Below are 69,886 nucleotides of genomic sequence, written 5' to 3' on the forward strand. Positions count from 1 at the left end.
GTTCCTTTCCAACTCCCAGTGTGGCCCATCCACGCAAACAGTCCAGCGTGCTCTTCATGAAATCGAGTTTATCGAGCGGCCTGCGAATTTAAAGCCTTTCAGCTCGGAGGCAAATTCTCGGCGGCGTTGGTTTGCGCTGGGATCACCACTGGGCCTTCTCAATATGTTGGCAAAGCAGTGTACTTTCTTCAATTTATCATGAAAACAAGTTCTGTAAATTTCCGTAAAATATTGGGATATTTTGTGTTCTAGTACTCCTTTCATGTACTAGTAACGGGTAGAGCAGAGGGCCACGTTCATTGCGCATTCAAATTCATCTCAGGTTCTCAGTTATTACGTACGCATTACGTCACAATGTGTAGGCCCGCAACACTTCAAAAATGTATATGAATGTATTTATATGTTGGGTGGCATGCGAAATGCTCTATGAAGAGGGCGATCCAGTATGTCTTTTATTTTTAATTACATCATCAGTTATGACGTAAGCATTACGCACAATGCGTTGCCTTTGGTAACAATATTTGGAAAACTATATATACGCAGGCTCGTCTAGTACCGGACGTCGTGATTTAATTTTCTTGCAGCATCTAATTTTAACTAACACCTGGTGAATATGGAAAAGTACTTGAAGTATTAAACAGCTAATTAATTAATGATTATTTTCCGCTAGCGAATAATCACGTACTGGGATATCAAATTTCCCCGAGGAGGAGTGAAGTTCATCTTTCGGCAGTGAAAGACCAATTTTTCAATCCACCTCCTCGTAAAGCAGCTGTCTGCACTCAGGAAAGGTTCACTCCGTCGAGTGGAGTTGCCGGTGTTTGATCTTGTTCGGCAAAGAATTCCTAGGAAACCCTGGAAAAATTTGCTTGAAAGATTCAAAGCATGAGGTGCACAGCGCGTGAAATGCTTCGAGCTACTTAGAGGACAATCGAGAGCTGCGGTCAGTGGAAGTTGATAAGATAGTTTATCGAAAGCGGGTCAGATGGTATAGTTACGTGCATCATTTTGGCCCGTTGGGTCAGCCAGTTTTTTTACTGGTGAGTTATCAATGGAATATGTGTGTAGAGTATTCGTAGATACTGAGAGGAGAAGAATGACGAGGCGAAGGAGAGGGGGGCATATGATACTGGCTGCATCTCGAAAAGATAGTCGAATGTAACTGCGTCGGGATGTGAGGGAACGGCACACGATAGCGTGTTCGATTCCCCCAGTTGTGATCAGTGAAGTTTTACAAAATTTCGAATTCGAATATCGGCCATTTTAGCTAAGTAAACATCATGCGTTGTTTGTTTGTGCTTGTCACAGTACGACGTTTTGTTCCACTCGAGGAAGTGCATCCTTAGCCATGTTTGGAGAATGCGAAAGCTTTGAGGGAAATTTATTAAGGAGGGGATGGGAACACCATTAATTTATCACCACAATTTACACTACCAACAAGAATCATTTGTGTGGATAATCAACGGTAATTACCATCGCGAACACTATTTTCAGACATTGAAAATATTGTGTTAGGGTAAGGGACCACGATATGGCGGCCCTTGTTGAGCCACCTCTTCACTGCGTGCCGATTAATTAGTGATAGCCTTGGGCCACCTATCTCTGATTGGTAACAATCAAGATTCAACTGCCCACTCACTCTCCAGAAGTTAGATAGAACTAAACGTCCTCGCCTACTGCCTATTCGGGAATAAAAGCTGATTTTTTTTTAGATTTTCCTTCTCGGTATTGCTCTGACCCCTAATCTCTCTCTCTCTCTCTTAGCATATGCATATTACGAATACACTTCCTACACATCTCAAATATAGACTTTTCACTTTTGCTCACTAATGAATGAGGTGTTACTTGGATTTATCGATGGAATTATTATTAAAAAAACATAGGATAAGATCATTGGTTTCTGCTCCTGTCTTAATCTTTTCAATGAAAACTCTCTTCTGCCTTAATGTGGTGCAAGCTCCTCATCCCGTATGACAATGATATCATCTCTCTTCCTTTTCTCAGAAGATGGCATTCCCTCAATTTTGTCTTCATACCCAGAGAAGCTGCTTTGGTGAAGAGGACCGAAAAACCAAGGATATAAGGTCCCAACAGTTTTGCATATGTGGACAGTGGATGGAGGAAGTTTGTTCCATCTGCAGTTATGCATATTATCATCATATTCGGATGTCAAAATATTTCTCTACGCATCCAGTAAATCTGTATTCTTTTAACGATTTTCTAGAAATAACCGCTGCTAACAATTCAATGAGCTTTCATTAAGGTAGCAAGCGTGACCCAATTGGAAGAACGACTGTACGTTGCGCCCTTTGATTGCAAAAGGCCTGAGTTCGATTCCTTCGTGACAGGAGGAATCTTTATATGGACATTTTCGATCGATGGCGAGTAAGCCGATCTCATACGAATGTAGCAGGTTTTTTTCTCCCGGAAACTCGGGTTTTTCATCTCGCATACAGACAAATCGGCCCTTCAAAACACACGCAATTGACAGACACGAAATATAAGTTGTGGTGGTGGTCAGTAGACGGCGTTGATGTAGCTGATTGGTAGTAGAGGTTCAATGTAGTGATGGAAACGGAGAGTTGTGTGTAGGGTGTCCTCCGACGATGCGCCTTCGGACTCCTTGGAGGTGTCACGAATATAAAATTATGAGAAGTAGATTTTCTTTCTTGGAGAGTAGTTTAATGGTTACAATGGCTTTCTCAGTGAACAAGTTCTTAGACGCAGTTCCACTTTTGTTTATATGCAGTTTGCGCCAGGAGTAGCGTGTTCGTAATGCTTACTCCGTCCCTTTAAATATTTGGACATCATAATTAAAGGAATGGATTTTATTTTGAAGTAATTTTAATTATACCAAACTGTATAATTTTATCTATAATAAACAATATATTTTCGTTTTTAATTTTTTTTTTAATATTTACCATAATTTTAATATTTTATCCAAACACGTGTGTATCTATATTTCTAAAGTTGCAGCACCCTACGATTTCAAGCCACGAACCGTCACTGAAACCCACTAAACCTTTTTATTCCAAATAAGTAAACAGACGACACGAACTGTTCCCTTAATGAAAATATAATATCTATTTATTTAACTCCATTTAATTTCAAATTCTCTATTGTTATTTCATCGATTATTATGTTGAACAAAATGCCCTCACATATCAATCTATGTGACAAATGGCATTCCGCTTGACTTTGGAAAAGGGTTTTGTTTTCAATTGAAATCGAGTTAGCCGAATCCCATATGCGGCTAGCAGGGAGTTTTTTCCTCCCGGAAACTCGGGTTTTTCATCCTGCGTACAGACAAATCAGCCTTCAAAACAACGCGATTTACAGACAGAAATACTGTTGTTGGTGATGATGGACGGTTGATGGTAGTAGTGTCTTAGGTAACAGAGAATTAAGCAGTACAGTGCCTCCCGCGATGAATCCTTGGACTCACTATAGGTGTCATGTAATAATAATAATTATTATTATTACTATGATTTGTAATTACTTTAAATGCATTACTTGAAAATAGATTAAAAAAACCTAAAAGACTGTTTAATCGGTTTTGTGGGAGAACTATTTGAAAAACAAACCAAACAGATTACCGAAAAATTCAACCAATATGAGGAATTTATTAAATTTAATAATAACTCGGTAGAAGGTGAATTACAGACCGTCAGAGAAATTAAAAACTGCGTTAATGGATAGACATCATGATCTAATTAAAGAGACAACAACGGAACTACGACAAGAGCTAAACTCTTTAAAGCAACTGTACGAACTCTCAGAGATGAAATTATGTTACTTGACTTAATTACTCTTGCAAATGAAAATGCTGAAACAAACACTAACGAACTTCTTAAATGCCTTTGCTCCTACGGTTTCACTGAGTATTACCTGAAGAGAAACCTGATTTGCTTGGTATGTGACAGGGCAAGTGTACTAGTTAGTAGATCCTCTGGTGTTGGGAAATTGCTTCAGAATAAACTGCAACAACCCAATAGTATTGAAACTAAGGGGATAAACATCTTTTGTTGTTTTATAGCCAGTAAGCGAAACTAAAGATCGATAACTACGATCTATAAGTTTCATTCCGAAAAACCTTAATATAGAAAATTACTTCGAATTCGAAGTAATTTTCTATATTAAGGTGCCAGAAAACTAGCCATTTGGCTTGTTATCTTAACTAAAATAACCCGATAGTATTATTTGGCACTGTCTTAATGATCGTTTGGAGTTGGCTGTTCTTGACTGTATTGCTGATATGAATGCCATTAATCGTTTCGGAAGTTTCATTGACACTGTTTATTCCTGATTTAGTCAATCATCAAAAATTATGACCGAGTTGCAAACAGTGGCCTGAAGCTTGAGTGCCCAGTTAACTAAAATTGGAAGAGTCCTAGATTGTCATTGGATTTAATTAATATTATTTGCATTGATAAATTCAGCATTCAATTTGCCTTTTAGGGGAAGGTGATGGCTTTTCCGAAAAGAGTACTTAACATCTTCTCGCTTCTTATAATCCACCACAAAACAAGAAAGATTCAATACGTCGAGTTCCAATTCCATACATCTCCGGGATTTCAGAACCTAATCGCAAGAATTCTGAAGAAATATGAGTTAACAGCTACATATTCACCTATTAACAAATTATCTTCCCATTTTTCTTCTCCCAAAGACAAATGGTCAACTATGTCTCTTCCTGGAGTTTATCAAATTCCCTGCAACTGTGATCTCTCCTATTTTGGACAAACTGGATGCTCTCTTGAAAAAAGAATCCAAGAACATCAATCCTCTGTTCATCACGACAAACCTGAAAAATCTGGATTGGCTCTGCACGGGATTGAAACTAACCACAACATCCTATGGTCAAAAACTCGCCTCTTACATAGATCCCGTTATAAATTTGAACGTTTATTCAAAGAAAGCGTAGAGGCCTTACTCCATCATCCTAACCTGAATCAGAATGACTGTATATCTATATCAAAAATCTGGGAAAGTCTAATCAGGATAACTCATTAATTCATATTAATTTTATGTTATTTAATATTATTAATTAATATCTTTATTTCAATCATGTCTCTGCTAAAAAATATTCCCTTTAATACTTAGTGATATAACATCGCGCGGCTTGTTCTATTTTTAAATGTTCTATTGTTAATATTCCACCTTGTATATATATTTTTAAAACTGTTCTTGTAGTGCCACTAAAGATGGTCTGCTATTTCCAGACCAAAATATTTGGTTAATTAAATATCTTTCTTGTGTTTATGTGCTTATATTATTCAGTCTTTGTCACAAGTATCCTTAAAACATCAAATATATACTATATACAGGAAACAAGCTGCACTACAATCTACATGGTTTTTGTTAAAGTTACTGACCAGCCATTACAACAATTATTGGCCTGACCTCTGGTGAAGAAAAAAAAAAAAAGAGATTACTACATCAACACTAGAGTCCTATTATTAATATTATCTATTGGTTGTAAAATTAAATTGGGCTCAAGAACAACAAGTCTATATATATTAATAACATGATTAACATGATTATACATATACATTCCAGCCAGTTGGTACGGAATATGGTTTTCAATACTAGCTGAAGTTGCTAGATACTAAATATTAAGTAGGCTGAATGTGTGCCATCCAGATTCTTGGAATTTATGAAATATTAATGGCATGATATTTTCAAGATTCTGGATGACACACATTCAGCCTATTTAATATTTAACATCTAGCATACTTCACGTCTTTGTCTTTTTATTGCTGATTTTCATATGAAATTTATTACCACAGTTATTCAATTTATTATTATTATTATTACATGACACCTCCAGGGAGTCCAAAGACTCATCAAGGGAGGGCACCTACTCTACAACAATGCCATCTACTGCCAACCACCACTAGTATTTTCAAAGACAATCCCAAACATCCATGCCCATGATGGGATTTGAACCTGCAGCCTTTTGGCTGGAGAGCGGATACACTAACCACTCAGCTAACCAGGCCAGCATTTAGTCAGGGAATCTTGTAAACTTGTGCTGGATTTATTCAGAAGTATAACATTATCTGCATAAAGCAAAGAGCTAAGATTAACATTGCTTATTTTGATATTATTATTACTGCACCCTCCATGGAGTCACCAGACCCATCGTGGGAGGCTCATTCAACTGACATCATATTTATAATGCTGAATCTTAAAATTCTTAACACTCCTTTCATTAAGAACACATTCTGGTAATGCATTCCATTCACTGACAATTCTCCATGTAAAAAACCTACTCCTCGTATCCCCTCTTCACCACATTCGTATAACTTCCAGGGATGGCCTTTGGTTTTTTCCTCCTCTTGCCTTCTACTCTTTTTATCATCCCATCTGGATTAATCCGATAAATACTCTCACTAACTTAAATGTCTCTATCATATCACCTCTTTTTCTCCTATTTATCAAACTCTGCAATCCACTCTTCAAACTCTCTTCATAGCCAGCATTCCAAAGTCATGGTATTGTCTTAGTCACTCCTCTGTGTACCCTGTCCAGTGTTTCTACATCATGCTGAAAACCAGTTGATCAAATATGAGTAAAAGTGTGGTCTTGTTTACTTTATACAGTGGCACAACTATTTCCTTATCCCTACATGTTAGAGTACTTATCATATTAGCACTACGATGTGCAGTCTTTGCAACACTTGCAATATGCCCTTCAAACTTCAGTCTATTGTTGACTGTCACTCCCACATCAGGTGTAATACTGCTCTTTCCTTCATAATGTGATTCATATAGATGATAAATAAGTTAAAATAACAGTGAAGATAACGTACATCCTTCAATTCTAACTTACAGCTTTAATAGAGGCTGTGTATTGCTTGATATAATGCCCCATTGACACCATATATCTGTAGCGTTTTGAAGAGCTTTCCTCTTGGCATCTTGTCATATTCCTTTTCCAGATTAACAAAACTTAAATACAAATCCTTGTTCTGTTCCCAAGATTTCTCAGCTATATGTCTTAAAGTGAAAAACTGATCCTGACAGCTTTTATTTGGCTTGAATCTAGCTTGTTCTTCACTAAGCTTCCCTTTCACAATCCTTCTTAGCCATTTTTCAAGTAGAATTGCATAAATCTTACCAAGAATACTCAATAGGAAAAGCTCTGTAATTCTCACATTCATTCTTCTTTTTTCTTTCTTATAGATGGGTACTATAAGAGCTCTACTCTAATTGTACAGAATTTTATCATCTAATCAAGCCTTCTGAATTATGCAGTGCAGCCTCTAAAACTTTTATACCTCTGTAATTGAGCATTTCTGGTTCAATATCATCTGCTCCAGCTGCCTTTCTACATATCAGGTGTTTGATGGCTTTTTCTACTTCAAGTATGGATATGTATTCTTGATTGCATGCCCGTTGAATATTTTCTACCACCACTTCTTTCATTTAGTGATCTTTTAAAGTAATTACTCCACACATCAAGGATATCTTCAGTTTTCTTGTCACCATCAACATTTCTAATTCCTTTTACATCACCTTTCCTCTGTTTTGAAGCTTTTTCAATAGCTTTCAGAAGGTTTTGCCACCTTCCTGATATTTATTTTCTTTGTTCTTACACATGGGTTTTCATGACTTTTATTTAGCTAGTTTTACACAGTACTTTGCTTCTTACATTTTTCTTTGCATTCTCTAACAGAACAAGCTGACTTACTTGCCAGGAACTTTTAATATGTTTTCTTCTTTTCTTTGACTGCCTCTTTAATTTCCTAAATCCACCATGGAATTCTGACTTTTCAATCCTTGCAGACAACCTCACCACATGCCTCTCTGGTTGAATCAATGAAGGTTTTCTTCAGGATTTGCCACTGAATCGCCAAAGTTTGTTCTTGCTTTCAAACTCTTGCATATTTTCTTGAATAATATTTGTGTATTTTAGTCTGTAGTTCACTTTGAAACATATTCATCTTTTCAATATGAAATTCAATTTTATCCTGTTCAAGACTTAGTGATGATCACTTCCAATTTCAAATCCTCTGTATACTCGTGTCCTGAACCAGTGGGGAAAACATGTTGACATAGTCTCATTGACTAAGTCAACAATAACATAGTCAATGAGACTTTTCTTATTCCTTGCCTCTTCTCTCCATGTGAATTTGTGCACATTTTTATGTTGGAACATGGTGTTAGTAATAACTAGTCCATGTCCTGAGCAGAAATCCAACAGGTACTTAACATTATTATTAGTTTTGCTCTTTTCTCCAAATTTTCCCAATTTGGAGAAAAAAGCAAAACATTTCTGTATATTTGCTAATAATTTCCTATTCTAGTGTTTAGATCTCCAATGAGGACCAACTTTTTCATTGTGTTAGTTTCTTTCTCTAATGCCTCCAAAAGTTTTTCTGTTTCTTCTTTAGTAGATTCTTCTGTGAAAATCTATTGTATAAGTCTCATTGTCCAGTTCTCCATTCTCATATTTATTTGTCCCCATCACTCTACTTAATATTGTCTGCCATTCAAGATTATTATCCTTGTATTCAGTGTTAATATTACAACCACTCCTTTTCACTGATTTGTTATTGCTTGAATATAACATTTTGTATTTGTTGATTAAAAAGATCTTGCCTGTTTTTGTCTTTGTCTTCTTCTGCAAGTTCCATTTCCTTCCCATTGAAGCTTCTTAATTGATAGTACCAATCTTGACCTCTTTGTTGAGTTGGGATGTGTTCTAGGATTCGCACCAGCAGTTGACTCTTAGCTGTTTGCCCTGGTTCCTTGCCAAAAAACATCAGAGACCTTGTTTAACAGGGCAACATCCTAGTTGACATGAAATTCTGTCATATTATATCATCACATACTTTCAATAAAGTACAAGTAAATATTGGTTGATTTTTTCCTCACTTCTTGTTTTAAACATCCCTATCTTGTAACATGGTTTAATGAAAAACATTTGTTATTCATTAAATTGAGCTCAGAAAGAGAAGCTAATAATTTTTAAGTTTCTCTCACGATGCCTGCATAACTAGACAGTTCTGAATATTAGTTGTCTTCCTTTACTTACTGCAACAGATTTTGCCATTAATATAATTGGAAGATCTGTATGCTGAAATTCTCCAAAATATGGAATGCATCTGATATTGTAAGAATATTGCTTAAGAAAGTGTTTTAGTTACAAGTTTTGTATTTTTCATATCTTCAAAAGAAAAAGTAAGGGAAAAAAAAGTGCAAACTTTACATAGTCTAAAATCTAATCTAAAGCAACATCTCTTTCTGAGTTCAGTATGAAGAATGGAGCTAAATATGGAAATGAAAGCAGATGACAATAATAATAAAGATTTAGCAACAGAATTATAATTACATAAGAAATATTATTTTTCCTTATGTAAGTGTCATTCTGTTGCTAATTTTTATTATCAGTATTAGGAATATTAGTAAAATAAACTCATTTTGAAAATAAGATTGATTTAGGTTTTTTTATGTAACTCCTGCTCACAGAAGGTTCTAGTACTATCACCATAGAAGGTTATAGTAGTTATAACAGTACCATGAGTTGGCTTTTTTACTTCTTTTTTTTTATTTGTATATTTTTATATTTATTGTTTTACGTAATTCGAATTCCTGCTCTAAAGACCAAACAGAGTTTTTGCAGTCCATTCAGATCTCCAGTAAACAATATAATGGTTTCACATTGGGTAATGAAATTCATCTCCCAATTATTGGATGTACTTGAATGTTCACTTTTTACACACACACACATACACACACACATATATATATATATATATATATATAGATATTAATTCCACATGAGAGACTGGAAACTATGAGGGTTGGTGGCTGAAGAGTTCTGATAAACACCTAGAACAAAAATGATATTAAAGCAACTGATATAATCACAAGAAAGAACATATCTTTAAAAAAAAAAAAAAATCAGCTAACTCATTTTATTCCCTTATAGGGAGTAGGTGAGGCCTTTATATCCTATCTAGCTTTTTTTTTTGAGACTGAGTGGGCAGTTCAGTCTCCACCAGTAGCCAATCAGAGATAGCTTGCCCATGTCTATCACTAATTATAGCAGCAACCAATGAAGAGGCTGGTAAACAAGTGCTGCCATCTCTTTGTACCTAACCCTAACAAGATATGTTACTATCTGAAATAATGTGGATACTACGGTCGATTTTCTGGAGTTTACAGGATAAAAAACCTGCTTGCCTGTGCCAGAGATCGACTAACTCTGGAATCGGTCGAAGAAAGGCTTAGAAAAAGTTCCTCCAGTAGTCGACTAGACTTGAACGTGTCTTAAAACTCTTGAACCCTCATCAAATTGTAATAATGTGTTCTTTTTCTTTTAGGATATATAAGAAGAGTTGCTTTAATGTCATTTTGTTCCAGGTGTTTATCAGAACTTTTCAGCCCCCCCCCTTGTATTTCCCACTGGTGTATATGAGTAAGAGGTTAAAAAAAAGAGGAAGGAAACACTTATGATTTTTTTTTTTTTAAAATAGCATGGAATTGAAATTTGACTGAGTGGATACTGTCTAGCAGCTGCTTGCATTTTGATGATCCTGGAACACTGTTTTCCAAACTTTTAGTACTGCATTCCCTTTTTAAAATTTTAGTAACGCTGGAATACACCTCCCCCCAGGCAAAAGTTTGAATGAAATATTACTAGAACTTTCCCAAAACACGAATAATTATAAAAGTATTTGATTTTTAATGTTTGCATTATAATAAATTACAAACATGTGAAACATATTGTTTAAAAAAATAAGCACATATTTAATTATACAAATCTACTATACATACATACATTAGAAAGAAACAAAAATTATGGAGATTAAAGTTTCAATCATTTAAAAAAAAAAAAAAACTTTAATGAGGGAATGACATTTACCAGAGAGTTCTGACCATGTGGTTGGAACTATTGGAATTTAAATTTTAATGCAAACAATTCGAACCACGCAGATGGAACATAATGCAATCGCCCCCATCCACAAGGGACAGCCTTAAGAGGTAAGTTGACACATTGTTTAAATTCGAGATTTTTGTTTTTTAAAAAATTAAGCAATGGCAGACAGGCATAATAATACCAGTCTTTAAGAAGGGAGACCAGAAGGATTGCAGTAACTATCGTGGCATCTCTCCGCTCAGCCTGCCTGGGAAAGTGTATGCTAAATGCTTGGAAAGACGGTGCAGGAGCATAGTTGAGCCAAAGTTCCAGGAAGAATAATGTGGCTTTCGTCCTGGTAGAAGCACAACTGACCAAATCTTCACTTTAAGGCAAGTCTTTGAGAAATCTTGGGAATATGCCAAGAATGTCTACACATGTTTTGTGGACTTGGAGAAGGCATATGACCGGGTTCCTCGGGATAAGCTTTGGCAAGTACAGGAGTGTGGAGTGGATGGTCAACTATTAGCTGCCATCAAGTCCCTGTATGAATGCCCAGAGTTTTGTGTCAGGGTAAACAGCACAAAGTCTGAACCTTTCACAGTCTCCGTTGGCCTCCGCCAAGGGTGTGTTTTGTCACCCCTCCTTTTCATAATATTTATGGACTGGATTGATAGGCACAGCCGAGGCAGTGAGTGTGTCAGAATTGGAAAATGTAGCATTGGACATCTGCTTTTTGCAGATGACCTAGTTCTGCTTAGCTCTTCCACAGATGACCTCCAGCAGACCCTGGATAGGTTTGTAGCTGTTTGTGCAGATGCCAGAATGAAGATCAGTGTGGCCAAAACTGAAACATTTGTGATCTCAAGACAACCATCCCAGTGCATGCTAAATGTGAGTGGAGTCCCAATGAGACAGGTGGAGAAGTTTAAATACCTTGGGTCCATATTCACGAATGATGGAAAATGGGACATAGAGCTAGATACTCGAATTGGCTTAGCAAGCTCAATATTGCGGGAGCTTGGCCGCTCGGTAGTATTGAAGCAGGAGTTAAGCCAGAAGGCAAAGCTGGCTGTCTTCAATACAGTCTATGTCCCCATCCTCACCTATGGTCATGAGAGTTGGGTAATGACTGAAAGAATGCGGACACGAATCCAAGCGGCTAAAATGAGGTTCCTTCGAGGGGTTGCGGGGCTGACAAAACTCGACAGAGTCAGAAGCTCTGCAATTCGGGAAACCCTCAATACTCAACCGCTGCTTCTCCGTGTCGAGAGATCACAGTTACGCTGGTATGGGCACCTGGTCAGAATGCCACAAGAGAAGCTCCCTCAGCAGGCCCTCTTTTGCCAAGCCAGAGGGTGGGAGGCCACGTGGAAGGCCAAGGACTCGCTGGATAGATTATATCCAAAACCTTGGGTGGACACCTTTGGGAATCCCACCAGAACACCTGAGCTTGGTGGCAGAGGATCGTGACCATTGGAAGTTCCTCTTGCAGCTTTTGCCCCCACAACCCAATGAGGAAGAGTGGGCCTTGAAGATGTATGTATGTATGTAAAAAATTAAGTATAGATTAGCCCTGCACATATCCACAACAATATGGCAAAAAATAATAGCTATAGAGACGACATAAGGCAGAAATAGAATGTGTGTGTGTGTGTGTGTGTGTGTGTGTGTGTGTGTGTGTGTGTGTGTGTGTGTGTGTGTGAGAGAGAAAGTGATCAGAGTAGGTTCTTGAAAAGAGAGAGAGATCATTAATTAGTTGGACTACTTCTTCAGCAGTATCAAGAATTTTTATCGTTAAAGAAAAGGAATTCTATGAAGTCAGGAGATTCCTTGTGAGACATCCACTTCCTTTATAAGCTAGCCTCATCCATCGATCTGAGTATTATCACAAGAAAGGAGAGGTAGAAGAGAAATTTTTAATGAGAAAGACTTTAATGAATATTAGTTGTGCATAATTAAAATGGATTGCTATTTCAGAAAGCATATCATCTTCCTCAAGAAGCCTTTTTTTTATATTTCTGTCCAAAAAAGTTTGGAAACCTACAGCATATTAGTACTGTGGGTAAACTAAGGTTTAGATAATTTGGGAATTTTTTGACCATGTAGTGGTATTAGTGCTATTTTCAAGCCACTTAGCTTCCATTGAGCAGAGCAGTATCTCTCATACCAGGTAATAAGAATCCCTCGTCGCTAAAGGACGTAGAAGTAGATGGAACCAGATTTATTAATTTATTATTTTTTTTGGTCAAGTCACGTGGGGTTACTCATTAATGAGTTGCACTTTAGTAACAATACATGCATCTTGCATGAAATGTTTACAGAAAAATCGCCTTTCACACATGTGAATGCGATCTGGAGATTTCTTTATCAGCGACTGATTATGCAGTTCATGTTTCTATCCGGTTATTTTAGGTCGTTTAGAATTTATTCGGTTACCAGCTTTAGTCACATGACGAATGAATTATACCAATTCCCTGTGAATATGTAACTGATGAACTAGTGGCGTCGCCTGTGTATTATAGTAAGTCGAGACGGTTTTTTTTTTTTTTTTTAATTCTGTGTTGTCAGTTAAAAGAATACTGTGTTTTTATTTCTCATCAGGATTTAGACAGTTTCATGTATCGAAGATGAGAACACAATTTGTTTTATATCTGTAATGCGACATATAAATTAAAATTCTGAAATCATTAGGGACCTAGTTATAGACAATGAATTATAAGTTTTATATACTGTATGAGGTAATTTCGGAGTGTAATAGTGACATTGGAACTTTTCAATTAAACAGGCCAGAAAAATCGCATGTTTTTTTGTTTCTTTTTCAGTTAATGTATTAAATGAAGAAAAAAATCGTTTATTTTTGGTATTGGAATATGCAGTGGCGTAGCTGGGGCAGCACTTTTCTCGTGAGACACAATTTTATTTTTCGCCGATTCTTTTATTTATATTAACTTAGCAATTTTTATTACTTAATTAATAATTAGCTTTTAACAACTATACTTACAATTAAAATAAACATAAGCATAGTGTTTTAATTTATTTCCCTATACGTTGTTTTCACTTTTTGTAGTATTTCTGGTGTGTATTGAGAAGGGTGGCAAACTCAAGAATCGCCCCAGGAGGCAAAAATTCTAGCTATGCCACTGGAAATATGTGTTCCACATACTAGAACAGTGTTTCTTATACTTCAGATATCCTCGTACCCCTTCTTAAATTTTCATTATTTCCAAGTGCCCCCTTCCCAAAATAATAATAAATAAAGTATATTTAATTGTGGAGTGCAATCCAACTCTACTTCCCCGTGGTGAACCCTGGGGTGTTCGGAATCCTAACCACTATCGGACCTGGACCCAATATCACTAATAGATCGCTGGCAAACACTTCAGAACCCTGGTCAGGAGAAGTGTATATGCTGCCACAGCAAAGATGCCACTACAACAACAGAAACGGCCCCGAGTCCTGCGCGGCCCACACTCACCTTTCTACAGCGGCGGTAAGGCACCGAGTGTGGCCAGGGGCGCTAAGAATCTCACAGATGAAAACAGGCCGCCTCTTAAATCTATGAAAATGGCAATCCGTACCCACAATACTCGAACTTTGGCAAGAGACTGTAGAATAGATTTATTAATCAAAGAACTAACTAATATCAACTTGGATATCCTGCTAGTGAATGAAACAAAAAGATCGAAAGAACTGACAGCAAGATGGTACAATGGTTCACAGATACTCCTTGGAGCATCCTCATACAAGGCGGGGTAGGTTTCTTTGTTAAATCTAAGCTCACCAAGTCGATCCTTTCCTGAAACATCATATCTGAAAGAATAGGTGTACTCGTAATTGGAATAGAGAACAATATAACAATAAAATTAATATCCTGCTATTCTTCAACATCTGTAGCTGATAATCAAGAAATAGAAAATTTTTACATGAATCTTGAACAGGCAATAAATTACAAGTCAACATACACATTCGTTGGTGATGACAATGTGTTCTTTTTGCCTAATTTCAAGGTTCCTTGAAGTCTGGTTGATGTAATTACCAAAATAGGATGTGGAAAAGAAGACGAAAAGTTTATAGAACCACATGGCCTGGGAGAAAGAAATAGAAGAGGAGAGAGATTAGCTGAATTTGCTGCAGCTGAACAACTCTATCATGAATACTTTTTTCAAGAAACGCCTAGGAAGAAGATGGACTTGGCAATCACCGAATGGAGACATTCGGTGATTGGAGACAATCACCGAAGGTCTCAATTTGTAGTCAATATCAAATTTCAAAGACAAAATGTAGTCAATTTCAAAAAATGAAATTGACTACATTTTAACAGACTGTAAAAGACTGGTACAAAATGTTGGTACAATAGGCGAAAAATACTTCAACATAGATTCTGACCACAGACTCCTCAGAGCCATTATAAGAATAGACCACAAAAAAAAGAACAACATATCAGGGCAACATCAAACCACAAAGGACAACCCAAGCAAATAGACTATCACAAGTTCAGGAAGTACATAGAAGAGATCGAATGGACTATTAAAAACTTACATAAATGATGACTACATGGACTTTATTAATAAATTCAACGAGTGCAAGAAAAAGTCAGAAATTCCTGTGAAACAAAAAAAAAAAAAAGAGAACGACTCTCACCTCAAACTCTAGAACTACTGAAAAAGAGAAAAGAACTGAAGAAAATTTTCTAGAATACAAAATTATCTGTAAATTACTAAGGAAAAGAATTCCAGAAGGCTACAAAGCTTTCAGCATACAAAAATTAAGAAAAGCAGTGCAGGCAAAAACCAGCCTCAAAAAAATAGAGAAAGACTTAAATTTTAAACAGTCAATTCCATCTGCTTCATAGGATCAAAATGGAGAAAAACATACTAACAGAAAAAGGATAGAAGAAATTGTGCATAATTTTTATAATGATCTCTATGCAACTAAGTGCCAAGTTTCAGAACCTATCATTCCAAAACCAAGCAATATACCAGATGTACTTCCAGAAGAAATAGAACATGCCCTTAAGAAAATGAGTCAAGGAAAAGCCTCAGGACTTGATCATGTTAAGGCTGAAGAAATCCAACAAGGTGGACCAATTATTTTCAACGCCTTGGCTGCCAGATTCACGTGGTACTTCAAAGAAAGAAAGATTCCAGAGGAATGGAAAACCTCAAAAAACGTACTTCTATTCAAGAGAATTGAATAGAAGAGATCGTTGGAGGCATCTTTGTGACCTGCACTCATGGAGAAATCCTGAGTGAAACACGGATCCATCAAGGTAATTTCATTGTACTGTAAATGTCTATTTTATTTGAATTTTATATGTTCACGTAAACAAAAAATATGATTTAATTTTAATAGAATTAAATTTGGAATCGGTTCTTATTCATTTCTCGTCCATGAAAATGCACATTTTAAGTAATTCATATCATACTTACGAAGATTTTTCGTCTTCTTCCTAGTTGGTTCTCTATGAACAAGAAAATGTCGATATTGAAATTGATAAGGGTGTGTCGTCGGATATCTCTAATATCAGACGACACACCCTTATCAATTTCATTTGATCCACATACAATATCAACATTTTCTTATTGCTTACAGCTAAATGTTTGCATTAGCTTCATTTTTAATAGAATTAAATTTGGAATCGGTTCCTCTTCATTTCTCGTCCATGAAAATCCACATTTTAAGTAATTTATATCATACTTACGAATATTTTTCATCTTCTTCCTAGTTAGTTCTCTAGAAATGTCAGACGACACATCCTTATCAATTTCATTTGATCCAGATGCAAAATCAACATTTTCTTGTTGCTTACAGCTACTGGTATTTGCTATATTGCTCTATTTTTTGCGTTTTATAAATCCAGTAGGGGAATTCAGACATAAGATATAATTTATTGAGAAATATATACGTTTAAATTAATTCTTTTTTTCTTAATAATGATTCCATGTGTTAATGATGCATAGCCGAAAATCGCCACGTACCCCTGGGGGTATGCGGACCGCACTTTGAGAAACACTGAACTAGAAAATGAAACACACACACACACACACACACACACACACACACACACACACACACACACACACACACACACACACACACACACACACACACACACACACACACACACACACACACACACACACACACACACACACACACACACACACACACAATACAGATGGGAAAAACATCCTTTCTGGTTTGAGTGCATTCTAAGATTATATACAATGTACCTAATTACAATATATACTGTGATATATATATATATATATATATAGTGCTGTAACAGTATAAGAATTCCACTATGTAAGAAATTCAAGCAAACATTACATTAAACGTTTTTTGCCCACGATAGCATGGTGCTTTTCAACCTATAGTCTCTAGGTTTGAATCCCCGTATGACATGGATTTTTATGAGTCTTTAGGTGGTACGTTATTTTCATCACCTGGTGTGATATCACTTCGTCTTATTCTTAAAAGCCTGAAGTGACTTGATAAAATTCCACTTATGTTCCTGAGATCTGGTTCTGGCTATAAGAAATGCGATTGCCCATTGGGGTCATTTGGTCGATCCCTAATTTAAGATAATCAGGTATTGGGAATGCCTAATCTTTCTTGCTTTTTTTGTTCACAACTTTCAAAAATTTTATCAAACATTAAATTTATTCGTTTTTCACACTCAATTTGGTCCAATCGGCTTAACACCACTCGCCGCCCTCTTTTTGTATTGGGAACTTTCCACTGTTTTTATATAATTTAATTACAGAAGTTGCATTACTGTAAATATATTTTAGTGTTTCAATATATGGTTTCTCAGTTCCCTGGGTTTCAAGTGCTTTTAGTGTTGCAAATGTTTTAACTGTATCAAATGCTTTATCATAGTCTATATAGGCCAGACATAAGGGTTTATTGTATTCAATTGATTTTTCAATGAGCGTTTGATTCTGTATAAATCCTGGTACCTCTCACCCTGATACGCAGATGGCAAGGCATTATTATTAAACACTGAGGAAGGATTATAACATCTGCTGAATAGGTTACTGGAAACCTGTATCAACTAGTGAATGAAAAATAACATAAGTAAAACAAAAAGTAATGAAAATAACAAGGAAACAGACAATTATGGATTTAAGAATAAATGAGGAAAAATTGAATCAAATAAAGATATTTACGTAGGCTGTTCAATAAGTAATACGACTATATTTATACAGAAAACAGATTACCTTTAATCGTCATCATTTACATGGTCTTTTTCGAAGTAACTACCGTGAGACGCGATGCATTTGTCCCAACGTTTCGTCCACTTCTTAAACACATGTGAGAGTCCGTTTTTTGAGAGTTCTTTCAAAACCGCCTCCGCAGCTTGTACACATGCTTTGTTGCTTTCCAAATGGCGGCCTCTTAGTGGTTTTTTGAGCTGAGTAAACAGCCAGAAATCGCACGGTGTGAGATCAGGACTGTATGGAGGGTGTGGTAGGATATCTGTGTTGTTCTTCTGCAAAACGTCCACTACACAACCAGCAATATGTAGCCTTGCATCATCGTGGTGCAATAAGAAGCCATTCTTCAGCAATGGACGCTTCCTTTTGACGTGCTGTTGATAATCGCTGCTGTGTTGATCATTGTCTCTGTGATGGACATTGAAGGTCTTCCCTCACGTTCAAGATCTTCCACAGTTTGTCTTCCTTCCTTAAAAGTTTTATGCCAGCGAAAAACACTTGCCCTCGACGTTGCTTCATCGTGGAAAGCTTCGCGTATCATGCTAAAAGTGTCCGATGCCGATTTTTGCAAACGCACACAACATTTAATCGCATAACGCTGTTCCAAGGACGCTTCCATTTCGAAGACTGGTCGCACCTCGTTGGCGCGCTGATGAGCAGTTGCGTTTAGTCAAGTGAAACTCTGGCACATCAGCCCGTATACGTGCGCCATCTACCAACCTATTTTGTTAATACAGACAGCAACATTTCTTTATTCCACAGAAATTAATATTGTGATGAGTGGTTTCGCCACAGTAAAATTAGTCTTATTACTTATTGAACAGCCCACGTATATTGAAAGAGAAATGAGACTGAAACAGTAGTGTTATTTTACGTTTCAAGATAAATTCCTTTATAACAACAGTGATATCGAAAAAAATGCTTAACAATATATGAGTAAGATTTATATTTAAATATATGGTTGAGAAATACTTTATTTATTAAGGAAACGTGAATAGCTCATAGTTATAACTTCATATCTATATTATGAACAAATACTATTCATTTTTGTTTGCACATTAAGCACTAATTCGCACTGAGAAAGATAAGTGGCAAACACATTCATAAGTGATTTTAATCTAAAGGTAATTTACTGATTTTTGTACGGAGAGAATTTCCGGTCTGGAAACTCAGGACTAGCCACAGGGAGGGGAAAAAAAACTTACGCAAGCAGTTGATACTCCAAATACCTGCTTTATTTCCTTTGACGTATTCCTAGAAAAAATCGAATGAAATTTCTGACAAATGCTCACAAAAGAAATCTTGCGGAAGACTTAGTGTTGTAAAAGGAACTTGGCAACGGTAAATGCATTGGGTAATATTACTTAAATTAAATAATAGATGACGGCATTACTTATCTGATAATATTCTACATAATGCGGTGTCGGTAGTTAATTTCTGTGTATCCCTTGGGGCTCCCGCGTGTTGTTATTATTATTATTATTCGTGACACCTCCAAGGAGTCCAAAGACTCATCGCAGAGGAGGACACCCACTGTACAACTCTCCGTCTCCACCACTACCGAACCTCTACTACCAATCAACTGCATCAGCACCATCCACTGCCCACCACCACATCTAGTATTTTTTGCCTGTAAATTGCGTGAGTGTCGCTTTACGATGTTGTGTACAAGGAATTTCGAGTGATGCAGTGTTTTACCAAATGCACGAACAGGCTGATATTGCATCCTGTGATAATATCGCTTCTTTCGAAGTTCATAAGTTGTTTTCCACGTGTCATTAACAATATACAGTACAAATGTACAATCTACTGGAATAGTCTGTTTGACTGTACTGTTGGATATCAGTATTTATTCTGAAGCTAGACTGGTTGGCCGAGTAGTTAACGGCTGCAGAATCCGCTGTGAGCACGAATTCTCGTTTTGCCTAAAGTGAGACCATTACTTCCTTGCTTATTAGAAGCCCCCCCCCCCCGGGTGCTAACGCACTATACATTTACACCCCCTTTGTAGGCGAGTCGTAAATAAATAAAACGTAACCAGCCAAGTTGGTTGAAGACAGTATCTCTGCTTATCAACCCTCTTGCATGCCATAAGTTCGAATTCTACTGTTATGGGCCTTTGTTAGTGTTGAAAACTTTCATTGATGATTTTTACCCTCCGATGTGCTACTACTACTCTTGCCTTCTTATTCAGTACTGAGCATCTCTTGAAAAAATGCGTGGTCTGTCTCTAGAACAGGAAACCGTCTTGTCTTCAATGCATGTCAGAAGACATGTCAGGGACCTTTTGGAAAGGGACCATATACAGTTGAGATCTGACCTCTCACACTACAGATGGGAGAAAACGACAAGGGAACTTGCAACTAGCAAGAATCCCTATTAATAGCTGAACTCATAAATTAAAGCTTCCGAAATGGGACGATGTCAAACTTCATAGAATATAAAACGAAGTCTGAACCTAAACTGCTTTGATTTGCCTTCCAAAGAGACTTGAAATTCACAGAAGTGGGTTATGGTGGGAATTACGAGCCGGGATACGTAAGACTGAAGATGCATGTGATATTCTAGCAAGATATATCAACTTTCACTTTTTAAAAGTGATTCTGCTAAAGTTGATTACGTTTCGAGATTCATTCTGCTTTTATATGTATTCAATTTGTTTAAAGACTAGAGATATTTCATATTCCTGAAGTCTGCCAAACTGCGCAGGAAAATTGCTGTAGGTGCCGTCGCTACTGCCGTAGCGACGGCATGACGAAACGGCTATAGTATCCATTCACAATAACGCAAATATGCAACACGGCATCAAACATGCAAACCACTAACTAGTTAACCGAAAATGGCATATATATATATATATATATATATATATATATATATATATATATATATATATATATATATATATATATATATATATATATATATATATATATATATAAACCTTGGAAAACAAAGCTAATGATATTCAAAAACTCCCAAACCCTACCCATAGAAAAAACTAAATATCTCACTATCCGACATTCATCCTCCGATACACAAAGCGCAGAACCTAAAACCACAACCATCGCACAGGTGAAAACAACACGCTATCTCGGACTTCACTTCGATGCTGGTCAAAGTTGGAACAGCCATACAAACTACCTACATACCAAGCTTAGGATAATAGCAAGCAAACTATACAGATTAAAAGACATTGCCCCAACCCACATAAAAATACTAATCTATAAAGTATTATGTGAAAACATTTTAAGATATGCAATCACATCATACACATTCTGCGCAGACTACAGACTTAACAGGCTACAATGGTTGCAAGATAAAAGGGTAAAACTGATATTCTGGGAACAACCCACTCTTATGCGGGCAGCATGGACAGAACAGAAAATATATAAGGTGAAACACTTATGGCACTACCAAGGGTGTAGTCGGGCCAGGGCGTGCCACAACACAACTTTTTTAAAACTATCACATTTTTTAAATTCATTATAATAAATTATAAGAATTATAATAATGAGACATAATGCATTTCCAGCTTTCGGTCAAAAAATAGCAGCTTGCCGCTCTTGTCATTTTTTTTCATAAAACAAGGCAATCTCTGCCATATGGACGTTGCAATAATAATAATAATAATAATAATAATAATAATAATAATAATAATAATAATGTCGCACTTCGTGCTCTGGATTTTTGTTTCCAAGGTAGAGCCCTGACACTATTTCTTTTAGGACTGCACCCCTGGCCACTACACATTCATGTTGAAACTCTATTTCAGTCAAACCTACAGAGTAACCAGAATCAAATTGATTATGTAGTCAATAAACTACTTAAGTACAATAATCACTACGGAAAAGCCATCCGAAACTTCTACGTAGCTGATATGATAAACAAACTGGCGTTCAATGACAAAAACTTAGGGACTTACAAGGAGCTGAAACAGGCGCTATATAAATATTATAGCGAGAATGAAAGTAAGAGTAATTCCTCTCTTTCTCACAGTCACATACACACACACATAATACCTCAAAAAGTCAATCGCAGCTCTCTGAAACTCATTTTCCGACCGTTCATCAAAACACACCGACACTCTTGGCATTATAACTTAGCTTCTAATGAAACAAATGTCATAAACAGTTGAAACAACACTAATGAAGATTGCCCCTTTCGACAACAAAAAGATACAACAGGTGACGCCACTAGTTTCTTCTGTTTTCGAAATGTTCGGTTTCTTTTTGGACAGAGGGTGTATGTAAGCCGAGAGTTGCTGTACTTTCATTTTTACATCAGCTGATGGAGACCACTGATTAGGCTGCCCATTTCAGTCATTAGCAACTGATCACAGCATACATCCAAAAACTAAGTGATGGGTTCCATAAACAGAAAACCGAATAATTAATCAGTATAAACCTGTGTAAACCTGTATAAACCTATTAATCAGTATAAATTACTAATACTGAAAATGAACATTGAATTAACAATGTGTCATTACAAAACTGGGCTATAATTAGCGACATTAACACAAGTGTAGCCCAATAAAATCAGATGTGATGTAGAAAATACTCTCAAGTTATTTTCTAAATTGAATGCACACAAGGATATCCATTTTGAAAATGACTCAAAGCAAAGTTGTGAATAATTGGTCATAAATTAACTTGAGTTTTACTAAGATTGCTATAAAATACTTGTTACACAGTGGAGTAAATGTGTTGAAAAGGAGGAAGACTGTTGATAAATAACATGATATACACTTAATGGAGAAAACATTAGAAATAGGGTTGATGGGAAGGTGATACTGCATCCTCCGTGCTGACTGAAATGCACTCAAACCGAATGCAGTTGGTAACTGGCCAACATCAGGTTTCTCAACAGTGTGTTGCAATCAACGAACATGGGTAAATGTGACGATCTTAGCGACTTTGATCTTGGTTGTATTATCGGGGCATGACAGATGCTCATTCTGTCGCCCATATGGTACGAATTTTAGGGTTCTTGAGGGCAACCGTTTCAAGGGTCTACTGCGAGTATGCGATCAACGAATGTACTAGTGCCCAGCGAGAAAGTGGTGACCAACCACATGCCATTGATAACTGGCGTTGACGAGACTGTCCAGGCTCATACAGACCAACTTCAGATCAACAGCAGCTCAAATCACATTCAGTTTCAGTGTCGTCCAAGTAGCGTCCGCGAGCGAATGGTAGAGTATACCCTCTATGCTACGGGAGCTTAATCGTTTACCACCGTTGACAGCTTGTCATCGAGCAAAGCCTCACCTGGCATTGGGTCCATCAAAACGACAGCAGTAGAGTGGACCAGAGTCGTGTGGTCTGATGAATCCCGTTATCAGTTGTAACCAAGATGTTTGCAATGATCCAACCCCCCCCCAAGATCCCCGAATTTAAATCCGACTGAATCTCTGTGATGCTGTAGAGTGACATCAGATCCATTTATCCGGGACTGACGTCGATGCCACACTTGTGGACAATGGCTGGAATTCCCTCCAGCGTCTCGTGCAGTCAATGCCTCGGAGAGTACAAGCTGTTATTCGAGCTAGAGGACCGACATGCTATTAGGTAGGTATGTCTAATGTTTTGTCCATTGAGTGTACATTAACTGCAAAACAAAATAAATCATTACTGACCCTAGAACCCACTTTTATAGTGTTAATATTAGGGACCACGAGGTGGCGGCACTTGTGAGGCACCCCTTTTCACCAGATGCTGTGTATAATTAGTGATAGTGTTTATGGCCAGCGATTTCCCCATCAGAGATGGCTGGTTACTGATGAGATTGAACTGGTCACTCAGTCTCCAAAACTTGGGACTAAAACTGCCTTGTGTACTCCCTACAGATGGGGGAATAAAAGGTGTTAGCAGATATTTAGTTTTATGCAATTCATTACCTAAAAACTGATTCTGTTGATTTTTTTAAACTTTTTGCGCAAACTTATTTTCAATAGGCTATTTTTTTTTTATCTCAAGAAAAAAAAACAGGATGAAGGACATTCAGAATTATCAGACATAAAATTCTACCTTCATGGTCCTAATGCCTTTGGACATAAAGACTAAGGTTTATATTGGAAATGTATTATATTCTGGACCAATGTAATGATGTTGTTAAATCATATAATATTATATAGCTTATGTTGTTCTGTGTATTCTCCTTACATGAATTAATGCACATCAAAGAGTTGTCTGTAAAACCCTCTTCTTCCGTATAAGACCGGCTAACTCACCTTTAGTCAAAAGAGACCAGTCGAAGTTGGTAAGACCTGATTTCGATTCCCATCGAAATCAGGTCTTACCAACCGAAGGGCTTCGTCTATACTGAGTATATTCAGTAAGAGCTACGAAAGCTCTTACTGAATTGCCACAGTGATGGTAGTATATTTTTTCATTCTCTTCAAGCAGGTATTATGACAGAGCTGGAGATGTTGATATTACCACCACTTTCAAACCAGCTGTTATTTGTTGTAACAAACACGTGCTATGTTACAGAAACAAATGTTACAATTAGCAAAATATGTACTGGTTTTGCAGGATCACAAACCCGAGTTTCAGGGAGTAGATGATTCTCCTGAGCTAATTCACCTTCAATGAAAATTCAGGTTAAGGTTCTTTGTGTTCTAAATGTGAAATGAGGCTTTTGCATCCAAAGGATATTGTCGACTAACCGTTTGAGATTCCTTTTAACCAGTGGTGAAGAATGTACTTGTTTTTGGGCCACTTGGTAATATTACTTTAGGTAATATTTTTTACAGTTTAGTAGTTTCCAAAGCCCCATTGGTAAGTGCATTAGACGTTTGACAAGTGCCTTGTGTTTCAATGATGCTGTTTGAATTAACGAAATGTGTAAGAAATATTAAAAAATTATAGTTTATTTAAACATAGCATTGTGAGTTGGTCTCATCAAAATACTTTGAAATTGCTGAAATAAAATAAATAATCTAACACCTTCATTGCTAAAAGGATGTCAAGGGTGGCATCTTTTCCAAAAAAGCGCCACTTAAAATTTTTTTGCTACCTCTAGGCAGACGACCTTCCACAATCAATAAGTGTATCCCACAGACAACAGGAAATGTTCCGAATCCGCAGTGGTGTAATTAGGTGTAGAATAACATAATTGTAGAAAAACGCACCAAGCATCGTAATCCAGAGGCTTTAAAGGAGTTTTTCATACACACTGAAATAAATAAATAAAAATAATTGCGATTCTTTTTCTTTCGTTGGCTCCGAAAGTGGTGGATTATAAGAATCTAGAAGATGTTCAGTACTCTTTTCGGAAAAGCCATTGAGTTTCATGTGTTGTTGGATAGTAGAAAGTTCTTTCTGTAGAAAATTAGAAGTTGAACAATTCGCTTCTTCTCTACTTAAGGCCAAACCTCCTCCTTCCAACATATTTCCTTCTGAAACGAAATCTTTACAGTCCTTGAGAAAAAACAATCACCTCATTATCACCAAAGAAAGCAACAGTAGTGATGAACTCTGCAAATTACACAAGAAAACTTTCTCTTTTACTTCGAGATCGCTCCACATATCAAGAACTTGATTATGATCCAACCAACAGACAACTAAAGAAATTAAATTCTCTCCTAGATGAAGACATCAGTTTAGATAGAGACACAATTGAAAGACTTAAAACTCATTTTGCAAGACCACCTAGATTTTATGGTCTTCCTAAAATACATGAGATTGACTTTCCTCTTCGTCCAATAGTAGATTGTATTGATTCTCCTACTTACCGTATAGCCAAATATCTAGCTAAATTATTGAAATCTCACAGAGACAACTGTAGTTCCTTTCTTAAAAACTACTCAGATTTCTTAGAAAAATTGAAAAATATCTCATTGCACCCGACAGATCTTATGGTAAGCTTTGATATAGAATCTTTATATACAAATGTACCTCTCAAGGAGATTTTAGAATTACTGGCTGACATCTTTCCAGAAGACATTATAAAACTATTCGATTTCGTAATACAATCTGGATATTTCTTGTCAAAACAAATTTCACAGCCAAGTAGAAGGAACGGCCATGGGAAGTCCTCTCTCTCCTGCTTTAGCGAACTTATTTAGAACATCTAGAAAAAGTCCTCTTCTCATCTATTTTCCCTCAACCATCCTTTTGGGTAAGATATATAGATGACATCTTTACTGTGTGTCCTCACAACAAAAACTCCTTACCTTCTTTTTTTAAAGAGTATCAATTCCTTACATCATCGCATAAAGTTTACTATGGAAATGGAAAAAAAACAACAACCATTTATCATTTTTAGATGTTCTCCCCATCCATTCACCTTCAAATACTCTTACAACTACTGTTTACAGGAAACCAACGTTCACAGGTTTATATTCTTAAAGAATCAGCCCATCATCCTTGTAAAAAAAACAGGAATCTTAAATGTCTAATCAGAAGAGCCAAAACTAATTGTTCTACTTCTAGTTTTCTAAAGAAAGAACTTTCTACTATCCAACAACACATGAAACTCAATGGCTTTTCCAAAAAGAGTACACAACATCTTCTAGATTATTATAATCCACCACTAAACAACAAAGATTCAATACGTCGAGTTCCAATTCCATACATCTCCGGGATTTCAGAACCTATCTCAAGAATGCTGAAGAAATATGAGTTAACAGCTACTTATTCACCTATTAACAAATTATCTTCCCATTTCTTTCTCCTAAAGACAAAACGCTCAACTATATCTCTTCTTGGAGTTTATCAAATTCCCTGCAACTGTGATCTCTCCTATTTTGGATAAATTGGATGTTCTCTTGAAACGTTCGAATGTTTCCAATATATCGGCAACATCACGTTGCCATCTTCAAAAGGAACTTACAAAAAAAAGGCACGTGCACATAGGCTCTACAACACAGTAACTGAGAATGAAGTGATGAAGTTGTTGTTCTCCTAAAAGTCCTGATTGGGCCCTCTAGCGGGCTAAGTAGGTATTCTTGGCCGTTGGGCTGAAGGTCTGCTGATGAAAGTCTCCCAAATTTCGGGCAGTCTCATACAACCAAATTTGTTGAGGTTTGGAGAGTTTCTTAGGGCTGAGGCTGATTCCATAAGGTCTTTCAAATTTGTATTTGCTACGGTGTATTACTGTAGCTTTCTTCCACCATATTCTGTGGCATATGGTGCATGGCATATGGTGCATCCAGAGCATGGTCTGCAAGACCAGAATAGCTGTACTTGTGAAAACGGATGTAGTCCCTGTGTTCCGAAATTTTGATATTCACTGTCCTGCCTGTTTGGCCAAAGTAAGACAGTTTACAGCTGTAAGGGACCTGGTATACACCATGTAGGTCTAGGGGAAGTCGTTGGTCTTTAGTGAAGTAGACAAGGGATGCCAATTTTCTGTATGGTCTGTAACAGGAGGTCAAGTCATGTTTTTTTAAGATTCTGGTAATTTTTTCCCAGGTGCCTCAGATGTAGGGAATGATAATGGATTTAGAGTAATCCTTGCTGTGGAGAGGGGTTGTGGTTTGTAGGTTTCAATATTTTTTGAATTTTTTTTTTGGTGGGGGGGGGGGGTTGCTATTGGCTGAGAAAGTGTTGAGGATGTGATTTAGTTCAGTGTTTAGGGTCATGTCGTTAGAACAGATTAGTTTAGCCCTGTTGTATAGTGTTTTACCACTCCATATTGTTGTGGGGGGGGGGATTGTTGGTGAATGTACCTGCCTGTATGGGTGGGTTTTCTATAAACTGAGAAAACCAAAGTTCCATCAGGCTGGTGGGTAACTAGTGTGTCTAGGAAAGGGAGGCTGTTGTTTTCCTCTTTTTCCAGGGTGAACTTGATTCTGGGGTGTTGGTTGTTTAAGTGTTAAGAAGGAGAGGAGTGTATCAGAGTCATGTGGCCAAATAGCGAACACATCAATGTAGCAAAGCCATATCATTGGTTTTTGTGGGGCAGAGGCTAATGCATTTTCTTCAAAGGTCTCCATAAAGAAATTGGCCAAGGGTGCGGAGAGTGGTGAACCATAGCTGTACACTATTTGTTTGTAGAATTTTCCCTGCCAAACGAAATAGCCTGAGTTCATTGTGAACTGAAATAGGGCTGAGATATCGGGAGAAAATTTAGCTTGGAGTAGCTCTAAAGTATCCTTGAGTTGGACATTTGTGAATAAGGAGGAGACGTCAAAGCTGACCGTTATGTCAGTACGTTGGAGTGTAATGTTTTCTATGCTGGCTTTGAAGTGGGTTGAGTTTTTTGTGTGTGATGGTGTGTTGCCAGTATAGTGTGCTTGAATTTTATACAACTTGGGATTACCTGATTATCCCGGCAGTGTTTTAGGAAAGTTAGACAATTTAATTGTCTAGACAACTTCAACTTCATTTTACCATATTGCCGGGCCTTCCGTGCGATTGCATCTCCGTGGATGATGGTAATTCTCATAGATAGGCTTATATGTCGGTTATACATTACTAAATCACTTAAGGAATTGACAACGTAGATATGAATATAAATTATATTACACTTTAATAAATATTTCTGATATTTTGACTGTATTCTGTGGAATGTATCCAGAGCATGGTCTGCAAGACCAGAATGGCTGTACTTGTGAAAACGGACCAATCTCATCTTGGCCAATTTCTTTATGCCTTAGCCTCTGCCCCACAAAAAACCAACCATATGGCTTTGCTCTACGTTGATGATGTATTCGCTATTTGGCCACATGGCTCTGATACACTCCTCTCCTTCTTAACACACTTAAACGACCAACATCCCAGAATCAAGTTCACCCTGGAAAAAGAGGAAAACAACAGCCTCCCTTTCCTAGACACACTAGTTACCCACCAACAATCCCCCCCCCCCTCACAACAATATGGAGTGGTGAAACACTATACAACAGGGCTAAACTAATCTGTTCTAACGACATGGCCCTAAACACTGAACTAAATCACATCCTCAACACTTTCTCAGCCAATGGCTTCCCCCCCCCCAAAAAAAAATCTAAGGTTGTAAGTCACTGTACAGCCTTAGATTAGCCCTGTTTACACATTCTTGAATGCAAATGTCAAGTTCCTTTCAGTTCCTTTCTAATAGTGTCATTTTTAATATGATTCTGCAATTGGTTCCATCTGTTCCAGCCCCTAATTTTTTTTTACAACTCTCATATCTGTGATCTCTAGTCTTTGATCAATGCTTTATTTTTAGCCCAACTCTCTGATCCATAACTTAAAACTGGTTTGAACACTGTCTTGTATACTGATAGTTTGGTGTTTTAGTTATTTCTTCTTTCATATAAATTTATTCAACTGGCTCCCACCAGACTAGCTTTGCTTATTCTGTTGTCTATGTTCAAATTTAATTTGCCACCTTCACTAAAAACTGACTAAAATAGCCAAAATATTTTACTTCTATAGGTTCACCATTGAGAATGCAGTTGAAGTTTTCTATGTTCCTACCTAATTTCATAGTTTTTTATGATTTTAATGCCAAATCTGTTAGAGCCTTTTTATGAAATTTAGAAAATCCTGAACACTTGCACTGGATGTGTTTAGGAGTTCATCATATGCATAAAGCGAAGAACTATTAACATCTCCAATTCTAATATCAGGCCACTTTCTTTCATAATGTGATCCACATAGACGATGAATAAGAGTGGAGATAATGTGCATTCTTGTCTTACCAATAATTTTATATCAAACCATCTTACTGTATTTCCTTCAATTCTAGCTGCTGACTTACAACTTAAATATAGACTATGTATTCCTTTGTATAATGCTCCATTTGTAGTGTTTTGAAAAGCTTTTCTCCAGGCACCTTGTCGTAAGCCTTTTCCAAATCTATGAAATGAAACTTAAGTACAAATCCTTGTCATATTTCCCTGATTTCTCAGCTTTTTTGTCGTAAAGTGAAAATCTTATCCTGACAACATCTGTTTGGCCTGAATCCAGCTTGTTCTTCTTGAAGCTTCTCCTGCACAATTTTTCTTAGCTGTTTCTCAAAAATACTTGCATAAATCTTACCGGGAACAATTAGTAGAGAAATTCCTCTGTAATTCTCACATTCAGTTTTATTGCCTATTTTATAGATGGGAACCATGAGAGCTCTACTCCATTCATCTGAAATTTGAACTTCTAACCAGACCTTCTGAATTATACAGTGCCTTTCCACATTTAAAGTTTGCTTTTTTTTTTCTACCTCAGGTATTGATATGTGTACTTCTGTTTACATTTCTCTTGAAAATTTTCTACTACTGTTCTGCCACTGCTTGTTTCATTTAAGCCTTTCAAGTGAATGCTCCAGACATCTAGGAAAGATATCCTTATCTTCAGTTTTCATGTCACCTTTGATTCCTTTTATAATATTCTTTCCTCTATGTTTAAGCTTTTCAGTAGCCTCCAGAACATTTTGTACCTTCCTGATATTTATCTTCTATATTCTTACCAGTTTTCCCATGACTTCTGTTTAGATGCTTTCTCTTGTCTAGAACTGTTTCTTTAGCATCTTGTGTCCACCACAGTGTTCTTATGTTTCTATCCTTACAGACAACTTCACCATATACCTCCCTAGCTGAATTAATATTTTCTTCAGAGTTTGCCACTGGGGCTCAGATTTGTTCTTGTTTTCGAACTATTTCAATAATGTTTGTATAGTTGAAATTTTGTCATGTTGTACCATCATTTTTTATTTTGGTTTAACCAATAAGAATACAATTTGGTCGGCTAAATCCCAAATTGCCAGCCCATCCTCGTTCGTTCAGTATCAAAGTCAATACCCAACAGGGTGCACCACGAGAAGGTGAGGATTGGACATTAGGTCAGAAGCCCTGGTCAGTTCTCCGCATTCCTTTAAAGGCTATGTGGAGGTCTTCTTGTAGTACTGTCATATCCTGTACACCCCTTGAGGGTACATGGCAGGAATTTGATGATGATGATGATTGTATAGTTGAGTCTATAGTTTTCCTGTAAAGGCTGTTCAAATCCCCCCCCCTCAGCCTATATCTTTCCCCCTACTGGGTAAAGGCCTCTACCATTGTGGGAGGATTGGGTCTTCTTCCCCATGGTGACCCACTCCATCTTGGGAGAGTGTTTATATAGTTGTATGAATGAATGTATGAAGGTGAGTGACAATCACAAACATTCATGCACTTGGCAAGATTCAGACCTGCAGCCTCTTGGCCGGAGAGTAGATACACTAACCACTCGAAATGTGGAACTGGAATGTGGTCCCTGTTCTCAGCAAATCTTATGTTGGCGTTTCCTGCCTGTTTGGCTATGGTAGGATAGTTTACAACTGTAAGGAACCTGGTAGATGTAAGTACTGTAGTTTGGTGGAATTGATAAGGGACCTCAATTTTTATGTGATCTGTAAGTTGTTATAAAATTTATTTTTTCAGGATTTTTGCTAGTTTTTCAGATGTATTCCATAATGTATTCCAAATATATGGGATGGTAAGAAATTTGTGTAATCTCTGTTTTGGATGGGGAGGGAATTTTAATATTTTTTTGATGCAGTGGCCAAATAAAGAACATACTGTAACCAAACAGTGGGTCTGTGTGGAGCAGAGTTTAAGGCTTTCTCTTCTGTAATTAATATTTAGTCGACATTATAATTTCATTAAAAAAATACTATTACAGCTTATTTTAATTTTTAAGTCATTAGCCATTTTGTCTATATATATATCTTGGAATCAAAATTGTGCTTATCACGATAGGCTGTTGACACTATAGGATTTATGTAATGCTGTAATAATATGGCATTACATGACTCTCACACCAAGCCACCTCTGGCCACAGAACTGATGTTGGTAGTATATTTTTTTGATGTTGAATTATCCTCAGTATGCTAAACTGAGATGGTGGAAACAGTTGCACTGGCTCAAGTGTTGCAAAATCAAGGTCATTTAGGTCGCATGTTGTTCCATTACTGCACATACATATATTTATTGATATAATCTAGACTAGATATGACTGTTCATTCCCAGTCATCCATGAAATTCGCTTATCAAATTTTATGGATAACTTGAGTATATATACTAAACAACTACAAACCTCAAGCGAAATTTTTATATAATTTTTTTTCCCTCTTACTCAACCAGTAAGATGCATGATGATTAAGTTCTGATGAAACTGATTCAAGTTGGAGACAAAATGTAACAAAGATCAGGACACAAACACAAGATGGAAAGAATATTTCAAGACTGCTAAATGAGGAGAACCAAAGACTTCTTCTTCTTCTGCAGCTTCTCCCACTTAAGTGGGGTCACTGTTTCTTATGGCCACAGAACTGATGTTGGTAGTATATTTTTTTGATGTTGAATTATCCTCAGTATGCTAAACTGAGATGGTGGAAACAGTTGCACTGGCTCAAGTGTTGCAAAATCAAGGTCATTTAGGTCGCATGTTGTTCCATTACTGCACATACATATATTAAGGAGAACCAAAGACTAATAAGAAAATAAAGAGAAACCAAAGGAATGACTGAGAATAGTCTTAAAAAAGCAATTGAAATTGTAGATACACCTGAAAGTATGGAAAGCATTAGATGCAGAGGTACTGACATTCTGTAACAAAGAAACAATGAAAAAAAAAATATAAGCAGGAAGTGATTCCCATTTAGAATGAAAAAAGGGGATGCACAAGATTGCAATAAATACCAAGACATATGTACATTAAGATAAGGGGAACAATAATAATTAAGAGACCTACAGAAGTAATAACAAAGGAACAGTTTGAATTTATGCTTGGAAGAAGTAGAAAAGATGTCATATCACCTTGATACAATCTGTGGAGAAGTACAGAGAAGGAAATGCACCACTGTATATGATAACTTGATGAATCAGAAGGCATGATAATTAATTAATAAACTTAATAAAAATTACATAAATAAAATCTATATTAAGTTTATTTAATTAACTGCATATGATACTTATAAATAAGGAGAAAACTAATAATAGAATATCCATCTATGCATTCTAGAAGCTAAGAAAATTCCTTTTTAGTCACAGATGGAATATGACCTAGGTTCCTTTTCTAACCAAATGATATAAAAAATCCCACTAAACAATTATTAGACTAAACTAGAATCAGAATAACAATGTTTTTTTTTCATGGTTCAATAATCAATGGATAGGTAACAATACAAAATTATTTTGACTGCAATTATATTTATTATGGTCTATACCACAACTTATATGCGCCTAAATTACATAAATCACCACACACTTCAAAGCAGCATAATGTAAATATCACTTTTTTTTTTCTTCTTTTATATTAATGAAACCATTCCCATGTGAAATGAAGCAACTCAATGTCATACATGTGGCCAAGACTCTGTACTTTTATATTCTTTGTATTTCTTCTTTTCCTTTAAGTCAGTAAAAATCCTATTGTTTCCAGGAAATGCACTCACACCCCCAAAAAATGTATCGGTCTCTGGATTATAAAGGTCATAATCTGGAATAACATGGAGATTCTTTGGTAACTTCTCCTTGGAATTGACTAGCTGGTCATATGGTGAGGTACCCTCAACTGGGGTCGTAAAATAATCAACTAAATCAGCCACTGATTTTATTTTATGAAGCAAATAACTTGGCACATGATGTTTGAAATGCTCGATACAATTTGTTAATAACTGAAATAATAAAAAAAAAAGCATGTTTACATATATTTAATAAAATATTTTTAGATAGCAACAAAGAAACAAATTTAAAATAAATTATCTTTTCGTGCTTAGGAAAAGGAATTTTTCTACTCAATCTTTAGTATTTCCTACTCTAAATAAGTTCAAAATCCAAATATATGAATTAATTTATCCTTCAAGATGCATATATATATATATATATATATATTGTTGAAATTAGGATTTACTTGGGATGTATACATTTATAAAAATAAATTTAACTGACTAGAACCCGAGAAAGTATAACAAAAACCTTTAATACATCACAACTAGTTTCATCGGTGATCCGACTTCTTCAGGTGAGAAATAAAAACATAAGACATAAAATAACACGGTAAAAAATGAACTTTACAGCTTAATAAAAAGCAGAATAATAACAGTCATATTTGAATAGGTGACCGCGTGCTACCGTTGGCATGAGTAGAATGTGTGCGACAGCTAATTTTTGAGCGCCAGTACTGGATTACTGCGCTATGGGAATCGGGTAAATTGTAGCTAAGATTATTGTTTAAATGTGAAGGGTCCAGAACTATTTCTTTTGATTCGATGATTCTTCTTTCGAATTCATCCTTGCAAATATATAAATTAGTAGTGCGTTCCCAATCAACTTGATGTGGCTGTTCTTCAAGGTTAGAGTTTGCCGAGAAAAGGACATGACTGGAAAGGGCGCTCGCTCGTGCTCTACTGTAGGAGATGTCACGTCTATGTTCCTCAAGACGAAGTGAAACAGATTTGTCTGTCTGGCCAAAATAAGGTCGACCACAGTTGCACAAAACTTTATAAACACCAGGAAAATGCAGATGGTTGTGTTTTGGTTTTGGTCGACTCAGAAAAGAACGAAGTTTTGGCAGCGTAGTATAGTCGGTCTTTATGTTGAATTTTTTCAGAATCTTAGCTAGTTTTGGGGTAAGAGTGCTGATAAAAGGCAACTGTATATGAGTGATAGGGTTGGAGTCATCTTCTTGTCGAGGATGTTGGCGTGGTCTCAAGCGTTTAGTGATGTTACGAGACGAATATCCATTATTTAAGAAGGTGTTTTTCAGGAAGTTAAGCTCTGTTTGAAGGTCTTCTTCTGTGGAAATGAGACATCTTGCTCGATGGGCGAGGGTGGAGATGATGCCCAGTTTCTGAGGTGGGAAGTGATGAGAAGAACCATGTAAATATCTATCAGTGTGGGTGGTTTTTCGAAAAATTGAAAATTTAAGACAGTCAGGAAATCTACTGATCTTTAGATCCAAGAAGGGGAGAACGCCGTTAACCTCTAGTTCTGATGTGAATTTAATGTTTTGATGTTGGTTATTTTGGCCAGACAGACAAATCTGTTTCACTTCGTCTTGAGGAACATAGACGTGACATCTCCTACAGTAGAGCACGAGCGAGCGCCCTTTCCAGTCATGTCCTTTTCTCGGCAAACTCTAACCTTGAAGAACAGCCACATCAGTTGATTGGGAACGCACTACTAATTTATATATTTGCAAGGATGAATTCGAAAGAAGAATCATCGAATCAAAAGAAATAGTTCTGGACCCTTCACATTTAAACAATAATCTTAGCTACAATTTACCCGATTCCCATAGCGCAGTAATCCAGTACTGGCGCTCAAAAATTAGCTGTCGCACACATTCTACTCATGCCAACGGTAGCACGCGGTCACCTATTCAAATATGACTGTTATTATTCTGCTTTTTATTAAGCTGTAAAGTTCATTTTTTACCGTGTTATTTTATGTCTTATGTTTTTATTTCTCACCTGAAGAAGTCGGATCACCGATGAAACTAGTTGTGATGTATTAAAGGTTTTTGTTATACTTTCTCGGGTTCTAGTCAGTTAAATTTATTTTTATAAATATATATATATATTATTATTATAAGAGATAGTAAATCCAAGTACTGTAAATATCTGATTTAATGCCAGAGCTTTAAAAAAAAGCATATAATAAGCCTGAGCAATAGATCAGAAATTGAAAACAGAAGGTTTTAAAGAGAAATTTGCCGGCCTGGTTGGCGCATTTGCTCTCCAGCCAAAAGGCTGCAGGTTCGAATCCCACGTGGGCATGGAATGGATGTTTGTCTGTGAAAATACTAGTGGTGGTGGTTGGCAGTATATGGAGTTGGTGTATATGATGAAAGTGGTTGCTGTTGGTTGAGACAGAGTTGTAGTGTAGGTATCCTCCCTCGATGAGTCTTTGGACTCCCTGGAGGTGTTATGTAATAATAATAATAATATAAATTCCTTGCTTAACAGTAACTTTGTTTTTGAGTGTAATTGGCCTTCTAAATATTTCTATACTATTCCTTCCATAAAACCTGAAAAACAGCACTGAGGACCATGCAAACATTTTGTTTTGTTTTTTTCTTTTTTAATTTGTTTCAGCTAACACTTACTTCCAATACAACTTTCCCTTTAAACATTAAAACAGTAAATTAGATTTGGAAACAATAGAATAAGCAGCGCTCATGACAGAGGAATTTGCTGGAACACCAAACTCTTAGTATATTAGACAATATTCAAACCAATTCTAACTTGGATCTGAAAACTGGATTAGAAACAGCCAAGATAACTGAAGATTACGAATGTAAGCTTTCTAAGAAAATCAGAGAAGTGAACAGATGGAATCCACAGCATAAACATTCTAAAAATGAATTCTCAAGCACATGGAAAGACTTGTGTTCACAATACATGTCATTATTTTCACAGTATTGATGATAACACAGAATGATAAAATAATATAAGTTTCAGTAAGGAAATACTGTGAGTAGACATATTACTAACTATCATAATAATGGAATTAACTCGCGTCGATTATTCTTTATTCGTAGAATTTTCACCTGAGTACAAGGCTAATTAAACAATAACTGTTATATTCACAAAGTGCCACCTAAGTAGCTAAGGTTAAATTTCCTAAATTTATTTAATTATTATTATTTTTTATTTTAATTATTTAAATTTAATCATTTAGTTATTTAATTATTAAATAATAATTATTTAATTATTCAATTATCATAATTATATATTTTTTTAATATATATATATATATGTGTATACAATTATATATTAGGAAAGATTTGCTACTTTATAAAGTACTATCTCCCATAAGGGGGAAAGACGTAGACCATCGGATCTGTTTAGGTTAGGGGAGTGAAGTAATTTTCACATGTTTCTTTATAGCCGTTCCATTAGGAACCGACTTTTGTGAATGACTTTTGTCTTGTTCCAATTAACTCTGTCTGGTGTTGATGGCGTGTTCTGCAATTCCAGAGATAGTGCCAGATGTATTTTTTTATGTTCAACAAGGCGGATGTCAAGTTCTTCCTGTCTGTCCATAGTAAGTTTGGTCACAAGAACAGGGTGCTTCATAAACTCCTGGATGTGATAAAGAAGAGAGTTTATCCTCTGGTGAACAGTTGCCAATTAGACGTAAGGTTTAAATACGGTGTCTGCCACTAAATAGTGTCTGAAGTTCTGCTGTTCCTGGATACACTAATCGCATGGCTTCCATATGGTTCCTTATCTTTTTCTGTTTATAAAAAACACACACATATACAGGAAGATATCTTCACAAACAGTACACCACCATCCAGCTCAACAGTATGGTATCCTAAAAACTAAATCACAGAGCTAGAGCTATTTGTCCCATGACGACTCTTACTGCTGAACTCACTCACTTATGTCACATCTTCTTAGCCAATGGATAGGAAAAAATACTAAATGCTCCCCAGAAATCTCCTCAACTGCCTATCATACAAGGCAGCAGCAAAACTGTTACCATACATTCAAGACAGATCTGAAAAGATATCTGAACTGCTCAATAAATATCAGCTACGCACCATATTTAAACCTTACGTATAATTGACAACTCTCATCTGTTAACCAAAGGACAAACTCTCTTCTTTATCACATCCAGGAGTTTATGAAGTGTCCTGTTCTTGTGACCGGGCTTGCTATTGACAGAAAGGAAGAACTGTTGACATCCGCTTTGGTGAACATAAAAAATACATCAGACACTATTGTTATGGTAAGTTGGGTCAAACAGACCATGCCTCGGATACCACTTCACACAACATCAATTGGAAGAAAACAAAAGTGCTACACAGAAGTCATAAATCAGAGAGATTGTTTTTGGAATCAACAGAAACTTTAAAACATCCTCCAAACCTCAACAAGTATGGCTGTATAAATTTACCAAAAATCTGGGAGACAGTTATTTTAAAATTAATTAATATTTGTTTTCTATCTTTTTCCAACATAGATGCCGCCTAAGTAGGACTTTAGTTCCTTGTGTTGTCCATTATAATTTTCTTTAAACTAGTCCCACCAAATTAGTTGTTGTTTTGCATACTGTGACAAACTGCTTTTGTGCTCTGAAGATGCTGGATATAATACCAGTGAAATATCAGCAAATAAGTTAATAAATATTATTTTATCATTTTCTGTTGTCAATAATACCGTGAAACTAATAACATTTTAAAAATGAAGATATTAGAAACTTTACATGATAAACACTGATTACTTAAGGAAAATTAATTTGAAGAGGTACAGTCTCTTTATTAAACAGAATAGGAGAGGAAAAGTTAGCCAGAGAGATGTTTGGAAAAAAAAAAAAAAAAAGTGAAAAAAGAAACAAGGAAGACCAAGATCATAGGTGGCCAACAGCAGGCTCACAGCCCATAACGTGATTTTGTACAGCCTGCGGCAGGATAAAAACTATATTAAATTATATGTATCATCAATTTAGCTATTAGTTTCGAATGCAGCTTTTCTGATTGATATACTAGTTATATTCATTATTTCTGATGACAGAAACAACTTATATTCTCAATACGGAATCAAAATTGCTTTATATATATATATATATATATATAGTAATTCAATTCATGTTAGAGGTTTAATGGAATATTAACAGCACCGAGAAAGGATTAAAACTAATTTTAATACTTCCAATATTTCGTCTCCGTCACAGAGACATCTTCGGGGATTACAAAAACCTTTTGTAACAACACACACACACACACAAATACAATACAAAGTGAAACTAAAGTGCTATCTAGGTGGTGCATCCTCTATGGGCATTTGCAGATGGCCTGGGATGTAAAGAGAGATCTCTGATAATTAAAGTTTCCCAAATTTTGGGAAGTTTAATGTCTCTGTGACAGAGACGAAATATTGGAAGTATTAAAATTAGTTTTAATGCTTTCTCAGTGCTGCATTAAACCTCTAACATGAATTCTTCACAGCACTTAAGCCTCAACACATATAGTAATTCAATATATATATATATAACTATTGCCTCCAAAAAATGCAGAGTTTATTTTTATTTAAGTTCTGTCTAAAAGTGTGCGGCCCGTGACACTACCACTCATCATATATTGGCCAACGCCTGATCTAGATCAATTGATACTATTAGCAGATTGAAAGGAAGACTGAAATGCATGACCTAATCAAACCAGAAAATAAGACATTATTGTGTGCACTTCTTAGGATATACAGCGATTCCACACCCCATCGAACTTTAAAGGCATATTCTATGCCTCAAAACTAATAAAAAGATATCTCAGTAAACATTGAATCCAGAAATATTACATTTGTAGTTACAGCATGAATGCTAACATGTGAAACAGATAGATGTATCCTGACAGATTAGTCCTGAACAAGTGGTAGTTTTTTGTGTCAGCACTTCATACATCAGTGTTTTAGAATGGTGACTTCACATTTACTGAATTGGTTGGCTTTATCAAACAAAGCCAACATATTTTGTTGGCTTTATCGAGATGTTTACCCTGGTCGTTGAATTGCATATTCACGCATCTTCATCATTGCACCTCTGTGGGTGTGACACAGTTTTACCATGAAATGGAGAAGTAGCAAAGAACTGTGGGTATCACAGAATCTGAGGAAAACGTATGGGCAAAGAATTTATACACCAGTCCTCGGTGACCAGAGTGGAAGATGAAATCTTCCAAGCAGCTATATTCAGGATCTTTCATGAAAATTTACATTACACCCTTTTCCAGAGGGTTCAAGCACTTTTTATCAGGCAATCTTCAATGTCAATTTGCATTTCATTGTTGACTTCTACAATAGTGTATTACATGGGATCAATGATTTCTCTCTTGTGAACTTTTCAAATATGAAGTGATGTACACTCAAGATAATAATTTCAATTATCACAACAATCACATGTGGGCTAGTTGATGTGGTTAAAATAATCAAATTCCATATCAATTATTCAGTCAAAACATCACCAGCAATTCTCAATCCACAAGCCTATAACAAAATATATTTTGCAACATGCTTACAGAACCTTCGCTGTGACTTCCTGCAAAGCCCAGAAGAAAACTTTTGCGATGATGTGCTTGATGACATTTGCTTGGCATTTAGGAAAATTATGTGGTTCATGCATGATGGAGTTCCAACACCCTTCTGTTTGGAAGTTTGAGTATGTCATTATTATTGTACAGGCACCTCCATGGAGTATAAAGACTCATGCAGAAGACCCAAACTATCCACACAATCTATCATACCTCTCCTTGAACTCATTAACACACAAAGCACTTACAACTGACTCTCTTCCAACCCATTCCACACATTTACAACTCTCCAAGCAAAAAATCTAGTCCTCGCTACTAAACACACCTTTATTCAACTTACAAGGATAAATGCTTGTTCTGGTTCCCCTAGCCAAGTGCTAAAACATTTCCCTTGCATCAATCCTATAAAACCCTTTAAGCAACTTAAATGTTTTTTATCACATCCCCTCTTTTTCTCCTATCAACCATGCAATCCACACATTAATGACCAGACCCGAGCATAGTTATTCAGATGTGGACATATCAAGGCCTTATAAAGAGAAATAACAACTTCCTTATCTCTACTTATCAGTGTGTCCTTCAATAGCCAAGTAATCTTATGGGCTACCTTAGCAATATGTCCTCTAAACTTTATCTCTCTGTCTACCACCATCTCTAAATCTCTAGCTTCATCTATTTCCTGATACAGTTCCATCAACACGGTACATAGTTTATAACGTATTTATCCCAAAATGCATAACTTTACATTTCTCCACTTTAAACAGACACTCATTATCTTTTGCCCGTATTGACAGCCTATTTAAATCGTCCTGCAAACTCTCCACATTGCCTTCATTAAGTATTATTCTACCTAATTTCGCATCATTAGCAAACAACTGAATATTTTCTTTCATGTTATTTCCTATATCATTATGTACAAATTATACAGGAATGGGCCCAACACTGAATCTTGCAGTACACCACTAGACACCTGTTTTCACCTCAATTCTCACCCCCTCCATATACCATTTTTTGTTATCTGTCCAGCTGCCACCCTCTTAACCACTTTACCAGCTTCATGTCCATTCCCATTTATTCTACTTTGCATAACAGAGTTCCACATGGTATTCTGTGAAATGCCTTTGCAAAATCAGGCTGAATCATCGTGTAGCCATTTCCTTTATCAACTCTGCTGTTACCCTATTATAAAAAGACAGTAAATTACTAAGGTATGACCCTTCACAAAGCCATATTGTCCCTCATACAGTATATTTTTACCCATTATTCTCTTTTTTGATTGACCAATTTTTCCAGTAATTTTACTGCAACGCCTCAGAAACCGATTGGTGTTTATGCAGTCTTAGAACCTCCCTTATGCAAAGGAATTATTCTCCCCTCTTTCCACTCCTTCAAAATCTACCAGAACTGAGATTTAAATTAAACAGCCTAGTCAGAGGTATTCCCAGTTCCCTTGCACATTCTCGCGCCTGAGCTGATATCCCATATAACCCCAGAGCTGTATTTACATTGAGATTCTGCAATATCCTAAGAACATCCAATTCCTTCCCCTTAATGATCACTCGTTAAGGTTTATCTTCCATGGTCATTCATCCTCTTACTTGCCACACAAGGAAAGAATACTTTGGGCTCCCCAGCATTCGTCTAGTAATCTGATTTCACCTTTCTCTTTATATACCCTCCACAGCATTTTCTTCATCTGCAGTTTGTGCTTAATGATATCACTCATTCATCTAACTCCTACCCCCGATTAACCCTCCTTATCATAGGATGAACCTTAACTATATCCCATGCACTACTAACTTCCTTATCCTGCAGTGTTTTATGCCATGGCACAGATTTAAACTTCTTCCTAAGCTTGTCATAATCACCTGCCTTGTAGTCCCACATATACCCCTTCTTGACAGAATATTCCTCATGTTGTACAATCTCCCAAGTCAAGACTGCATGGTCACTTTCACCAATCGGAGGCAATGTTGTCACCTTGGTTATGGATAGCTCTCCTGATCCTGTGACCAGGTTCAATACTCTCCCACCCCTAGTCCCCTTCCATCGCATGCTGCCTCAAGTAATTATCTCTCAGAAGAAGTATAAATTTCATTTCCTTCCTGCCATGTGATCTTTCTTCCTTCCAGTCTATATCTCCATAGTTAAAGTCCCCCATAATAATCACTCAGCCTGCTCATTGTACTAATTTGGTGATACATGTCTTCCAGATCATCCATTTGAGCCCCCCCCCAGCCTATAGCAACAACCAACTGTATATTAGGAGATAAATCATCCAGGTTATCTCCTATTCTTTTTGGCTGCAATTCATCTGCTATCATCAGCAGTAACCCTTATCCCCATCCAATCTTCTCTATGTTCCTTGAAATACTCAACCCTTCACATTCTATCCCTGTAACTACATCATCTGCTGTAGATTCATCTGATGAACTGCTCTGATAACAGACTTTTACAGAGTTGGCATACAGCATCTCACTCGGCAATAACAAAAGTATGTTACATAATGATGGAGACTGTTGACGAATGAGAGAATGCTCACAAAAGATGGAGGATTGATCCATATATGAGGGTGTGCTGAAAAGCTGTGATAATTACCATGAAAGAATTGAGGTTCTACCTCAATTCTTTCATGATTATTTTCGTGGTGCACATTATTCTACATATTCCCCATGAAGTGTTCTGCACTTGTTATAACACTGCGGCATCATTTGCAATCCTCTGAGAAAAAGTCTTTCCCTAGTTGCACAAACCAGTCCTCAGCTACAAATATGACTTCATCTGTGGTAAATTTTGTTCCTTTCAAGTGTTTCTTTAAATTTGGGAATAGAAAATAGTCAGATGGGACTAGGTCATGTGAATAGGATGATTGAGGCAGACACATTGTAAGCCCAAGTTGTGTATTGTCTGTTGGGTTTCATGAGCAGGGCGAGCAGGTGCATGTCCTGCAAAAGCAACATGCATCTGCTCAATTTCCTGCTGCATTTTTTCTTTAATATCTCCTTCAATTCTTTCAGAGCTGTTAAACAAACTGCTACTGTGACAGTTTCACTCTTTTTTTTTTTTTTTTTTTTTTAGAAGTACTTGGTAAGGATCACACCATCCATATCCCAAAAGAAAATGGCAAGAACCTTCCCTGCCGACTTTTGGGTTCAGAACATCTTTGGTCATGGAGAACCTTTGATTCTCCACTACAATGACTGTTGTCTGGTCTATGAGTCATAGTGAAGAAGCCATGTTTCATCAACAGTCACAATATGAGCCAAAAAATTTGCACCTGATTTTTCAAAATGACCCAAAATCCTTTGAGATGTAGCACACATTTTCTCTTTTGGTTGGCATTCAAACATTTGAAGACCCACTTCAATGAGAGCTTTTACATGTCAAGATGTTGATGGATAATGACTCCAACTCATTCTCTGGATATCCCCAAAGTCTTAGCAATGTTTTTGGCTGGTATTTGTCTATCAACAAGGATCATGGCATGCACTGAATCAATGTTTTCAGGTGTGATCACTGCGAAGGTCTTCCTGACCTTGGACATCTGCTGTCTTAGGATGCCCAGTTTTAAACTTGGCCACCCATCTGGCAACTGCTGGATATGCTGGGGCACAGTCCCCTAAAGTCTCGCACAAAGTTTGGTGAATCTCAGTTGCAGACTTTTCTTGCAGCATGAAAAATTTGATGATGATCTGAACCTCTATGTCTTCAAAACCTCTGACATATCTTCTTATATATCCTAAAAGAAAAAGAACAAATTATTACAATTTGATGAAGCATGGGAGTTAAAGGGTTTTAAGATATGTTTTTTGTTGCGATTATATCAGTTGCTTTAATATAATTTTTGTTCTAGGTGTTTATCAGAACTTTTCTGTTCCCCCCATCGTAAAAGCCATTGTTTGATAAATATATTTTCTAGGAAAAAAAATAAGAGCCATTACTTTTGTACTGCCCTTCATATCTTTCAGTAAACATAGGCTTCTTATTAACCAAAAAGCTTAGAGAAAATATCTAAATTCATTATTTCAAATTACATACCTTAAATTTCAATAAAGGTTCTTCTAGGGATGATTCCTTCCATGATGATGATAAGCCGATTCCAAGCACCTCTTTGCAAATGTTCTGTAATTGTTGCTCAACATCAGGAGGAGGAATGTATGACTTTTTTACCCTAGAGAACCTATACCAAAACAAAACAAACAGTCGATTATTCTGAATCTTTATGTCAATCTTTATGTCAGTGATATACTGTCACTGGATTACAGGGAGATACTGTTTGTAAATTAAACTTGGGCAGGTTATTAATAATGGTACTCATGCCATTGTTCTTTGGGAGGATTTGAATAAGCTGGAAAGTTAGGCAATTAATGGGGATGTTTAATACTGCTAAATGAAGGTTTTGAAATTTAGAATCCACAGACAGATAGGATGCTTCATATCCACTTGGTGGAGTTAAATGGAAGAAGTGGAGGAAAAAGGATCTTAGGATGACTGTATATAGAAATTTGAAGTAAGAGGTCATATGGCAAACATTGTGAAGGCAATCCACAGGACTGCTGTAGTGTTGAAAACATCACCGATTGATAGTGATAAAAGGTGGCAGTTCCACTGTATAAAATCTTCAAAACGGATCTATATTACTGTGCTCATATCTGGCAACTGAGATTTGAAGGGGAAAGTAATCTTGAAGTGGGTACAGAGGCATATAACAAAAATAATATCAAGACTGTACAACATTAGTTATTAGGATAGACTGATGTTGAGTAAACAGAACAGTTTGGTGTATAGAAAGCAAAGGGGGAGTTTATGATGTGAGTGAAGATAAAAAAAAAAAAAAAAAGAAAAAAAAAAAAGAAAGCACTCTCTAATATTTATTCTCATTCTGTTCTCACTTCACATAACTGTCTGTTCTTTTTGTGTTCATTCAATGATGATATACTCAGGAAATATATATAAGGATTTTTTTAAAATTAAAATAATCTAAAATTATTTGTTGTATCAGTCAATTCCGAAGTAACTTACCCTCGTGCAACTAAAGAATCAACAGTTGATTTAAAAATTTCATTTGGATATTCAAAACCATTCTGCACTTCTTCAGTTTTCTTTTTTAAACAAACAGTTGCAGTTAATGTTCTTGAATAGATCAGATTTTTTTCCTAAAAATAAAAAATAGATTTATACTACAAATTATTAAAATAACAGGGAAAAAAAAGCTATCTTCCACTCATTTCTCTTTATTTAAAACTGCTGTTAGAAAAGACAAAAACTAGTAATATTCTTATATAATAAATTCTATAGTCATCATCATCCTTTTAGGACTTTAAATTCCTGAAAAGATGTTGATGGCCTGTTTCTATCTTTTCTTGTTGCCCTTCAACTGGATGGTATTGAAGCAGGTTTATGAGCAGTCTCAAACTATAAATTTTGTACAAATTATTGGGATCACTGAGACGTGGGTGACAGAAGGGGATATAATAACAGGAATAGAAGTTGCAGGGTATAGCATTTTTCGGCAGGATAGGAGGGGAAAGCGTGGTGGTGGGGTACTGCTTATGATAAGTGATGACCTATGTCCTCTAAGAGTAGAGGCTTTGGAAGGAAGTGAGACAAATGATTTTGAGAGCATATGCTGTGAGGTAGAGGTAGGCAAGACAGAATATTTAGTGGGGTGTTGCTACAGACCCAGGAGCACAGAGGATGGGGACCAGGAGATGTTTAGACAGCTAAGTTTGGCAAGTGCAAGAAGAATGATTGTTATGGGGGATTTTAACCACAGTAGTATAAATTGGAGAGAGGAAGATGCATGTAGCAATAGGGAGAATGGAATTTCTAGAATTCTTGAGGGACAAATGTCTTAGGCAACATGTAACTGAGGGAACAAGAGGTTCAAGAGTTTTGGATTTGGTTATAGCATCAGAAGAGTTGATAATAACTGAGATGACATCTCTCCCACCAGTTGGAGAGAGTGACCATATGGTTTTGACTTGGAAAATGAATAGACATGCAGGAGTATCAAAGAGACAGGAACGTATGTGGAATTATAAAGCAGATGATTATAATAGTCTTAGACGTCAACTTCGGGAAGTTTCATGGAGGGAGGAATTGGAAGGCCGGGATATCATTAGTGCATGGTAAATTGTGAAAGAATATTTGTTAGCAGCAATGGTAAGTTGTATACCACGAGTGAAGAAGAGGGCACAATTTGGAGTATGGATGACAAACAATATTAAACAGGAATTGCAAAGGGGCTATGGAAGAGATATAAGGAGACAGGTGAAGAGAGGATGCATGAAGAATATAAGACACAGGCCAGAAGAGTGACTAGTGTGGTACAGAAAGAGAAACTGGAATATGAGAGGAGGTTGGCCCTAAGATCCAAAGAAAATCCTAGGGAATTTTTTAGCTATGTGGCAAGTAGGAGGAAAAATGACTGTGGAAGAATGATATTGTGGGATAAAAATGGGATTAGAGTGACTGATGCAGAGGATATAGTGGAATTGTTCAATGAACACTTTATTGGAGTATTTCATCCTAAAGGAGTCAGTTTTAATGCTAGAGGGATAGGGCTGGTTTGAGGTTTAGAGGTACAGGAGGAGAGTGTGTTTCAGATATACTGAGTACTCTGGATGTCAGTAAAGCTTTGGGACTGGATGGTATTTCGCCGCGAGTTTTGAGAGAATGTGCCAGAGAACTGACAGTGCCTTTAACCTGGCTTTTCAATGAAAGTCTGGCTTCGGCAAAGGTGCCCAGGGAATGGAAGGAAGGTAAGATAGTGCCATTGCATAAGGGTGGTAACAGACTGGAAGTGTCTAATTATAGGCCAGTCTGTGTGTCATCAGTAGTTGTTAAGATCTTGGAGAAAGTAGTGAGGGAGCGTATACAACATTGGGCATTTGAGGGTAATGTTATCTGTGAGAGTCAACATGGATTTGTGAAAGGGCGCTCTTGTTTTAGCAATATGCTAGCCTTTTATAATAAAGTTACAAGAACAATAGATGAGGGAAAGGCATATACAGCAATTTTCTTAGACTTAGCAAAGGCATTTGACAGGGTGCCACATGATAAGCTGATATTTAAGTTGCAGCACATGGGTGTGGATGTCAGATTGGTCAACTGGATTCAGGATTGGCTGTCTGATAGGTATCAGAGAGTTGTGTATGGTGGAGCAGTTTCAAGGAGGGAGAGGGTTACAAGTGGCCACAGGGCTCAGTACTAAGACCTATATTGTTCAACCTTTATATCAATGACATTGCCAGTGGATCGCAAGGGGATATTCAGTTGTTTGCGGATGATGTGAAGCTAGGAAGGATTATTAGTAATAGTGCAGATGTGGTAGCCCTGCAAGAGGATTTGAATAAGCTAGATAGATGGGCAAATGAATGGGGGTGTCAGTTTAATGCAGCAAAATGTAAGGTCTTGAGGTTTGGGAAACATCGATGGGACACTGCACTGCACTACTCTATGGGAGGAGTTATACTGGAGGAAGTAGGGGAGACAAGAGATCTGGGGTTGATGATTGATAGAAACCTGAAATTTAGGGGACATACTGCAAAGGTGGTGAAGGTAACACAAAGGATTGCTGCAATTATGAGAAGGACACTGACCTGCAGAGATAAGAGGGTGATCATTCCGTTGTATAAGTCTCTGATCAGACCACACTTAGACTATTGTTCTCAGATTTGGTCCCCAGGTTTGAAAGGGATAAATTAACTGTGGAAAGGATACAAAGACGGATGACAAAGATGGTTTCAGGACTGTACAAGGATAGTTACGAGGATCAGCTGAGGGAATGTGGACTGCAGAGTTTGGTGGACAGAAGAAGGAGAGGTGGTATGACTGAGACTTTTAAACTGCTGATAGGTGGTTATAGGGTTGACACTGGGGAGTTCTTTCGCTTGGTTGAACAGCGGGAAGGAGCGATGACAAGAGGCCATCCCTGGAAGTTACGAAAGGAAACTGTGAGCAAGAGGGTGATGAGTGGTTTCTTTGTGTGGAGGGTGTTTGAACCGTGGAATGCATTGCCTGATGGAGTGGTGAGAGCGAGAACGGTCAATGAGTTTAAGGAGTGGTATGATAGACTTTGTGTTTCTTAGGGGGGAGGATCTCCCCTCGATGAATCTTGACAGACTTTATGTTCTTAGGAAGGACCTCCCACGATGAGTCTTTCGACTCCATGGAGGCCTGAATAATAATAATTTCTGTGCTCCTTTTTGTGTCCCAGCTTGTATATCATACTCTCTTAAGAAATTTCATTCCTCCAGTTTCTATCTTTCTTCTTCTGTAGTTTTTACAATCCATATTTCAATTCCTTAACAATTCCAAAACAAGCCTTAAAGTACAAGCCATTAGAAAAAAGAAAAAACCAGGACATCCTCTTAAATGATTCAACGATGACTTCTAAGGCCGGAACAGGCCATGCTAGGCCTAAATCCTTGATACGCACGATGATGATTTCAATTCCATATAGAACAGAAGGTCTTGCCAGAGCTTTATAAACTCATATTATTGTATGCTTTAGAACTCGGTGAGATTTGAAAATATCACTGTTATATTTAGGAAGTTTTAAATTTTAGTATCGATATCAACTTCTTTTGTATATGACATAGAGAATCCAAGGGTATTTCACAAGCAGTTCATTTCTTGTAAAATTTTATTTTTAATCATGATTTTACTTGACATTGTCAGCATCCAGGAATGCATTAGCAGGGCTAATCTCAGGTGGTATGGTCACTTAAACAGAATGGGAGAGGAACGATTAGCAAAACAAGTGTTCTCTGGCAGGTTGGCAGGGAAAAAAACCAGAGGAAGACCAAGATATAGGTGGATTGATACAGTAAAAAGTGCCTTAGAAGGCAGAAACATAAGATATGATAATATTGGAGTCTTGACAGGTAACAGATGATTTGGAGGAAAATTGTAGATAGGAAGTCAGTAATGACGTAAATTTTTCATGTAGTACTATATCCTGTACGCCCCTTGAGAATATATATCAGGAATTTGATCATGATGATGGGGAGAGTGATCATGAATGATCACCTGGGTCGTGGCTAGCCATATGAAGACTTCTGTAAGAAAAGGATATATGTAGAATTATAAGGCTAGTAATTACAAAAAGATTAGGAGATTGTTTGAAGCTATAGCATGAAATGATATGTTAGGTGGGAGAAATAAATGTTGTGTGGGAACCGACCAAAAGATATTGAACAACAATGATGTGCAAATGTATTCCAAATGTCAAGATTGAATAAATTAGATGTAAAATAGATGAATAAAAGGATTAACAAGAAATTTGGAAGAAGAGGATACTGTGGAGGCAGTGCAAGATGAATTATGATAGCAATCAATTGCATGAGGTGTATAAAGAGCAGGCCTGGAAGGTGACTGTATTGGTCAGAAATGTGTAAAACTACAATGTGAGCAGATATTAGCAAATCAGCAAAGAAAAACCCTATGAAGTTTTTAAGATATGTGGCAAGTAGAAAGAAGAATGAGTATGGTAAATGATGTTTATGTATGAAAATGGTAGAATGGTAACTGCTGCAGAAGACATCATTGAGGTAGTCAGTGAACAATTTATAAGGGTGTGTGTATGTGTGTTTCATCCTCACCAGTATGAAGTCATGAAAACTCAAGTGTAGATGACATAGGAGAGAATGGCTTAATTGTGAGTGAGCAAGAGGTATGTGAGAAAACAAATATGCTGGATGTCAATTATTATTATTCAGGCCTCCATGGAGTCAAAAGACTCATTGTGGGAGGTCCTTCCTAAGAAACACAAAGTCTATCAAGACTCATCGAGGGCAGGTCCCCCCTAAGAAACACCAAATCTATCATATCAGAACGGTCAATATCAAACTCATTGACCGTTCTCACTCTCACCACTCCACCAGGCAATGCATTCCATGGTTCAACAACCCTCCATGCAAAGAAACCACTCCTCACCCTCTTGCTCACTGATTCCTTTCATAACTTCCAGGGATGGCCTCTTGTCATCACTCATTCTCGCTGTTCAACCAAGAGAAAGAACTCCCCAGTGCCAACCCTGCAACCACATCTCAACAGTTTAAAAGTCCCAATCATATCACCTCTCCTTCTTCTATCCACCAAACTCTGCAGTCCACATTCCCTCAGCCGATCCTCATAACTATCAATGTACAGTCCTGAAACCATCTTTGTTATCTGCCTTTGTACCCTTTCCACAGTTAATTTATCCCCTTCAAATCCTGGGGACCAAATCTGAGAACAATAGTCTAAGTGTGATCTGATCAGGGTTTTATACAATGGAATGATAACCCTTTTATCTCTGCAGGTCAGTGTCCTTCTTATAATTGCAGCAATCCTCTGTGTTACCTTCACCACCTTTGCAATATGTCAGCTAAATTTCAGGTTTCTATTAATCATCAACTCGAGATCTCTTGTCTCTCCTACTTCCTCCAGTATAACTCCTCCCACAGAGTGTGTGCAGTGTTCCATCAATGTTTCCCAAACCTCAAGACCTTACATTTTGCTGCATTAAACCGACAATCCCCCATTCATTTGCCCATCTATCTAGCTTATTCAAATCCTCTTGCAGGTCTGTCACATCGGCACTATTACTAATAACCCTTCCCAGCTTCACATCATCCGTAAACAACTGAATATCCCCTTGCAATCCACTGACAATGTCATTGATATAAAGGTTAAACAATATAGGTCCCAGTAATGAGCCCTGCGGGACCTCACTTGTAACCCTCTGCTTCCTTGAAACTGCCCCACCATACACAACCCTCTGATACCTATCGGACAGCCAATCCTGAATCCAGTTGACCAATCTGACATACAGACCCATGTGCTGCAACTTTAATATCAGCTTATCATGTGGCACCCTGTCAAATGCCTTCACTAAGTCTAAGAAAATGGCAGTATATGCCTTTCCCTCATCTAATGCTCTTGTATCTTTATCATAAAAGACTAGCATATTGCTAAAACAAAGAGTGCCTCTACACAAATCCATGTTGACTCTCACAGATAACATTACCCTCATCTGCCCAATGCTGTATATTGTCCTTCACTGCTTTCTCCAAGATCTTACTAACTAGTGATGACACACAAACTGGCCTATAATTAGACACTTCCAGTCTGTTACCACCCTTATGCAATGGCACTATCTTACCTTCCTTCCATTCCATGGGCACCTTTCCAGCAGCCAGACTTTCATTGAAAAGCCAGGTCAAAGGCACTGTCAGTTCCCTAGCACATTCTCTCAAAACTCATGGTGAAATACAATCCAGTCCCACAGCTTTATTGACATCCAGAGTACTCAGTATTTGAAGCACACTTTCCTCCTGTACCTCTAAACCTCAAAACTGCCTAATCCCTCTAGCATTAAAACTGACTACTCCAGGATGAAATACTCAAATAAAGTGTTCATTGAACAATTCCACTATGACCTCTGCATCAGTCACTCTATTCCCAATTTTATCCCACAATGTCATTCTTCCACAGTCATTTCTCCTCATGCAAGCCACATATCTAAAAAATTCCCTAGGATTTTCTTTAGATCTTAGGGCCAATCTCCTTTCATATTCCAGTTTTGTCTTCCTTACCATACTAGTCACTCTTCTGGCCTGTGTCTTATACTCTTCGTGCATCTTCTTTTCACCTGTCTCCTTATATCTCTTCCATAGCCTCTTTTTCGCATGCAATTCCTGTTTAATATTGTTTGTCATCCACTTTACTCCAAATTGCATCCTCTTGTTCACTCGTGGTATACAACTTACCATTGCTGCTAACAAATATTCTTTCATAATTTACCATGCACTAATGAAAAGCCTTCCAATTCCTCCCTCCATGAAACTTCCCCAAGTTGATGTCTTAGACTATTATAATCACCTGCCTTATAATTCCACATACGTTCCCTTCTCTTTGATACTCCTGCATGTCTATTCATTTTCCAAGTCAAAGCCATATGGTCACTCACTCTCTAACTGGTGGGAGAGATGTCATCTCAGTTATTATCAACTCTTCTGATGCTATAACCAAATCCAAAACTCTTGAACCTCTTGTTCCCTCTATTACATGCTGCCTAAGACATTTGTCCCTCAAGAATTCTAGAAATTCCATTCCGTTATTGCTACATGCATCTTTCTCTCCCCAGTTTATACTACTGTAGTTAAAATCTCCCATAACAATCATTCTTCTTGCACTTGCCAAACTCAACTATCTAAACATTTCCTGGTCCCCACCCTCTGTGCTCCTGAGTCTGTAACAACACCCCACTAAATATCTGGTCTTGCCCACCTCTACCTCACACCATATGCTTTCAAAATCATTAATGCCACTGCCTTCCAGTCTCCACTCTTAGAGGACATAGGTCGTAACTTATCATAAGCAGTACTCCACCACACTTTCCCTTCCTATCCTGACGAAAAATGCTGTGCCCAGCGACTTCTATTCCTGTAATTATATCCTCTTCTGTCATCCCAATAATTTTTGACCAGGCTGATGCTATCTGTGCCACCAATTCCTCTCCTTTATTCCGGATACTCCTGGCATTAGTATAAAGCATATAAATGCCGTTGTTTCTAGACTCCACTGGGCTCAGTGTTAGCTGATGTTGTCCCCCTTCTCCCAAGTACCAATTTCCACAAGATGCCACCCCTGCTACCATCCTCCCTGGGACACACTGACTTGTTCTGAACAGCAATCTCTCCAGATGCCTACGTCCTTCCTCATTCAAATGTAAGGGGATAGGATTTAATGAGATATCATGTGTCTCAAAGTAATGTTCCAGGAAATTGGCAGTAGCATTGGCATGCCTATTTAATAAGTCTTATAACAGCACAGGTTCCCAAGAGAATGGAAAGAAGGTAAAATTGTTCCACTGCATAAAGATGATGATAAGGCTATGGCTACAAATTATAGGCCAATCTGTATATTTGGAGTTGTGGTTAAGGTAATAGAGAGAGATAGGTGATAACTAGGATACAAGAAATGGATTGATAACAGCAGTGGTTCTCAGCATGGGTTTGTTACAGAGAGAGAGAGAGATCATGTTTTACTAACTTATTTATGATTATAACAAGGTGACATATGTCTTGGATAAGGACAATCTTTATATTTGGATTTTGCAAAAGTTTTTGATAGATGTCATGCAACAAGCTGTTAAATGAAATGGATGGGATTGGATAATAGACTAGTGAGTTAAATCAGTGACTGGCTATCAGAGATATTAGAAAATTTTATATGGAGGTGCAGTATCCTGAAAAATGAAACTCACTGGTGGTGTACCTGAGGGGTCTGTATTGGGACCACTGTTGTTCAATTTGTATATTAATGATACTGGGATTTGTTTAACTGGTGATATGCAGCTGTTGATGATGTAAAACTGGGGAAAGCAATGCATAATCAAGCATATGCTATGGCCTTACAGGAGACTTAAATGAATTGTATGAATGCAGAGATAAGTGGAAATGTCAGTTCAATGTTGCAAAATTATATACTTGGTGGATAAATTAAAGGAGGTAGAGGAGATGAGAGATCTAGGAGTGGTAGTGGACAAGGACCTGAAATTCAGGGGCCGACTTTACATGCTCAATTTACATTGAGCATGTAAAGTCATCATGTCAGATAATGGCAATGATGTGAAGGATTCTAATGTGCAGAAATGGGGGGGGGAGGATATGACTGAGATTAAGAAGTTAGTCAGGGGTTGTTATCAGGTTGACAACATGGAAGAAATTTTCACAGAATGGGAGACAGGTAGAACAAGAGGCCATCCCTGGAAACTATAAGGAGGGTGTGAGAAGAGGAGTGAGGAACTGGTTCTTTGCATGGAGAGTGGAATGCATTGCCTGGGTGTGTTGTGAATGTAGACACACATTGAATCAGTTTAAGGCACAATTGAATGAGCTTTGTGTGTTATAGTATATATCTCCCACAATGAGTTTCTGACTCCATGGGATGAGATGTTAATAAGAATGCTTGTGAACATCACTGCTAATGCAAGACCATGACACCAGTGGGCTGAAGTTGCTTGAAAAAAGTTTCGAAACCAGGGGTTTCCAGATTATCTAACCTTTAATCCTGCCATAGTATTAATATCATACTATACTAATGGAATACAGCTTTACACCTTTATAAAAAAAAATTACACATTTTTCCCAAAATGTCATTGTCCATTTTTATTTTCATATCTAATACTGAAAGATACAAGTGGCTTATATCAGCAAAATTCTCTGTACGAAATGTTTTTTATTCCTGCTTCAAGACTAATCTGAACTGTCTTCAAGCTGTTGAAGAGAGAAGATAAAGCATTAGCATTATGCATAATTTCTTGGTATCCTTAATTTATAGTACAACCAAGTGGAAAATCTTCCATCAACTATCTCTAATCCAGAGAATTTTAATAATAAGGTGTTGACACCTTTAGGCAACTCATATAAGAAAATATGACTTCATATTACTTCAACCTTGGTATCACCTCTGGATCTGGCTCCCACTGATGAGACCTCAATAAAGGTTGAAATCGGTCTGGGTAGTGACCAATGATGCATAGCATTATACATACCCATAAGGATGTATGGTTTGCATTATGGGATACTAAGGGCAAGTGCTGTGAAGTCATAAGCTTCTATATACGAGTTGCCCCAGTCCTGAAAATAGTTCAGGTGCAAACTTGTTTGCTTGTACTTGGATAAAGGATTAAACCAAGTATATAATTTCTTGGTATCTTTAATTTATATACTTCATGCTTGTTTTTACTGTTTAAGGTCATCTACCAATAGCTACAAAGAAAGACGCAGGGAAATACTGAACATTGATATTTTACATTGTATGAAGAGGCAAAAAAAAATCATTTACTGTAAATGCTAAACAGATAAATGAAACTTGCCTATGAAATAACTAAAAATTTTCAAGTTTTTGATTTTTATGAGAAAACATAACCTGAAATTTTTTTTTCCCAATCCATCTCCAAAACTCAAGTGAAATATGTGCATAACAGTCCCTATTATGTAATTACCTCTTTATAAGGTAAAGAGGGATAACTTTATTATCCCATTTATCACTTTCTTATTGTCTGCAAGAATCATGGATACAAAAAACTGTGGAGAAATTTCAATATTGGTTTCAATCATACCATCTAAATGGTTTAATACAATTAGTTAGTAGAGAAAAGCACTTTGTTTCTGAATAACAGCCACTAGAAAAAAAAAAAAAAAAAAAAATATATTCATATTTTAACCCTTTTTTAAATTCTTTTAATCCTTAATCCCAAAAGTGAACAAACAAAGTGTGCAGATGAAATATCTTTAAAACCTATCAATAAGGCACATATAGAACTTAATGACAAATCTCCACATCTTAAAAGAATGTTCCAGGTAATAAGCATCATCCTTAGCTTGCCTGTTTAAGAAATCTTACAATAGAAGAACTCCCAAAGGTGTGGAAACAAACGGTTCTGCTTCACAAAGGTGATAATTATGGCTGCAGCTACAAATTACAGACCAATCTGCAGAGAGATTGGCCTATAATTTGTAGGAAACAATACCATTACCAAGGTGTGGGAGAGGTTGGTAAGAGCTAGAAGAGAGAGAGACGTGGGTTGATAATAGCAGTATTCTCTGTGATTGTTTGCAGGCATGGGTTTGTTAAAGGGAAATCATGTTTTACTAATTTGCTGATGTCCTATAACAAGGTGATGAATTAAATGGACAAGGGAGTTGCCCAAACAATGGTATCCCTAGATTTGCAAAGGATTTTGACTGCCACACAAGTTGGTAACTAAAAAATGATGGGATAGGATGCCATATTAATGAGTTGGATAGGTGACTAACTGCCAGATAGATAACAAGTCATATATTGGGAGAAGGGGGGGGGGAAGTAGTATCTCAAAGAGGAAAGTCACTAGTGGTATGCCACAGGGATCTGTTTTAGGGCCATTGTTACTTAACTTGTATATTAATGAGCATCTAACTTGAGATATGCAACTGTTTGCAGATGATTCCAAATTGGGAGGAGTCAAAATCTATTCATGTCACCTTCAGAAGGACTTTACTAGATTTTATGAGTGAGTGAGTGTAACTGTCAGTTCAATAATGCAAAGTGAAAGGTTCTGAAATTTGGTAGGCAATGATGAAATGCACAGGCTTAGTGGGGAATTTTGAAGGAAGTTGAGAAAAGATGCGGGAGTGGTGGGAACAAGAACCTGAAGTTCAGCAGTCACACTGCACAAGTTGTGAAGTCATTACACAAGATTATGGCAACGATGTGAAAGACCTTAATGTGCAGAAATAAAAAAGGTTATGATTCCATTGTAAAAGGCCTTGATCAGGCCTCAAATAAATTATTGTGCCAGATTTAGTCACCTAGTTTCACAGTGATAAGGATATATTAGCAAGGGTCCAGAGAAGATTTAATAAGATAACTGGTATTTGAAACAATAGAGGTATGAAGACAGATTGAGGGAATGCAATTTGCAAAGCCTCATTAACAGGAGCAGAGGGGAAAGATTGAGACGTGCAAGTTAATAAAGGGTTCTTGCTAGGTTAATGTGATGAAAATTTTTCATAGAATTGGAAGGTGGGGGGAGTAGAGCAAGAGGCCCTTCCTGGAAATGTATAAGAAGGGTGTGAGCAAAGGAATAAGGAGTAGATTCTTTGGTTGGCAAGTGGAATATGTTGCCTAATGGTTTGATGAATGCAGATATATTGAATGAGTTACGTACAGTTTGATGAGATTTGTATGTAACAATGTGTTTATTTCCTGTGATGAGTCTTTTGACTCCATGGAGGTCTGGACTCCATAGCTGTCCTGGTCAAATGGTTAATGTATCTGCTCTCCAACCAACGGACTGTGGGTTCGAATCCCACTATGGCCATGGATGTTTGTAACTGTCTTTAGGTTGCAGATGAATTTAATCTCCTGGTGTGAAACCACCACTACACTTATCGAACGTCCAGAGTGGCTTGAAAAAGTTCCATGTTTAGTCTCTGAAGCAGAGTTTTTGAATCATGTAAAAAAAATACACTGTTTGGAAAGAGGTCAACAGACACCTTAATAAGATGTAGGACCTTCTTTCGCTGCAATAACTGCAGCAGACTTATAGGGCTCTTCTTGTAGGCATGTAAAAATGAGGTCCTGAACTGTTGTGTGTGTGTGGGGGGGGGGATGTTCCTTGACCTCACCTGATGCTCCAATGCATTCCACAGATGTTTGATAAGGCTGAGATCAATGCTCTATGGAGGCCAGCCAAGTGTGGTGACGTTCATGCATGCAAACCATGCAGTTATAACAGCCTTATGACAGGGTGCATTGTCTTCTGAAAAAGACACTGGTCAATTTCATACAAATGCTATAAAGTAGTAAGCATTATCCAGAATATTCAGATACTTCTCAGAGTTCAAAGTTTGTTACGCCGCAAATGGAGGTCTGAGATCAAGTCAAGAAACACAGGGCCATCACCTCCGAATTTCATAGCTGGGGGTTATGCACTCTGGTAAGAGACATTCACCAGGCATCTGCTACACCCGTCCATCTGCTCTGTCATCGCTCCATAACACAGCTTTCTAAGCTTCCACATCCCACTATAGACACTCTTCGCACCAGTGAGGATGATACATGTCGGTTCAGGTAATGTGGAGGCTTGCATGTTGCAGTCATACCATGGAAATCCATGTTGTGAGCAATACATAGTATAATGAATTATACGCTGTTTCGACATTATATTGTTATAGGGCACTGAAATCAAAGTAATGTTGAATTTTTTATTAATTTGCATATCACCCAATTAACTTCTTATTTGCACAGTTTGATAGTTATCACTGCCATATAGCTACAGAAAAATTTACGTAGCAATATAAGCATTTTCCAGTGAGTCACAGCCGATGTTACTCACTGGAAAATGAGTAACATCATTCACAAACATGGATTTCCATGGTAGGATTTTCATGTTGCAGTTCTACCATGGAAATCCAAGTTGTGAGCCTCGGTTCTAAATGTTTTTGTTCAGATTCTTGTTCCAATCGATGCCCAGAACTCTGCATTCAATATGTCAGCCAACAAATAGCAATTTATTTACATATTGTGGCTGACCTGGAATGGCCCAATTTGTTAACAATTTGATAAGATAGGCCTGCAACATAGCATCCTATCACAATACCTCTTCAAATTGTCAGTTCCCTTCTCACAGCCATTTCACCCAGAAACAGTTCCACTGACTTGGGCACATCATATTCCTTCAAGTTATACTGCCTACACCCTCTGACTCTATTTGGCACAATGCACCATCCCCATTACCCAACCATAGTACAAATGTACTATGGTTTACAAATAAACCTTTCATGGGTGAGAGACATAAAACAATAAATAAACGTGGAGGCAAAGGATTTCATCAAATTATTCTAGTATACTGTAATGCAAAGCACACTGAGAGCTGTAGCTGGAGACACTGCTATTAGAATAACGATGTATTAATTTATGGTATATTTGCCAGTTTGGTTGGCACAGTAGTTTACATATCTGCTCTCCAACAAAGGCTGTGTTTGAAAATCCCATTATGGGTATGAATGTTTGCAAATTGTCTTCAAGTACAAGATGCTCATCTCTGGTGTGAAACCACGAACCCCTGCTTAGTGATGATCTAATGTGGTTTGAAAAAGTTCCATGTTTGATCACCAGAGTATGGTATCCCAGATGATGTAAAAAAAAAAATATGGCAGGAATTTCATTGCAATATGTATTTCAATGCCTTGTTTATTAAAGGTCTAAAATGGCTTGAAAAGGTTCCAAGTTTGGTCTTAGAGAGGGCTAGACTGTGTAAAAACTTTTCTAAAATGAGTCCAAAAAAAAACTGCTTGTTCTTTATGCATTTATTTTTGCAGTATGTGAATAGCAAGTTGTGGTGTTGTATGTTATTTACATGAATTTAATTTATAGGGCTCTCCAAGACTTTTTTCTCTCACAATCAGTAAGATTGTCTAGCTAATGGTGGTGTGGTTGAATATTTAAATTAGTTTCGCTGTAACTTTAATCCGTTATTTGGGTATTCAGAATCATACTGTTTGCTAATTACAGTATTTGGTTTTTGTACATGTATTGCTAGTAACATGTACATCATTTAGTATTTGGTATATTTTATTTCATATTTTCCAACGGAACTGCTTATTTGAATTACCTATTTTTTGTAATTTATGCAGCTAATTATTCCCCCATCCGATGGTTGGATATATGGCGCAAAATGTCGTTATTACTTCCGGTAATGTCAATTTAAACCTGCTGTTTTACTACCGTTTAGTGGCAGCTCGTTTATTGATTCGGGAGCTTCTATCTGCTTGAGCTTACAAATTATACAAAATAATATGCAATAAGTAAACTACTCCGGACTCAATTATTGTGTTAATGAATAAGGTCCCATAGAATACTACTGCAAAATGCAGTTGGTTATTTTAGTTTAAACATTTCCATGCTGTTCGTAGAATAGTTAACAGGTTTGTGAAACTCGGCGACGAAAAATGAAAATGCTTTTAAATAATTTTCCTCTCTTAAACTAACTTGCTATGCAATTAATAACAAAGGCACCGTCATCTCATTTTAATATATGAAAAATAAATCATGTTGGAGGATAGATATTGTTACATTATTGGGAATACTTTTTTTTTTTTTTTAGTTTAAAAAAAAATTACCAAAGTCAATAGTTCACTTCCAAGTAACCCACATCTACCACAGAATCCGATAGATTTACACATAACACCAGCCATTTTAATATACTCTCGTAATCACTTCACTGATACAATACTTTCCATGCCATCAAAGTTCTACAGATTCAAGGTCATATTATTACCGTATTATTATTTGACACTTCCAAGGAGTCGAAAGACTCATCGAAGGAGGGCACTACACACCACTATCTCCACCAACGCCATGTAGCGCCGACATATCTAGGGCTCTTCAACAGACTCAACAACACTATACTGTACAACACATTAGTATCGTTTTTCAAGAGTTTCGAATGCGATTTAGAAAGTGACTGCATATCTCTATTTCAAAAAAAAAAAAAAAATGCAGATAAATTCCTTCCTTATAGAGACATAGGCGAGGCCGATTTAAACTTATCTGACTTTCCTTAAACAAAAAAGGGAAAGCAAAAAAAAAAAAAAATCTAACGCTTTTGTCCAACGAGGAGAGTAAGCAAAGCTTCTTACTCCTAATTAACTTTTTAAATACAAATGAGGAGTAGCCAGTTTTTCAAGCAAGCCTTCATTGGTAGTTAGCCAAGGCTAACAATGAATCAGTACTTTTCAAGAGAAAAAGAGAGAGAGAGAGAGAATGTCAGAAAAAAGTTTGGCAGTCAAGTCCTGCCAACTTATTTATCATTACAATTATTATTACTTTATTCACACAATTAATACACACTCGAAACAAGATATTATTATAATTATTATCAGCAGACCATGGAGTAAGAGACTCATCATGAGGAGTGCCATTCTTGCATTCACAACTCATTGCACCGTGACTTAAATGCAGTCACTGTCTCTACACTCAAAACACCCTTTCATTGAACATCTGTCTCCAGATATTCTATGAAAAACCTCATCTACACTAAACCGGTAATTACCCCTTACCAACATATACGTTTCAATCATGTCTCCCCGCTTCCTTCTATCCACTATGTTCTGTAATTTGCATTCTCTCAATCTGTCCTCATATTCCACAGACCAGAAACCAACTTAGTCAAACGTCCCTGGATCCTCTCCAACATCTCATCATCGTTTTGAAAACCTAGTGACCCAGTAGCGCACCCAAAAGTGGGGCCAAGGGCTCTACCCCCAAAGCAAAAGGAAAAAAAAAACACTAGAAAATTTTCCTAAAATCTTTTCCTAAATAAAATTCAGTTTTTTTTCTTTATGTTGTGTCGTGTCTCCTATTTCTATGCTACTTATGAATTAGCGATCATTGCAGATGCTCAGTCATAGGTAGTATGCGATGCGTAGTGTGTATTCTCAAATCATCTATTCAACTCGATTACCCCCCCCCACACACACACACACTCACACACACAAGATTAAATCCTGAGTGTGCTACTGTGGTGACCAAATCGGAACACGGTATGATCGAAGTTTGGTACAATAGAATCTAAACATCCTTATGTCTACATGTCAGTATTCTCTGCATCATTCCAATAATCTGTTGTGTTGTCCTCACAATTTTAGCAAAATGTCCATGAAATTATAAAATTATTCAATAAATATCATTCAAACAACAATATGACTGATGATGTAAAACAATTCAGATTCTACACACGAATCTAAGAATAGTCTCTGAGGTAGCGTCATAAAATATGGACTGCTCCGAGTAGTGCCAGAAGATCAGATGATCAATTTGCTCATGCTTAAATCTTGTAAATAGTTGGGTAGCGTCTTTGAAATTGCACCAAGTGCGCCGATAACAATTGGGTGACTTTGGTTTTTTAAGCCACAGCCAGCCAACTTCGATTGTCATATTTCGATATTTAGTATTTTTTCCAGTTCTTTGTTGTTGATGTTGTTATCCGTGGGTATTACAATGTCAATAATCCAAGCTTGTTCATATTCAATGATTGTGATTTCAGATCTATTGTGTTGCAAAGGCAGATCGGTTTGCATTCGAAAGTTCCAGAGAATTTTTGCCGTTTCTTTTATAATACTGTCTCTATTTTATGCTGTCATCAGTTATCAGAAGTAGGTAAACCATATTTTTTTTCATAGATGGCAATGAATTATTTGGCCACTTGATCATGGTGGTATTTATAAACACATTGGGCTATCTTACTGCAGGCACTGATTAGATATTGTACCGTCTCATCTTTCTTATCCCACAATCTACATTTGCTATTATTATTAATGTTCAAAATTTTTGCTTTCGTTGCATCAGATTGCAATGCCTGTTCCTAAACGTCTAGAATAAATCATTATATTTCTCTTTAATATATCCATTTTGTAGCCTTGCCACTTCTTGTTCACGTCAATTTTTTTCTCAGTATCTTGAAAAAATTGGCCATGCAAAGTTTTTATGGTATCCTTTGGCCAATAGGCATCCTATTGCGTTTTATTATTATTATTATTATTATTATTATCATTATTATTATTATTATTATTATTATTATTATTATTATTATTATTATTATTATTATTATTATTATTATTATTATTATTAAGAGAGACCTCCAGGGAGTCATGGACACATCAAAGGAGGCCATATACTACAAGCACCAGCTATCATACTTATTATTGAGTTCATTCACACTGCTCGCACTGACGACATCCAATGAAAATCCATTCCAAGCACGCACCACCCTATGAGAGAAAAATATAGCCCTCACCCCTTCTCAGCGGCATTCATTCTTAGTTTTCAAGGATGCCCTCTTTTCCTTTCCCCATCCTCAATAAATTGAAAAATTCCATTTGAAATTAAAATTTGAAATTTGAAAATTGAAATCCTGTACGACCCTTTCATAAGTTCGTAAGTCTCAATCATATCATCCCCTTTCTCCTGTTTGCTATTGTCTGCAGTCTGAAAATTCTCGATCTGTCTTTATAATCAGTATTCTATAATCCAGATATCAGTTTAACACTCACCTTTGCACCCTCACTCTAATATATCAGATACACAACAGAAACCAGGAGACCAGACCTGGGCACAATAGTCCAAGTGAGGGCTTATCAAGGCCTTGTAAAGAAGCAAAATGACATCCTTATCTTTACATGTGAACATTCGTTTTAGCATTGCATTTATCTTTTAAGTTGTATTTGCAATCTTTGCTACATGGCCTCTGAACTTCAACTTCCTATCTGTTAATACTGTAAGATCCCTAGCCTCACCAGTTTCTTCTAGCCTAATCCTACCAATACAATACAATATCTGATATTTAATCACACTGAAGAGCATGACTTTAAATTTGCCTGACATTGAACTGGCATCAATTTTCCCATAATTCCAGCCTATTCAAAGCATTCTGCAAGTATTGCATATCAGCAGCATTTCTGATTACCCTATCTTTGCACCATCAGCAAATAGCTGTATGTCACTTGTCAAATCCTTCTTAATAATATTAATGTATAGATTGAACAGCAGTACAGTGGGTCAGGCACTGATCCTTGTACAACAATGGTTACCTTAATTCTTGCAGATTCATATTCCCTATATGCCACTTTTTGATATCTGTCAGTCAGCTATCCTCTAATTCACTCTAATATTCTATAATCCAAACCAATATTCTTCAATATATTGCAACAATCTACCATTCTGTATTCTATGAAAAGCCTTTGCAAAATCCAACAGTATCATGGTGTATATTCCTCCTTTCTAGTTCAATGGTAACTTTCTATAGAATGTGAGAATGTTGCTAAAACATGACCTTCCCTTAGAAAACTGATGTTGCACATTGCAAAGTAATGCAACCGATTCATAAAAGCGAGCCCTTAACAATTTTTCCAAAATCTTCACCACCACTCCTGCGATACTGATTGGCCAATAGTTGGATACATCGGTCACTGTACCACCTTTTGTGCAATGGAATTACCATACATTCTTTCCATGCCTTCGCGATTCTTCCTGTTCTGAGACTCATATTAAACAGGCCATATAAAGGAATACCCAGTTCAGCTGAACACTCTTTTAGCACACGTGCTGATATCCCATCAGTCCCTATTGCTGAATTCTTATTCAATTTGTGCAACATTTTCTTCATCCAGTGAAGAGGTAGCAGTGAGCTCAATGTCGCCTACACCAAAGTGACAGCTTTTAACAAAACGGGCACTCATTAATTGAACAACTTCTTCTGCATCGGTAATCTGAAACCCTCAAGCCGTCTGCATTTAGAATAGTTGTTCTTTCATATTCATTCTTTCTTTTACTTGCAGCTTATTGATAGAATTCTTATGAGTTATCTTTGGCACTCAGAGCAGTTTCTTTTCATGCTCTGACTTTGCATTCCGTACAACAGTTATGCCGGAAAGTTGTGACTATTCTAGCCCGCTGCTTATAATTTTCATAATACACATCATCTTTATGCACACGTTATTCCGTCCACATCATCCTTTTCTTACGAATATCTTGTTTAATAAGATTACACATCCATTCGACTCCTACTCTATTTATTCTTCGAACTTTCGGACATTCTGATATCGCATCATTTAAATATTGTTTAAACGTTTCCCATACACTCTCGATATTCTTTCTATCCAGCCCCGATTTCATTCTACTGAACTCAGTATACTCCTCAGTTGGTCAAAATTTCCTGCTTTGTAGTTCAGCATGCAACCTTTTCTGAATGGAACATTCATAAACTTAGTCACTTCCGAAGCGAGTACCGCATTATCACTGTCAACAACCGGAGGCAGAACAGTTACATCTTTAATTGAAACTTCCTCTGACACCATAATCAAATCTAACACTCTTTGGCCTCAAGTTCCTTCTGTCACATGCTGCTTGAGGAGGTTTTCCCGCAACAGCTCAATAAATGCATTTCATTCTTCTCGTGAGATTCTTCTGCTACCCGATCAATATTTGGTTAATAAAAGTCTATCATTAGAGCCTGTGTAGCTCAGTGGATGTGGCGTTTGCACACCATCGCGCTAGGCCGCACGAAGGAAGACTTGGTTTCGAGTCTAGTCGGCGACTAGAGGAAATTTTTCTAAGCCTTTTTTTCGACCGGTTCCCGAGTTAGTCGATCTCTGGCACGGGCGAGCAGGTTTTTCCTCCCGGAAACTCGGGTTTTTCGTCCTGTAAACTCAAGAAAATCGACCGTAGAACCCACATTATTTCAGACATTAAATATATTGTGACCACGAGATGGCGGCACATTTGAGCCGTCTCTCTTCACTGCGTACCGCTTAATTAGTGATAGCCTTGGGCCATCTGTCTCTGATTGGGTACAAGTGGAGATTGAACTGCCCACTCAGTCTCCAAAAGTTAGATAGGGCTAAATGGCCTCGCCTACTCCCGTATACACGGGAATAAAAAGGCGTTAGCTGATTTTTTTAGCTGAAGTCTATCATTATGATATTACTCTTTTCGTGCTCATCTTTTCTGTTTGGTGATGCATTTCTTCATCACAAGCAACCGATCCACCAGGTCTGTAACAACACCCCACTATGTAGTTGGTCTTGTTAGATTCCACCTTACACATGCTACTAGAATCATAGGTCTCAACTCTAACTGGATTCAAGTCATCTGATATCATGACTATGTTTAACACACGTGAACCACAGTAGTAAGTTTTTCATTACGTAAATATTTCGTCCTAGGTATCTTAGGACATCATCAGTACAGTAAGGCAATGCTAGGAATGACAAAAGAAAGGGTGCGTACGTACAAAGGAATCCATATTGCGTGCAGTGGCGTGTTGCGGCCTGAACTTAAATTAAATTAAAATGAAATAAATTACTTAAATTAAATTAAAATTAATTACAGTTTTAAGTTAATATTTTACACAATTTTGTATGGCAATTTCCCATACCTTAGGGATGGCAATAACATCATTGCGGTTTAGATTTGGTCTGTGGAGTAGGGCTTCAGCACTTTCTTTATATAAACGTTCGTATTTATATGAAGATCTGTGTAGAAGTTTTGTCTTTTTCCAATGGATCTTGTGGTTTGGATTTTCAACTCCGTGTTGAAAGTTTGTCTTGTCTTGAAAGTTTGTCCGTTTTGAAAGCGAGGGTAACAAATTTTGGATCTGGTTGATTGGTTTGTAGGTGGCAGCAAGATTGTATTTCTTCATAATTTTCGAGAGTCGTTCAGAGATGCCTTTGATATGAGGTATGGGAATCCTATGGGGTTTTTCTCGTCTAGGTTGAAGTGCAGAGAAATTGCTGATGATTTTTTGAGTTGTTTTGAGATTGTAACCATTTAGAGTGACTGTGTTTTTGATTATTTCCAATTCTTATTTTAGAGAATCCTCGGAGGAGCATTGTGTGCTCTGGTTACCAATGATTTAATGATGCCAAATTTTTGAGAGGGATGATGAGCTGCAGTATTGTGAATATAGCGGCCTGAAAATGTCGGTTTGCGATAGACAGAGGTGGAGATGGAACCGTCTTCTTTTCTTTGGATGTGTAAATCCATAAGGGGATGCCTTGTGGGATTCTCTTTCTAATGTAAATCTGACGCGTAGATGAAGAATGTTGATTTTTTTAAAAAAAAATGATGTAGCTCTTGTTCGGAATTACCCCAGACCGCGAAGATATCATCGACATATCGAAGCCAGAGTTTTGGTTTGGATTTGAATGCGAGAATTTTTCTTCTAGATATTCTATAAACAGACCTGCCAAGTTGGGTTACAAGGGAGACCCCATTGGTGTTCCCCCTTCTTGCTTGTAGATTTTTCCTTTCCATGTGAACTAACCAGAAGTGATAACAAATATGGGCAATTCAACAATATCCGACGGAAATTTTTGATTTAATAGGTCTTCAGTTCCTTTATTGGTGAAGAGAGAGACGACATCGAAACTAATTAGCATGTCTGTTGTTAGTAGTTTAATGTCTTTTATTTTGGTGTGAAAATCTGTGGAGTTTTTTATTGAAGAGGTTGAATGGCCTATATGTGGACGGAGCAGATTTCATAAAAATTGATAACTTGTAAGTCAGGCTGCTAATTGAATCAACGACAGGTCTGATGGGATGTTGTTTTTGTGAAGCTTGGGTAAACCGTATATTCTCGTAGGTCTAGTATGGTATGTTTTGAGTTTTTTTGAAGGTTCTTCATCTAACTACGTTGTTTCATCAAGTAGCTTGTTTTGTTTCTTCAGCTGTCTTTTTGTGGGATCAAAGTCCAGTTTTGCATAAGTATTTCGGTCTCGGAATAGTAGATTCAATTTTCGGTCATATGAAACAGTATCAAGAACCACTGCAGAATTTCCTTTGTCGGCTCTGGTGATGATCATGTTTTTATTATTTTTTAAGGAAGTAAGAGCTTTCAATTCCGATGGTGGAATGTTTAAAACTGAAGTTTTGGTATCAAAAATTATTTTTGCTATTTAAAAACGAAGTTTGTTGGCTTCACTACTGGGGAGGTGCTAGACATTTCTTTCAATGCTGTGTATGAAATCTAGATATGGGAAACGTTTAGGGTTTCTCTATATAATCAAATCTGATATCATTAGCAGCATGCCTCCTCCTCTCCTATCCTCTCGATTCTTTCTAAAAACAGTGTATCGCATACACTCGATTCCAATTGGTATGTCTGATTCTGATAGCCAAGTCTCACTAATGCCTACAATCTGAGGACCCAACATATTGACTAAGGCAACGAACTCGACCCCTTTGTTTCTAATACTCCTAGCATTCGTGTACAGACATAATAATCTACCTGCATGTCCTTATGTATACTCTTTTCTACAGTATGCATGACACAGTTGGACAACTTGCAGATCTCTATTTTTCTGTAGTGCCTGATACATGTAGTCATCTTTGTACACGTTTGATTGGTCCGAACCGAACAAACAGAAATTCGAAATCGTTCTCTCCTCGTCAACATTTCCATGACACAGCCCATTCCCGTCATTAACACACTTATATAACATTGTCGTTCTTGCACTCACATTCTCAGCATTCCTCTCTTTATAATTTAGTTTCCCTGACTCAAATATCTTGACGATATTCTTAGGATTTATTGATAGTGTTGCTTGCTGGTATGACGAAAATAAAAAGAAACTTAAAATCAATCATCGAAATCCACCTCGATGTTATGAACTTCCTAGGCTCCATAAATCAAAGACTCCATTACGTTCTGCCATAAACCACATAAGCTCTCCTCGGTACAAAATTGCAAAATATTTTACTAAATTAAGTTAAGGGGTAATAAATCCCTCATTATTTCAAAGCCGAATAAGAAACTCGAAGATCGAAATCTAAGAGTTTCATGGCGAAGAACGTTCGGCGAGTCCAAGCGTAAGTCAACTACCAGGTGTTGAGTTACGCTTGGACTCGCCGAACGTTCTTCGGCGTGAAACTCTTAGATTTCGATCTTCCAGTTTCTTATTCGGCTTTGAAATAATGAGGGATTTATTATCCCCTTAACTTAATTTACGTCCCCGAAAAAAATAGCCTTTTGGCTCTTTATTATTTTACTAAACTGCTTTCGGAGGCACAAGAAGATCCTATTCATTTTATTAAGAACAATTCTCATTTCAGAAGAAACATATCTGTTTTCTTAAAAAAGTATTTGTCCGATAATCTCTTATTCAGGTTAGATATTGGGTCTTCATTTACTAATATTCCCATATATGAATCACCAGATTTTCTAGGGCAAGGCTATCCTGCAAATTTAAATCGCCTCTTTGAATTTGTTATTCTTTCGGCTAATTCACGTACAGAAATAAGCTTTACCAGAAATTAGGGGAGTAAACATGGGTAATTCTCTTTGTCCAACACAACCAGTGTTGGTTAAAATTGCTAACTATACAGGGTGTTCGGGATAAATTTGACATATTTATAATTAATTATATTTTTCCGTAAGTTACATGTATTAACACACACTTCTCTTCATTTAAAAGTTTGGACCCTTCTTCATTCATATACAAGATGTCAGAAAGGATGGATAGCTGGAACCCACCTGAATCATGGAAGAGAATAACTTGTATCATGATGATTCGTGCCCGCCATCAAAATAAGGATATTACGACTGCTGCCCAATGCTCCCTGAATACAGTAAAAACAATCAGGAATGAACTAGAGACTTGCAATGGTGACTACGAGGATGTAGCAAGAAGAAAGATCCCTAGCAGACGATCTGATTGCGTTCGTACAGCAGAATTCCTCGCAAATCTACAGGAACAGGTGTTGAAGAACCCTGGCATTGGAATTCGGGCTTTGTTCGTGGAGTTGCTAACTGTAGTCAAGCCCTGGATAACAAGGGTAGCCAATGGTAGGCCGTATGTATGGCAGCAGGATTCGACCCCTTGCCATACCTCTGGGAAAAGTCAAAAATGGTTGTCTGAAAATTTCTACGACTTCACCAGTCCAAATGTTTGGCCTCCACACTCCCCAGACCTTAACCCTATGGATTATTTTGTATGGGGCGCAGTTGAAAAAGACACCAATCGCACTTCCAGTAATACAAAAGCCCAGTTAATGGATAAAATTAAAACAGTTTTTGCGGCCCTTCCCAGGGAGACTGTAGCATCAGCTTGTTCGAGGTTCCGAAGCAGAATTGAAGCTGTGATCGATGCTAATGGTGATTATTTTGAGTAAATCTTGTTGATAGTATTGTAATTAACTCTGCCTGTAATGTTTTTTTGTCAATTCATTAAATTTAATAGATACAAAGAAGATTTTCTTTTTCCTTACGAAACTGTCAAATTTATCCCGAACACCCTGTATAATGAAGCGATTGAAAGAACACTTTCCGGACAGCATCTTTCCTTGATGTCCTTTAACACACACATATCTACATACAGAAAATTCTTGCTCTTAGGAAAATGGTATGCCTGCTGCCAGTAGCGCACTCAGGATTTAATCTTGGAGGGGACCGAGCACTTAAGATTTAACCTTGGGGGAAAGTTGAGTAGACGATTTGAGAATGCACACTACATTGCATACGACTATTATTATTATTATTATTATTCCGGGCAACTCCAAGGAGTTGACAGACTCATCGAGGGAGGCGCTAACATCATGTCAAGAACAACTATTCGACATTCACACAGTATCTATCATACCTTGCCTTGTACTCATTCACATTCGTAGCACCCACAACAGACTCTGGCAGATTATTCCACTCATTCACCACTCTCCAAGTAAAAAACCTAGCTCTAACACCCTTGTTAACCACATTCTTGCCAAGCTTCCATGCATGTCCCCTAGTCCTCCAACAACCAGTCCTATTTTAAAAAATATCTT

General features: G+C 37.1%; 1 protein-coding gene across 1 annotated transcript; it reads right to left on the bottom strand.

Annotated features, from left to right (window-relative positions):
- Positions 1-33,187: 33,187 nt before the first annotated feature.
- On the bottom strand, positions 33,188-59,843 carry mRpL50 (mitochondrial ribosomal protein L50). The gene is made up of 4 exons (XM_090410089.1): positions 59,692-59,843; positions 45,053-45,186; positions 44,069-44,210; positions 33,188-33,674 (listed from the first exon to the last, which is right to left on the bottom strand). Exons 1-4 carry the CDS (start codon positions 59,764-59,766, stop codon positions 33,354-33,356), a joined length of 672 nt encoding a protein of 223 aa, XP_090266215.1. The 5' UTR covers positions 59,767-59,843; the 3' UTR covers positions 33,188-33,353.
- Positions 59,844-69,886: the final 10,043 nt, after the last annotated feature.

The sequence above is a fragment of the Typopeltis vanoorti genome, chromosome 20 (genome assembly GCF_054136105.1).
Source record: "Typopeltis vanoorti isolate ZY-2024b chromosome 20, IOZ_Tvanoo_1.0, whole genome shotgun sequence".
In the NCBI taxonomy this organism is placed as follows: Eukaryota; Metazoa; Arthropoda; class Arachnida; order Uropygi; family Thelyphonidae; genus Typopeltis; species Typopeltis vanoorti.

Bases quoted from the DNA above. Each gene is read 5' to 3' on its own strand.
- mRpL50 (XM_090410089.1), bottom strand. From the start codon at position 59,766: ATGGCTGGTGTTATGTGTAAATCTATCGGATTCTGTGGTAGATGTGGG. The intron at 45,187-59,691 runs GTAATTTTTTTT...TTTTATTTTTAG, and splicing joins GAAGTGAACTATTGACTTTG to GAAAAAAATCTGATCTATTC. The intron at 33,675-44,068 runs GTATGTAATTTG...TTATTATTTCAG, and splicing joins AACCTTTATTGAAATTTAAG to TTATTAACAAATTGTATCGA.